Raw genomic sequence first — 72,089 nt, forward strand, 5'->3', positions numbered from 1 at the left:
AATAACATAACAAGGCCCTGCTGTTACCTCGTATCCCAGCGATAAGGCCTTCCATTCGGCAATATCACTTCAATTGGCTCAACTTGCCATTGGTTCAACCATTGGTTCAACTTACCCCATGGCCATTGGCTCAACTTACCCCAGGGCCATTGGCTCAACTTACCCCATGGCCATTGGCTCAACTTACCCCATGGTCATTGGCTCAACTTACCCCATGGCCATTGGCTCAACTTACCCCATGGTCATTGGCTCAACTTACCCCATGGCCATTGGCTCAACTTACCCCATGGCCATTGGCTCAACTTACCCCATGGTCATTGGCTCAACTTACCCCAGGGCCATTGGCTCAACTTACCCCATGGCCATTGGCTCAACTTACCCCATGGCCATTGGCTCAACTTACCCCAGGGCCATTGGCTCAACTTTCCCCAGGGCCATTGGCTCAACTTACCCCATGGCCATTGGCTCAACTTACCCCATGGCCATTGGCTCAACTTACCCCATGGCCATTGGCTCAACTTACCCCAAGGAAAACATTTGGACTATATTAGCCCACACAGCTACAAGAATTCACTTTCATGCCAGGTTTAGAAAATCATATTGAAGCTTATAGACACCCAAACTTATGTATAGAACAATCTTAAAATCATTTAATTTGATTTAGAACCTCTAAAACGATATATTCATTTAACTTGTTAACCACTTTTCCCACGTGGTTTCTTCCTTCACAAACTCCAATGATGACCTCTTTCTAAATAAATTTGGTCAAATTAGTAATTTTGTTCGACTTACCCCACTCTCCCCTTAGGTTAGGGAAAAGGGTAGGTGTTAGTTAAAATCCTCTCCCTATGTACTGCTGGGTAGGATTGTCAAAGTGTTTGAGAGGATGAATAGCCGGGTTGGTTGTTTAGCAACAGAAACTGAAGCGTGCGTAACTATGGGGCAAAACGGACAGTGTTGGCTTGACAACACGTAAACTAACATTCAGTCTCCAAATCTTTATTACAAACATTTAAAAAAAACATTTGCATAATGAGCATTTGTCTCTCAAATACATCGTCAGGTCATGAACCACTGTGAAACACACCTACTTAATTTCTAGATGCATGTTGATTTATTGAGTACATAAAGTACATTCATCTTACAGTAGAAATACACATAGTGGACAAAACATTAGGAACACCTTGTTTTTCCATGACATCGACTGACCAGGTGAATCCAGGTGAAAGCTATGATCCCTTATTCATGTCACTTGTTAAATCCACTTCAATCAGTGTAGATGAAGGGGAGGAGGAAGGTTAAAGAAGGATTTTTAAGCCTTGAGACATGGATTGTGTATTGTGTGCCATTCAGAGGGTGAACGGGCAAGACAACATTTGTAAGTGCCTTTGAACTGGGGTATGGTAGTAGGTGACAGGCACACCAGTTTGTGTCAAGAACTGCAACGCTGCTGGGTTTTTCCAAGTCAACAGTTTCCAGTGTGTATCAAGAATGGTCCACCCACCAAAAGGACATCCAGCCAACTTTGGGAAGCATTGGAGTCACCATGGGGCCAGTGTCTCTGTGGAACTCTTTGGACACAACACCTCAATGTAATCCATTTTAAAATCAGGCTGTAACACAACAACATGTGGAAAATTAGTGGTGTGTGAAAACTTTCTGAATGCACAATAAATCATTACTGTATTTTGTTTTGTTGTTGTTGATGTTTATCTGTAATACTATGATTTTATGAAGCTTTAGCTAATCCAGATATGTTTCTGTCACGAGGAACGGACCAAAGTGCAGCGTGGGTATCGTTCCACATATTTACATTTTAAAGTGAAAACAATGCAAGGACGTACCATAAACAAAACACAAACCGTGACAAAGGTGGTGCTACATGCACTAACTCAAAAATAATCTCCCACAAACACAGGTGGAGGAAAAAACAACTCCTTTAAATATGATCCCCAATTAGAGACAACGATGAACAGCTGCCTCTAATTGGAGATCATCCCCCAAAACCCCAACATAGAAAAAAGGAACTAGAACATAACATAGAAAGAAAAAAAAAAAAATAGATAAACCCCCTAGTCACGTCCTGACCATCTCTACCATAGAAAATAAGACCACTCTATGGTCAGGACGTGACAGTTTCAAATCTTCCAACCTCATAAGTAAGAGGTTGGAATAAGAATCAATTTCAGGCTAGAGTAGCTAGCTTGTCCTACTATATTAACTGGGATGCCTGCTGGCAAGGTTGGTAGACTTTAGAAAAGCAATTACTAAATGTACTGAATGGGACTGAACCTGATTTAGCAGATGTCTTCAATACTATTGTGGCTCCCTTCAAAAAGAAATGAAAGGTTAAAGCTAGATGGAATGCCTGGTACACTCCGGAATGATCAGAAGTCATTCATAAAAGAGATGATGCTTGGGTCAAAGTCCAGGAACACTGGCTTAAGCCCGGACCGGCAAGCTTTTAAAGCAAATGAGGAATCACTGTGTAAAATACAATCAGAAAGGCTAAATCTGATTATTATGTAAACGCTCTTTCAGATTGTAACGGGAAACCGGCTAAATTCTGGAAAAACTGTCAAATCCCTGAAGGGTTCTACTTCCTCCTCTCTGTCACATCCATTCAGACACTGGCCTCAAAGTAATGCCGACATTGATACATTTAATCACCCATTTTATTTCAGTGGGTTTTCTCTTTGAAAACACTTCTACTCTTATTCACAAATGATATTGGGTTGAATGCTGATAGGGTAAACATGCTGAATGATCGGAGAAATGAGAGTCAATGCTTATCTTTTAGGCTATTTACCACAAAATAAGTCCTGGATGCTTTGCTAGCAATAGACAACAAGAAATTCACAGGGGTCGACCAATTGGTTCCCGGTCTGCTTAAATGTGCAGCTTTCATCGTTGGCTCAATAAGCCACTTTTTTTTTTTTTCTTCCCGTTGTTATCAGGAAATATTCCTAAAGTATGGAAATCAGTTCTTGTGCTGCCACTCCATAAGGGTGGCTATAGGAGTGATGTTAATCACTATCTCCACATTTATCTGAGTTTTTTTGTTGTTGTTGAATGTAAACCAATCAGGGTTTAGGCCTGGGCATCCAATCAGGGTTTAGGCCTGGGCATCCAATCAGGGTTTAGGCCTGGGCATCCAATCAGGGTTTAGGCCTGGGCATCCAATCAGGGTTTAGGCCTGGGCATCCAATCAGGGTTTAGGCCTGGGCATCCAATCAGGGTTTAGGCCTGGGCATCCAATCAGGGTTTAGGCCTGGGCATCCAATCAGGGTTTAGGCCTGGGCATCCAATCAGGGTTTAGGCCTGGGCATCCAATCAGAGTTTAGGCCTGGGCATCCAATCAGGGTTTAGGCCTGGGCAGAGCCCTATTACAGCAACCTCTTCAGTTGTTAATGATCTTGTCAATGCTGTAGATAATAAAATGATTTACACATTCACTGAACTGTGATGCTTTTGTTTGGGGACCTGTCAAAAGCTTTTGATACTGTTTTATCATGCTATTTTATTAAATAAGTTGTCATCAATAGGCCTGATCTCTGACACCTGTTCATGGTTTCATGATTATCTCAGTGACGGGAACTCAGGCCGTCGTGATTGATGGGTTTAAGTCTGAATTAATTGATGTACCTAAAGGTGTACCACAGGGGATGATTTTGGGACCTGTTCTCTTCATTATTTATATAGACACCATCGTTCAATCTGTTTAAAAATTTTAAACTTAATCTATATGCGGAAGATACTGTTACAGTGCATTTGGAAAGTATTCAGACCCCTTGACTTTTTCCACATTTTGTTACGTTACAGCCTTATTCTAATATATATATATATATATATATATATTTTTTTTTAATCCTCATCAATCTACTTAATGACAAAGCAAAAATGGTATAAAAATAAATATAAATAAAAATACAAAATGAAGTATCACATTTACACATTCAATCTATGAAGTGTCACGCGAAGCGAACCGGTGAACCCAAGAGCAAACTCAGACGAGGAAGTAACCAAGGTATTTATTGTAACACAGGGGGAAGATGGGGTGCAGGCCAGGGGAAGCTCGGACGGGATGCAGGAAGCCCGGTGCTGAGGCTGGTGCTGTAGCGAGGGGAGTTGGGACAGGGTAAGCAGGTCCAGAGAGGAATCCAAGGACGCAGTGGAGTGTGGGGTCCAGGACAGAGTAGCAGGACTGACGAGATGTGGGACTGGAGACAGGGGCCGAAGTCAGAGCGGGCAGAACTGTAGCAGAGAGGAAAACAGGCATAACATGAAAACAGGATCTAAGCAGGAACTAACGGCTAAAAAAAAATCAGACTGACTGAGCAGATCTGGCAGCGTGGAAGCGACAGGGCTAAGTATTTGTAGAGGCCTTGATTATGGAACAGGTTGCAGCTGGTGGGGATCTGCTCTGCCTCCAGCACACCTGTCTCTGCCCCCCCACACACACACACACACACACACACACACACACACACACACACACACACACACACACACAGGAAGAGGGAGAGAGCACTGTGGGAGTGGCAGGTTAGGGAGACACGGGGGTGTTAGGAGCAGATGTAACAGGAAGAGTCTTGGTGGTTCCAAACTTCTTCCATTTAAGAATGATGGAGGCCACTGTGTTCTTGGGGACCTTCAATGTGCAGACATTTTTTTGGTACCCTTCCCCCAGATCTGTGCCTCGACACAATCCTATCTCGGAGCTCTACAGACAATTCCTTCGACCTCATGGCTTGGTTTTTGCTCTGACATGCACTGTCAACATTACAAAAATGTCTAAAAACCTGTTTTCACTTTGTCTTTATGGGGTATTGTGTGGAGATTCCATTTTAGAAGAAGGCTGTAACGTAACAAAATGTGGCAAAAGGGAAGGGGTCTGAATACTTTCTGAACACACTTTATGTGCGCTATTGCCTCTGGCTGTTGATCTGGCTGATCACTGTATCCTGTATCTATAGGTTGGCTGGTCCTCAGTTTTAATACTCAGTTTTAATACTCAGTTTTAATACTCAGTTTTAATACTCAGTTTTAATACTCAGTTTTAATACTCATCACTGTATCCTGTATCTATAGGTTGGCTGGTCCTCAGTTTTAATACTCAGTTTTAATACTCATCACTGTATCCTGTATCTATAGGTTGGCTGGTCCTCAGTTTTAATACTCAGTTTTAATACTCATCACTGTATCCTGTATCTATAGGTTGGCTGGGACTTCGCTACAGACACGTAGATCTCAACATTACTCCCTTCTTGTTTACAAGGCCCTACTTCATAAACTTCTGTCTGACCTAACTTTGCTGTTGAAGTGTAGACACCTGAGTTACCTCACCAGTTCACAGGATTGGTTAACGTTTTGAGGTTCCTAGGGTTTCCACCGAGCTGGGTAAATCTGTTTTTAATTTTTAATGCACAGTATTGCTGGAACAAAATACAAAATACATCTTGACGTTCTGGTGCCGTTCGGGGCAGTTTAAAGTATTGATTGGGGACTTATTTATGGAGGAATGTAACTGTTTTTCTGGGTGATTTTTAAAAATTTTATTTTTTATTTTTAATGTTTTTATTTGTGCTTCCCATGACTGTGTTTTTTGGAAAAGCGATTAGACTAGAAGCTTAGAAAAAGACTAGCATATTCATATCTCAACTATTTCAAATATGGATGGCACGATGAAATGACCTTCCCTGAACCACGGTCACACAGGGAGGAATCATCCCATTAGCAGTGTGTTCATTCAAAACAGCTGTTCTTCTTCTCTGGTGTCTTCTATTAGCCCAAAACAAGAGGAGCTGGAACATCCGTGGGCAACTCTCTCTCTCTCTAACTCTCAAGGAACTTTTAAGCAACTTACTGTTTTAGCTTGGGCTAACGGACAGTGTCTTCCTGCAGGAGGGAGAGGAGGTGGGGAGGGCGGAGGTGGAGGGAGGAGAGGAGGAGGGGAGAGGTGGGGAGAGGAGAGGAGGAGGTGGTGGGGGGGAGGAGAGAGGGGAGAGGGAGGGAGAGGTGGGGGCAGGAGGTGAGGAGAGGAGGTAGGGTGGAGGGAGGAGAGGAGGTAGGGAGAGGAGAGAGGTGGGGAGAGGAGGTGGGGGAGGAGGAGAGGAGGGAGGGGAGAGGTGGGGGAGGAAGTGAGGAGAGGAGAGAGGAGGTAGGGAGAGGGGAGAGTTGAGGAAAGGAGGTGGGGAGAGGTGGGGAGAGGAGGTGGTGGAGGTAGGGAGAGGTGGGGGAGGAGGTGGAGGGAGGAGAGAAGGTAGGGAGAGGAGAGAGGTGGGGAGAGGAGGTAAGGAGAGGTGGGGGTGGAGGTGAGGAGGGAGGAGAGGAGGGAGGGGAGAGGTGGGGGAGGAGGTGAGGAGGGAGGAGAGGAGGGAGGGGAGAGGTGGGGGAGGAAGTGAGGAGAGGAGAGAGGAGGTGGGGAGAGTTGAGGAAAGGAGATGGGGAGAGGAGGTAGGGAGAGGGGAGAGTTGAGGAAAGGAGGTGAGGAGAGGAGGTGGGGAGAAGAGCTGTTAATGGACAGTGTCTTTCTGCAGGAGGGAGGAGAGGATAACGGCGGTAGGGAGAGGTGGGGAGAGGAGGTAGGGAGAGGGGAGAGTTGAGGAAAGGAGGTGGGGAGAGGAGGTGGGGAGAGGAGGTAGGGAGATGGAGCTGTTAAGCCGGTTGTTGACTGTATCTCTCTCACTAGGCTAGGATCTCTGTGGAGTTAGTACCAGGCTAGGGATCTCTGTTGAGTTACTACCAGGCTAGGATCTCTGTGGAGTTACTACCAGGCTAGGATCTCTGTGGAGTTAGTACCAGGCTAGGGATCTCTGTGGAGTTACTACCAGGCTAGGGATCTCTGTGGAGTTAGTACCAGGCTAGGGATCTCTGTGGAGTTACTACCAGGCTAGGATCTCTGTGGAGTTACTACCAGGCTAGGGATCTCTGTGGAGTTACTACCAGGCTAGGATCTCTGTGGAGTTAGTACCAGGCTAGGATCCCTGTGGAGTTAGTACCAGGCTAGGGATATCTGTGGAGTTACTACCAGGCTAAGATCTCTGTGGAGTTACTACCAGGCTAGGATCTCTGTGGAGTTACTACCAGGCTAGGATCTCTGTGGAGTTACTACCAGGTTAGGATCTCTGTGGAGTTACTACCAGGCTAGGATCTCTGTGGAGTTACTACCAGGCTAGGATCTCTGTGGAGTTAGTACCAGGCTAGGATCTCTGTGGAGTTACTACCAGGCTAGGATCTCTGTGGAGTTAGTACCAGGCTAGGATCTCTGTGGAGTTACTACCAGGCTAGGGATCTCTGTGGAGTTAGTACCAGGCTAGGATCTCTGTGGAGTTAGTACCAGGCTAGGATCTCTGTGGAGTTAGTACCAGGCTAGGATCTCTGTGAAGTTGGGACATGTTATTAACAGACGAGGAGAAGGTACCTCCATACTCCAGGCAGGGGTTTCCATCGAAGCAAATCAGACACATGGCTAATGTCAATACACTGACACAACACAAGTTGAAAGGGCAAGGAGTGGAGCTTGTTAGTACCGGTTTATAATGGTTAACTTATTGTAAAGTGTTATTTAAACAGTTATCTTTAAAAAAATAAAATAAAATACAAATGGAGTCAGATCCTCCTTCTTGAGGATATATGTTAGTGTTCATTCATGGAGTCCTTTGTGTTCTTGTTGGCTGACCGACTGCATTGTATAAGTATGTTTAAGATTTCTAACAATGACAGTGTTGTTGATTTGGGCTAAGGCTGTCCATATCCTCCGTAGGCCCATGTCTACTCTTCTCTATGCTTCTCCCTATCAGATTGTCCCTCTCCAGACTTGACGTGCTCAGTTTGACGTAGGACTAGTATAATAGTCCCATGTCCCGGAGGGTTGCCGTGTCCCGGAGGGTTGCCATGTCCCGGAGGGTTGCCATGTCCCAGAGATCTGCCGTGTCCCAGAGGGCTGCCGTGTCCCAGAGGGCTGCCGTGTCCCGGAGGGTTGCCGTGTCCCAGAGAGCTGCCGTGTCCCGGAGGGCTGCCGTGTCTCAGAGATCTGCCGTGTCCCAGAGAGCTGCCGTGTCCCCGAGGGCTGCCGTGTCCCGGAGGGCTGCCGTGTCCCGGAGGGCTGCCGTGTCCCGGAGGGCTGCCGTGTCCCAGAGAGCTGCCGTGTCCCCGAGGGCTGCCGTGTCCCGGAGGGCTGCCGTGTCCCGGAGGGCTGCCGTGTCCCAGAGAGCTGCCGTGTCCCCGAGGGCTGCCGTGTCCCCGAGGGCTGCCGTGTCCCCGAGGGCTGCCGTGTCCCGGAGGGCTGCCGTGTCCCAGAGGGTTGCCGTGTCCCAGAGGGCTGCCGTGTCCCGGAGGGCTGCCGTGTCCCAGAGAGCTGCCGTGTCCCCGAGGGCTGCCGTGTCCCCGAGGGCTGCCGTGTCCCAGAGATCTGCCGTGTCCCGGAGGGCTGCCGTGTCCCAGTGGGATGTTGCATCTCTAAACACTTTCTTTAATAATCAACAGAGTGCTCAGTCGGCTGCGCTGGGCGTGCCAAGTCCCGGCTCCACCATCTCCACAGCGTTTATTAAACTGTCTAACAAATCCCTGGGACATTGCGGCTGCAGGCTCTCCAGCATTTTAATTTTATTTTCATGGATTCCATCAATGTTGTTAAAGAAAGAGAAACATCCCTTCCTGTTTTTGTAATTCAATTAGTGTTTTCAGAGGAAGCAGTGAGAAGGCTTCTGGGAAAGGAAGGTTTTGTTTTGCAGAATTATCATTGGAGGTCAAAGCTGTATTTGGTCCCGGGGAGAGAATACCCCTGTTTTAAACCCTGTAAACAGACCCAATCAACAACACTACACAACTACACCAGCCAGTCACCACATAAAGGAATGGACCAGGTCATCACCAGGTCCCGTGTGGCTCAGTTGATCACCAGGTCCCGTGTGGCTCAGTTGGTAGAGCATGGTGTTTGCAACTCTAGGGTTCTGGGTTTGATTCCCACGGGGGAAATGTATGAAATGTATGCATTCACTACTGTAAGTTGCTCTGGATAAGAGTGTCTGCTGAATGACTAAAATGTAAATCACAACAGGCCTGTCAAGCATAGCTCCTTCATAGAAATCTGTCTAACAACATACATCTCAAAGCAGAATTATGTCCTACCTTTTCAAATGTATATAGGAATTACTATAGTCCAGAAATTTCCATCACACTTTACATTAAGTTGATCTTACACATTTCGGGAAACATTTGATTTTATACTTAATTCGGGATCGGTGTCCCGTCCAAGGGACAGTTGAGCTAACGTAGGCTAATGCAATTAGCATGAGGTTGTAAGTAACAAGAACATTTCCCAGGACATAGACATATCTAATATTGGCAGAAAGCTTAAATTCTTGTTAATCAAACTGCACTGTCCAATTTACAGTAGCTATTACAGTGAAATAATACCATGCTATTGTTTGAGGAGAGTGCACAGTTATGAACATGAAAAGTTATTAATAAACAAATTAGGCATATTTGGGCAGTCTTGATACAACATTTTTAACAGATATACAGTGGTTCATTTGATCAGTCTAAAACTTTGCACATACACTGCTGCCATCTAGTGGCCAAAATCGAAATTGCAGCCAGGCTGTAATAATACATTATGGCCTTTATCTTGCATTTGAAAAAAAATACAAAAGAACGGCTGTTTTTTTTCTTTGTATTATCTTTGACCAGATCTAATGATCACAAGGACTAGTCTATAACCCACCTAGCTCCTCAGGACTAGTCTATGTCCCACCTAGCTCCCCAGGACTAGTCTATGTCCCACCTAGCTCCCCAGGACTAGTCTACAACCCACCTAGATCCCCAGGACTAGTCTATAACCCACCGAGCTCCCCAGGACTAGTCTATAACCCACCTAGCTCCCCAGGACTAGTCTATAACCCACCTAGCTCTCCAGGACTAGTCTATAACCCACCTAGCTCCCCAGGACTAGTATATAACCCACCTAGCTCTCCAGGACTAGTCTATAACCCACCTAGCTCCCCAGGACTAGTCTATAACCCACCTAGCTCCCCAGGACTAGTCTATAACCCACCTAGCTCCCCAGGACTAGTCTATAACCCACCTAGCTCCCCAGGACTAGTCTATAACCCACCTTGCTCCTCAGGACTAGTCTATAACCCACCTTGCTCCTCAGGACTAGTCTATAACCCACCTAGCTCCCCAGGACTAGTCTATAACCCACCTAGCTCCCCAGGACTAGTCTATAACCCACCTAGCTCCTCAGGAGTAGTCTATAACCCACCTAGCTCCCCAGGACTAGTCTATAACCCACCTAGCTCCCCAGGACTAGTCTATAACCCACCTAGCTCCCCAGGACTAGTATATAACCCACCTAGCTCCCCAGGACTAGTCTATAACCCACCTAGCTCCTCAGGACTAGTATATAACCCACCTAGCTCCCCAGGACTAGTCTATAACCCACCTAGCTCCCCAGGACTAGTCTATAACCCACCTAGCTCCTCAGGACTAGTCTATAACCCACCTAGCTCCCCAGGACTAGTCTATAACTCACCTAGCTCCCCAGGACTAGTCTATAACCCACCTAGCTCCGCAGGACTAGTCTATAACCCACCTAGCTCCCCAGGACTAGTCTATAACCCACCTAGCTCCCCAGGACTAGTCTATAACCCACCTAGCTCCCCAGGACTAGTCTATAACCCACCTAGCTCCACAGGACTAGTCTATAACCCACCTAGCTCCCCAGGACTAGTCTATAACCCACCTAGCTCCCCAGGACTAGTCTATAACCCACCTAGCTCCTCAGGACTAGTCTATAACCCACCTAGCTCCCCAGGACTAGTCTATAACCCACCTAGCTCCCCAGGACTAGTCTATAACCCACCTAGCTCCCCGGGACTAGTCTATAACCCACCTAGCTCCCCGGGACTAGTCTATAACCCACCTAGCTCCCCAGGACTAGTCTATAACCCACCTAGCTCCCCAGGACTAGTCTATAACCCACCTAGCTCCCCAGGACTAGTCTATAACCCACCTAGCTCCCCGGGACTAGTCTATAACCCACCTAGCTCCCCGGGACTAGTCTATAACCCACCTAGCTCCCCAGGACTAGTCTATAACCCACCTAGCTCCCCAGGACTAGTCTATAACCCACCTAGCTCCACAGGACTAGTCTATAACCCACATAGCTCCCCAGGACTAGTCTATAACCCACCTAGCTCCCCAGGACTAGTCTATAACCCACCTAGCTCCTCAGGACTAGTCTATAACCCACCTAGCTCCCCAGGACTAGTCTATAACACACCTAGCTCCTCAGGACTAGTCTATAACCCACCTAGCTCCCCAGGACTAGTCTATAACCCACCTAGCTCCACAGGACTAGTCTATAACCCACCTAGCTCCACGGGACTAGTCTATAACCCACCTAGCTCCCCGGGACCAGTCTATAACCCACCTAGCTCCCCGGGACTAGTCTATAACCCACCTAGCTCCCAGGGACTAGTCTATAACCCACCTAGCTCCCCGGGACTAGTCTATAATCCACCTAGCTCCCCGGGACTAGTCTATAACCCACCTAGCTTCCCGGGACTAGTCTATAACCCACCTAGATCTCCAGGACTAGTCTATAACCCACCCAGCTCCCCAGGACTAGTCTATATCCCACCTAGCTCCCCAGGACTAGTCTATAACCCACCTAGCTCCACAGGACTAGTCTATAACCCACCTAGCTCCCCAGGACTAGTCTATAACCCACCTAGCTCCCCAGGACTAGTCTATAACCCACCTAGCTCCCCGGGACTAGTCTATAACCCACCTAGCTCCCCGGGACTAGTCTATAACCCACCTAGCTCCCCGGGACTAGTCTATAACCCACCTAGCTCCCCGGGACTAGTCTATAACCCACCTAGCTCCTCAGGACTAGTCTATAACCCACCTAGCTCCTCAGGACTAGTCTATAACCCACCTAGCTCCCCAGGACTAGTCTATAACCCACCTAGCTCCCCAGGACTAGTCTATAACCCACTTAGCTCCCCAGGACTAGTCTATAACCCACCTAGCTCCCCAGGACTAGTATATAACCCACCTAGCTCCCCAGGACTAGTCTATAACCCACCTAGCTCCCCAGGACTAGTCTATAACCCAAATAGCTCCCCAGGACTAGTCTATAACCCACCTAGCTCCCCAGGACTAGTCTATAACCCACCTAGCTCCCCAGGACTAGTCTATAACCCACCTAGCTCCCCAGGACTAGTGTATAACCCACCTAGCTCCCCAGGACTAGTCTATAACCCACCTAGCTCTCCAGGACTAGTCTATAACCCACCTAGCTCCTCAAGACTAGTCTATAACCAACCTAGCTCCCCAGGACTAGTCTATAACCCACCTAGCTCCCCAGGACTAGTCTATAACCCACCTAGCTCCCCAGGACTAGTGTATAACCCACCTAGCTCCCCAGGACTAGTGTATAACCCACCTAGCTCCCCAGGACTAGTCTATAACCCACCTAGCTCCCCAGGACTAGTCTATAACCCACCTAGCTCCTCAGGACTAGTCTATAACCCACCTAGCTCCCCAGGACTAGTCTATAACTCACCTAGCTCCCCAGGACTAGTCTATAACCCACCTAGCTCCGCAGGACTAGTCTATAACCCACCTAGCTCCCCAGGACTAGTCTATAACCCACCTAGCTCCCCAGGACTAGTCTATAACCCACCTAGCTCCCCAGGACTAGTCTATAACCCACCTAGCTCCCCAGGACTAGTCTATAACCCACCTAGCTCCACAGGAATAGTCTATAACCTACCTAGCTCCCCAGGACTAGTCTATAACCCACCTAGCTCCACAGGACTAGTCTATAACCCACCTAGCTCCCCAGGACTAGTCTATAACCCACCTAGCTCCCCAGGACTAGTCTATAACCCACCTAGCTCCTCAGGACTAGTCTATAACCCACCTAGCTCTCCAGGACTAGTCTATAACCCACCTAGCTCCCCAGGACTAGTCTATAACCCACCTAGCTCTCCAGGACTAGTCTATAACCCACCTAGCTCTCCAGGACTAGTCTATAACCCACCTAACTCCTCAGAACTAGTCTATAACCCACCTAGCTCCCCAGGACTAGTCTATAACCCACCTAGCTCCTCAGGACTAGTCTATAACCCACCTAGCTCCCCAGGACTAGTCTATAACCCACCTAGCTCCACAGGACTAGTCTATAACCCACCTAGCTCCACAGGACTAGTCTATAACCCACCTAGCTCCCCAGGACTAGTCTATAACCCACCTAGCTCCCCAGGACTAGTCTATAACCCACCTAGCTCTCCAGGACTAGTCTATAACCCACCTAGCTCCTCAAGACTAGTCTATAACCAACCTAGCTCCCCAGGACTAGTCTATAACCCACCTAGCTCCCCAGGACTAGTCTATAACCCACCTAGCTCCCCAGGACTAGTGTATAACCCACCTAGCTCCCCAGGACTAGTGTATAACCCACCTAGCTCCCCAGGACTAGTCTATAACCCACCTAGCTCCCCAGGACTAGTCTATAACCCACCTAGCTCCTCAGAACTAGTCTATAACCCACCTAGCTCCCCAGGACTAGTCTATAACTCACCTAGCTCCCCAGGACTAGTCTATAACCCACCTAGCTCCGCAGGACTATTCTATAACACACCTAGCTCCCCAGGACTAGTCTATAACCCACCTAGCTCCCCAGGACTAGTCTATAACCCACCTAGCTCCCCAGGACTAGTCTATAACCCACCTAGCTCCCCAGGACTAGTCTATAACCCACCTAGCTCTCCAGGACTAGTCTATAACCCACCTAGCTCTCCAGGACTAGTCTATAACCCACCTAACTCCTCAGGACTAGTCTATAACCCACCTAGCTCCCCAGGACTAGTCTATAACCCACCTAGCTCCTCAGGACTAGTCTATAACCCACCTAGCTCCCCAGGACTAGTCTATAACCCACCTAGCTCCACAGGACTAGTCTATAACCCACCTAGCTCCCCAGGACTAGTCTATAACCCACCTAGCTCCACAGGACTAGTCTATAACCCACCTAGCTCCACGGGACTAGTCTATAACCCACCTAGCTCCCCGGGACCAGTCTATAACCCACCTAGCTCCCCGGGACTAGTCTATAACCCACCTAGCTCCCAGGGACTAGTCTATAACCCACCTAGCTCCCCGGGACTAGTCTATAATCCACCTAGCTCCCCGGGACTAGTCTATAACCCACCTAGCTTCCCGGGACTAGTCTATAACCCACCTAGATCTCCAGGACTAGTCTATAACCCACCCAGCTCCCCAGGACTAGTCTATATCCCACCTAGCTCCCCAGGACTAGTCTATAACCCACCTAGCTCCACAGGACTAGTCTATAACCCACCTAGCTCCCCAGGACTAGTCTATAACCCACCTAGCTCCCCAGGACTAGTCTATAACCCACCTAGCTCCCCGGGACTAGTCTATAACCCACCTAGCTCCCCGGGACTAGTCTATAACCCACCTAGCTCCCCGGGACTAGTCTATAACCCACCTAGCTCCCCGGGACTAGTCTATAACCCACCTAGCTCCTCAGGACTAGTCTATAACCCACCTAGCTCCTCAGGACTAGTCTATAACCCACCTAGCTCCCCAGGACTAGTCTATAACCCACCTAGCTCCCCAGGACTAGTCTATAACCCACTTAGCTCCCCAGGACTAGTCTATAACCCACCTAGCTCCCCAGGACTAGTATATAACCCACCTAGCTCCCCAGGACTAGTCTATAACCCACCTAGCTCCCCAGGACTAGTCTATAACCCAAATAGCTCCCCAGGACTAGTCTATAACCCACCTAGCTCCCCAGGACTAGTCTATAACCCACCTAGCTCCCCAGGACTAGTCTATAACCCACCTAGCTCCCCAGGACTAGTGTATAACCCACCTAGCTCCCCAGGACTAGTCTATAACCCACCTAGCTCTCCAGGACTAGTCTATAACCCACCTAGCTCCTCAAGACTAGTCTATAACCAACCTAGCTCCCCAGGACTAGTCTATAACCCACCTAGCTCCCCAGGACTAGTCTATAACCCACCTAGCTCCCCAGGACTAGTGTATAACCCACCTAGCTCCCCAGGACTAGTGTATAACCCACCTAGCTCCCCAGGACTAGTCTATAACCCACCTAGCTCCCCAGGACTAGTCTATAACCCACCTAGCTCCTCAGGACTAGTCTATAACCCACCTAGCTCCCCAGGACTAGTCTATAACTCACCTAGCTCCCCAGGACTAGTCTATAACCCACCTAGCTCCGCAGGACTAGTCTATAACCCACCTAGCTCCCCAGGACTAGTCTATAACCCACCTAGCTCCCCAGGACTAGTCTATAACCCACCTAGCTCCCCAGGACTAGTCTATAACCCACCTAGCTCCCCAGGACTAGTCTATAACCCACCTAGCTCCACAGGAATAGTCTATAACCTACCTAGCTCCCCAGGACTAGTCTATAACCCACCTAGCTCCACAGGACTAGTCTATAACCCACCTAGCTCCCCAGGACTAGTCTATAACCCACCTAGCTCCCCAGGACTAGTCTATAACCCACCTAGCTCCTCAGGACTAGTCTATAACCCACCTAGCTCTCCAGGACTAGTCTATAACCCACCTAGCTCCCCAGGACTAGTCTATAACCCACCTAGCTCTCCAGGACTAGTCTATAACCCACCTAGCTCTCCAGGACTAGTCTATAACCCACCTAACTCCTCAGAACTAGTCTATAACCCACCTAGCTCCCCAGGACTAGTCTATAACCCACCTAGCTCCTCAGGACTAGTCTATAACCCACCTAGCTCCCCAGGACTAGTCTATAACCCACCTAGCTCCACAGGACTAGTCTATAACCCACCTAGCTCCACAGGACTAGTCTATAACCCACCTAGCTCCCCAGGACTAGTCTATAACCCACCTAGCTCCCCAGGACTAGTCTATAACCCACCTAGCTCTCCAGGACTAGTCTATAACCCACCTAGCTCCTCAAGACTAGTCTATAACCAACCTAGCTCCCCAGGACTAGTCTATAACCCACCTAGCTCCCCAGGACTAGTCTATAACCCACCTAGCTCCCCAGGACTAGTGTATAACCCACCTAGCTCCCCAGGACTAGTGTATAACCCACCTAGCTCCCCAGGACTAGTCTATAACCCACCTAGCTCCCCAGGACTAGTCTATAACCCACCTAGCTCCTCAGAACTAGTCTATAACCCACCTAGCTCCCCAGGACTAGTCTATAACTCACCTAGCTCCCCAGGACTAGTCTATAACCCACCTAGCTCCGCAGGACTATTCTATAACACACCTAGCTCCCCAGGACTAGTCTATAACCCACCTAGCTCCCCAGGACTAGTCTATAACCCACCTAGCTCCCCAGGACTAGTCTATAACCCACCTAGCTCCCCAGGACTAGTCTATAACCCACCTAGCTCTCCAGGACTAGTCTATAACCCACCTAGCTCTCCAGGACTAGTCTATAACCCACCTAACTCCTCAGGACTAGTCTATAACCCACCTAGCTCCCCAGGACTAGTCTATAACCCACCTAGCTCCTCAGGACTAGTCTATAACCCACCTAGCTCCCCAGGACTAGTCTATAACCCACCTAGCTCCACAGGACTAGTCTATAACCCACCTAGCTCCACAGGACTAGTCTATAACCCACCTAGCTCCCCAGGACTAGTCTATAACCCACCTAGCTCCCCAGGACTAGTCTATAACCCACCTAGCTCTCCAGGACTAGTCTATAACCCACCTAGCTCCTCAAGACTAGTCTATAACCCACCTAGCTCCCCAGGACTAGTCTATAACCCACCTAGCTCCCCAGGACTAGTCTATAACCCACCTAGCTCCCCAGGACTAGTCTATAACCCACCTAGCTCCCCAGGACTAGTCTATAACCCACCTAGCTCCCCAGGACTAGTCTATAACCCACCTAGCTCCCCAGGACTAGTCTATAACCCACCTAGCTCCCCAGGACTAGTGTATAACCCACCTAGCTCCCCAGGACTAGTCTATAAGCCACCTAGCTCTCCAGGACTAGTCTATAACCCACCTAGCTCCTCAAGACTAGTCTATAACCAACCTAGCTCCCCAGGACTAGTCTATAACCCACCTAGCTCCCCAGGACTAGTCTATAACCCACCTAGCTCCCCAGGACTAGTGTATAACCCACCTAGCTCCCCAGGACTAGTGTATAACCCACCTAGCTCCCCAGGACTAGTCTATAACCCACCTAGCTCCCCAGGACTAGTCTATAACCCACCTAGCTCCTCAGGACTAGTCTATAACCCACCTAGCTCCCCAGGACTAGTCTATAACTCACCTAGCTCCCCAGGACTAGTCTATAACCCACCTAGCTCCGCAGGACTAGTCTATAACCCACCTAGCTCCCCAGGACTAGTCTATAACCCACCTAGCTCCCCAGGACTAGTCTATAACCCACCTAGCTCCCCAGGACTAGTCTATAACCCACCTAGCTCCCCAGGACTAGTCTATAACCCACCTAGCTCCACAGGAATAGTCTATAACCTACCTAGCTCCCCAGGACTAGTCTATAACCCACCTAGCTCCACAGGACTAGTCTATAACCCACCTAGCTCCTCAGGACTAGTCTATAACCCACCTAGCTCCCCAGGACTAGTCTATAACCCACCTAGCTCCTCAGGACTAGTCTATAACCCATCTAGCTCCCCAGGACAAGCCTATAACCCACCTAGCTCCACAGGACTAGTCTATAACCCACCTAGATCCAAAGGACTAGTCTATAACCCACCTAGCTCCCCAGGACTAGTCTATAACCCACCTAGCTCCCCAGGACCAGTCTATAACCCACCTAGCTCCCCAGGACTAGTCTATAACCCACCTAGCTCCCCAGGACTAGTCTTTAACCCACCCAGTTCTAAAGGACTAGTCTATAACCCACCTAGCTCCTCAGGACTAGTCTATAACCCACCTAGCTCTCCAGGACTAGTCTATAACCCACCTAGCTCCCCAGGACTAGTCTATAACCCACCTAGCTCTCCAGGACTAGTCTATAACCCACCTAGCTCTCCAGGACTAGTCTATAACCCACCTAACTCCTCAGGACTAGTCTATAACCCACCTAGCTCCCCAGGACTAGTCTATAACCCACCTAGCTCCTCAGGACTAGTCTATAACCCACCTAGCTCCCCAGGACTAGTCTATAACCCACCTAGCTCCACAGGACTAGTCTATAACCCACCTAGCTCCACAGGACTAGTCTATAACCCACCTAGCTCCCCAGGACTAGTCTATAACCCACCTAGCTCCCCAGGACTAGTCTATAACCCACCTAGCTCTCCAGGACTAGTCTATAACCCACCTAGCTCCTCAAGACTAGTCTATAACCAACCTAGCTCCCCAGGACTAGTCTATAACCCACCTAGCTCCCCAGGACTAGTCTATAACCCACCTAGCTCCCCAGGACTAGTGTATAACCCACCTAGCTCCCCAGGACTAGTGTATAACCCACCTAGCTCCCCAGGACTAGTCTATAACCCACCTAGCTCCCCAGGACTAGTCTATAACCCACCTAGCTCCTCAGAACTAGTCTATAACCCACCTAGCTCCCCAGGACTAGTCTATAACTCACCTAGCTCCCCAGGACTAGTCTATAACCCACCTAGCTCCGCAGGACTATTCTATAACACACCTAGCTCCCCAGGACTAGTCTATAACCCACCTAGCTCCCCAGGACTAGTCTATAACCCACCTAGCTCCCCAGGACTAGTCTATAACCCACCTAGCTCCCCAGGACTAGTCTATAACCCACCTAGCTCTCCAGGACTAGTCTATAACCCACCTAGCTCTCCAGGACTAGTCTATAACCCACCTAACTCCTCAGGACTAGTCTATAACCCACCTAGCTCCCCAGGACTAGTCTATAACCCACCTAGCTCCTCAGGACTAGTCTATAACCCACCTAGCTCCCCAGGACTAGTCTATAACCCACCTAGCTCCACAGGACTAGTCTATAACCCACCTAGCTCCACAGGACTAGTCTATAACCCACCTAGCTCCCCAGGACTAGTCTATAACCCACCTAGCTCCCCAGGACTAGTCTATAACCCACCTAGCTCTCCAGGACTAGTCTATAACCCACCTAGCTCCTCAAGACTAGTCTATAACCCACCTAGCTCCCCAGGACTAGTCTATAACCCACCTAGCTCCCCAGGACTAGTCTATAACCCACCTAGCTCCCCAGGACTAGTGTATAACCCACCTAGCTCCCCAGGACTAGTGTATAACCCACCTAGCTCCCCAGGACTAGTCTATAACCCACCTAGCTCCTCAGGACTAGTCTATAACCCACCTAGCTCCTCAGAACTAGTCTATAACCCACCTAGCTCCCCAGGACTAGTCTATAACTCACCTAGCTCCCCAGGACTAGTCTATAACCCACCTAGCTCCGCAGGACTATTCTATAACACACCTAGCTCCCCAGGACTAGTCTATAACCCACCTAGCTCCCCAGGACTAGTCTATAACCCACCTAGCTCCCCAGGACTAGTCTATAACCCACCTAGCTCCCCAGGACTAGTCTATAACCCACCTAGCTCCACAGGAATAGTCTATAACCCACCTAGCTCCCCAGGACTAGTCTATAACCCACCTAGCTCCCCAGGACTAGTCTATAACCCACCTAGCTCCTCAGGACTAGTCTATAACCCACCTAGCTCCCCAGGACTAGTCTATAACCCACCTAGCTCCTCAGGACTAGTCTATAACCCATCTAGCTCCCCAGGACTAGCCTATAACCCACCTAGCTCCACAGGACTAGTCTATAACCCACCTAGATCCAAAGGACAAGTCTATAACCCACCTAGCTCCCCAGGACTAGTCTACAACCCACCTAGCTCCCCAGGACTAGTCTATAACCCACCTAGCTCCCCAGGACTAGTCTATAACCCACCTAGCTCTCCAGGACTAGTCTATAACCCACCTAGCTCCTCAAGACTAGTCTATAACCAACCTAGCTCCCCAGGACTAGTCTATAACCCACCTAGCTCCCCAGGACTAGTCTATAACCCACCTAGCTCCCCAGGACTAGTGTATAACCCACCTAGCTCCCCAGGACTGGTGTATAACCCACCTAGCTCCCCAGGACTAGTCTATAACCCACCTAGCTCCCCAGGACTAGTCTATAACCCACCTAGCTCCTCAGAACTAGTCTATAACCCACCTAGCTCCCCAGGACTAGTCTATAACTCACCTAGCTCCCCAGGACTAGTCTATAACCCACCTAGCTCCGCAGGACTATTCTATAACACACCTAGCTCCCCAGGACTAGTCTATAACCCACCTAGCTCCCCAGGACTAGTCTATAACCCACCTAGCTCCCCAGGACTAGTCTATAACCCACCTAGCTCCCCAGGACTAGTCTATAACCCACCTAGCTCCACTTGAATAGTCTATAACCCACCTAGCTCCCCAGGACTAGTCTATAACCCACCTAGCTCCCCAGGACTAGTCTATAACCCACCTAGCTCCTCAGGACTAGTCTATAACCCACCTAGCTCCCCAGGACTAGTCTATAACCCACCTAGCTCCCCAGGACCAGTCTATAACCAACCTAGCTCCCCAGGACTAGTCTATAACCCACCTAAATCCCCAGGACTAGTCTTTAACCCACCCAGTTCTAAAGGACTAGTCTATAACCCACCTAGCTCCTCAGGACTAGTCTATAACCCACCTAGCTCTCCAGGACTAGTCTATAACCCACCTAGCTCCCCAGGACTAGTCTATAACCCACATAGCTCCCCAGGACTAGTCTATAACCCACCTAGCTCCCCAGGACTAGTCTATAACCCACCTAGCTCCTCAGGACTAGTCTATAACCCACCTAGCTCCCCAGGACTAGTCTATAACCCACCTAGCTCCTCAGGACTAGTCTATAACCCACCTAGCTCCCCAGGACTAGTTTATAACCCACCTAGCTCCACAGGACTAGTCTATAACCCACCTAGCTCCACAAGACTAGTCTATAACCCACCTAGCTCCCCGGGACTAGTCTATAACCCACCTAGCTCCCCGGGACTAGTCTATAACCCACCTAGCTCCCCGGGACTAGTCTATAACCCACCTAGCTCCCCGGGACTAGTCTATAACCCACCTAGCTCCCCGGGACTAGTCTATAACCCACCTAGCTCTCCAGGACTAGTCTATAACCCACCCAGCTCCCCAGGACTAGTCTATAACCCACCTAGCTCCCCAGGACTAGTCTATAACCCACCTAGCTTCCCAGGACTAGTCTATAACCCACCTAGCTCCCCAGGACTAGTCTATAACCCACCTAGCTCCCCAGGACTAGTCTATAACCCACCTAGCTCCTCAGGACTAGTCTATAACCCACCTAGCTCCCCAGGACTAGTCTATAACCCACCTAGCTCCTCAAGACTAGTCTATAACCAACCTAGCTCCCCAGGACTAGTCTATAACCCACCTAGCTCCCCAGGACTAGTCTATAACCCACCTAGCTCCCCAGGACTAGTGTATAACCCACCTAGCTCCCCAGGACTAGTGTATAACCCACCTAGCTCCCCAGGACTAGTCTATAACCCACCTAGCTCCCCAGGACTAGTCTATAACCCACCTAGCTCCTCAGGACTAGTCTATAACCCACCTAGCTCCCCAGGACTAGTCTATAACTCACCTAGCTCCCCAGGACTAGTCTATAACCCACCTAGCTCCGCAGGACTAGTCTATAACCCACCTAGCTCCCCAGGACTAGTCTATAACCCACCTAGCTCCCCAGGGCTAGTCTATAACCCACCTAGCTCCCCAGGACTAGTCTATAACCCACCTAGCTCCCCAGGACTAGTCTATAACCCACCTAGCTCCACAGGACTAGTCTATAACCCACCTAGCTCCCCAGGACTAGTCTATAACCCACCTAGCTCCCCAGGACTAGTCTATAACCCACCTAGCTCCTCAGGACTAGTCTATAACCCACCTAGCTCCCCAGGACTAGTCTATAACCCACCTAGCTCCTCAGGACTAGTCTATAACCCACCTAGCTCCCCAGGACTAGTCTATAACCCACCTAGCTCCCCAGGACTAGTCTATAACCCACCTAGCTCCTCAGGACTAGTCTATAACCCACCTAGCTCCCCAGGACTAGTCTATAACCCACCTAGCTCCTCAGGACTAGTCTATAACCCACCTAGCTCCCCAGGACTAGCCTATAACCCACCTAGCTCCACAGGACTAGTCTATAACCCACCTAGCTCCACAGGACTAGTCTATAACCCACCTAGCTCCCCAGGACTAGTCTATAACCCACCTAGCTCCCCAGGACCAGTCTATCACCCACCTAGCTCCCCAGGACTAGTCTATAACCCACCTAGCTCCCCAGGACTAGTCTTTAACCCACCCAGTTCTAAAGGACTAGTCTATAACCCACCTAGCTCCTCAGGACTAGTCTATAACCCACCTAGCTCTCCAGGACTAGTCTATAACCCACCTAGCTCCCCAGGACTAGTCTATAACCCACCTAGCTCTCCAGGACTAGTCTATAACCCACCTAGCTCTCCAGGACTAGTCTATAACCCACCTAGCTCCCCAGGACTAGTCTATAACCCACCTAGCTCCCCAGGACTAGTCTATAACCCACCTAGCTCCCCAGGACTAGTCTATAACCCACCTAGTTTCCCAGGACTAGTGTATAACCCACCTAGTTTCCCAGGACTAGTGTATAACCCACCTAGTTTCCCAGGACTAGTGTATAACCCATCCACCTGCTGATGAAAGCGTCCTGTTTTTCATCCTGGAGCGCTTTCCAACTCTTTCTGCAGATCATGAGGCTGTCACGCCCTGATCTGTTTCGCCTGTCCTTGTGCTTGTCTCCACCCTCCTCTAGGTGTCGCCCATCTTCCCAATTATCCCCTGTGTATTTATACCTGTGTTCTCTGTATGTTTGTTGCCAGTTCATCTTGTTCGTTCAAGCTTACCAGCATTTTTCCTGTCAGCTCCTATCGTTTCCCAGCCTCTCTTTGCTAGTCCTCCTGGTTTTGATCTTTGCCTGTCCTGACCCTGTACCCGCCTGCCTGACCTCTCTGCCTGACCCTGAGCCTGCCTGCCGTCCTGTACCTTTGCCTTACCCTGGAGTTTCGACCCCTGCCTGTCCTTGACCCTGTCTTTCACCTGCCCCTGTTGCTATAATAAACAGGGTTACTTCGACAGTCTGCATCCGAGTCTTACCTTGATTCCTGATAGAGGCGTTGTATTGTAACCAAGGATATCCATTAGGGCAGGGGTATTCAACTCTTACCCTTCCAAATCCGGAGCCATGACTTTCAAGGCTCTATTCCTGCAAGTCCACTGACTAATAGGTTGTGTTTAATTACACAGCTTCTGGGAAGATACATTGACAACACCCTCTTGACACATTCCCTGTCATCTGGAGTCTTTCTAAAGAACCAAGCCTGGCTGCTGGTGAAGACAAACAATTCCACAGTCTCAAATCAAATTGTATTTGTCCTACGTGTGGCAGGTGTCAAGAGTCAGGCGCAGGACAGCAGATAAGAGTAGTCAACGTACTTGTCTCATAATGTGAAATATACACGCACACCATGACAGACATCGTCTAATGCGCCGAATACAACAGGTGTAGGTAGATCTTACCGTGAAATGGTTACTTACAAGCCCATTAACCAACAATGCAGTTTTAAGAAAAAAAAGTTTCCAATAAAATAACAATAACGAGGTTATATACAGCAGCAGCATAGCGTTCACAATTTGTAATGGTCGTCGTATGGAGTAGACCAAGGCGCAGCGGGTTGAGTGCTCATATTCACTTTTATTAGAGACACGTAACAAAAACAAGAAAACGAACGAACGCACAGTATTGCAGGCTAAACACACAGCAGTGCAAAAACAACTTCCCACAAAACACAGGTGAAAAAAAGGGCTACCTAAGTATGACTCACAAATCAGCAACAACGATGTACAGCTGTCCCTGATTGAGAGCCATACCAGACCAACAAAGAAATACACAACCTAGAAAATCATAGAAATACAAAACCAGAACAATACCCAATAAACCCCGAAACACTCTAAACAAACGCCCCCTGCCACGTCCTGACCAAACTATAATAACAAATAACCCCTTTACTGGTCAGGACGTGACACAATTAGTGTTCAAAGTATTTACGATATACTTAACCAAGAAGACGTAAAGGTGTTTCCAGTAATGAAATATTGTACATTCTAATGAAAAACAGTTAAATAAAGGTTTTCAAGAAGCCATCTTGATTTACGGCTACCGTTATCACTTAAGGCACCAGCGTCCCCTCTGCTTTTACTGGAAGGGAGCTGAACAAACTGAATCAACACTACTTCTCACCCTCTCCACCATCTCCACTGTTCTCCACCCTCTCCACTGCTCTCCACTGCTCTCCACCCTCTCCACTGTTCTCCACCTTCTCCACTGCTCTCCACCCTCTCCACTGTTCTCCACTGCTATCCACCATCTCCACCCTCTCCACTGTTCTCCACCTTCTCCACTGTTCTCCACCCTTTCCACTGTTCTCCACTGCTCTCCACCCTCTCCACTGTTCTCCACCCTCTCCACTGCTCTCCACCCTCTCCACTGTTCTCCACCCTCTCCACTGTTCTCCACCTTCTCCACTGTTCTCCACCCTCTCCACTGTTCTCCACTGCTATCCACCATCTCCACCCTCTCCACTGTTCTCCACTGTTCTCCACTGCTCTCCACCCTCTCCACTGCTCTCCACCCTCTCCACTGTTCTCCACCCTCTCTCCACTGTTCTCCACCCTCTCTCCACTGCTCTCCACCGCTCTCCACTGTTCTCCACTGTTCTCCACCCTCTCTCCACTGCTCTAGTCAGTTCACGGCTGATCGTTATTCTTGTTGCCTGAGTAACAAGTCAACAAGCAGCCTGTCAACATAATGTACCGTAAAGCTGGCAGTAATCCTTATTTATTAACGCCACCCTTTTCCTTACGTAGTGCACTACTTTTGACCCGGCACTATATTCCCTACGTACAGATGTCAGATCTTAATATGACACGTTTCATTGCAGGAGGAAAATAATCCTGCAGCAGGAGAATTTGAATAAATAAAAAAATACTTTGAATCGCCAACCAGGGGCAGCTTGCAAGTGATGTTTACAGGCTATACAATGCACTGCAGTTACTGTACAGTACCTAGAAGCTATGGTTTGGGGAAAGCTCTGCAAACCAACCCGACCTCATACTGTACCGTTGTGTATTCTCACGGCCTGCTAGAGCATTGTGAACTGTTGTAGCACGGTGGTCTGAGGAGCATGCTTGGACTCCGAGCATCATGAGATTGTACCCAGCGCTTGGCAATTGTTTTGACACTTTGTATGAATGTAAACTGACATTGGCCTTCCCTGTGGCTCAGTTGGTAGAGCATGGTGTTTGCAATGCCAGCATGGTGTGTGCAATGCCAGGGTTGTGGGTTTGATTCCCACGGGGGGCCAGTACAAAAAAAAAATATATGAAATGTATGTATTCACTACTGTAAGTTGCTCTGAATAAGAGTGTCTGCTAAAATGTAAATGTGTAGCCTACTGTTATTATTTAACCAATCACAAGGCAGCTGACTTCTGCCTACCTGCCTCCAGAGGTCCTTACCTTTTGTAGGTAGCAGTTTTCCAGTAGGTTACTGCCAGGGCCATTATGTACCTGTACACTGAGTGTACAAAACATTAACAACACCTTCCTAATATTGAGTTCCTGCCCTCAGAACAGCCTCAATTCTTCGGGGTCGTGGACTCTACAAGGTGTTGAAAGTGTTCCAACAGGAATTCTGGCCCCATGTTGACTCCAATGCTTCTCACAGTTGTGCCAAGTTGGCTGGATGTCCTTTGGGTGGTGGACTGTTGAGAGTGAAAAAACCCAGCAGCTTTGTAGTTCTTGACACACTCAAACTGGTACCTCTGGCACCTCTTGCCCGTTCACCCTCTGCATGGCACACATACACAATCCAAGTCTCAATTGTCTCAAGGCTTAAAAATTGATTCTTTAACCTGTCTCCTCCTCTTCATCTACACTGACTGAAGTGGAATTAACAAGTGACATCAATAAGGGATCATAGCTGTTACCTGGATTCACCTGGTCAGTCTACTTCACGGAAATGTTCCTTAATGTTTTGTCCACTCAGTGTACAGCATATTGCTCTGGTTACTGTCATTTGGGACGGGATTCGAAGCCAACATCACGTGATAACGCGTTCACATTCCCCGAGACGTTTGTAGCCACTGTACCAGAGTGAGCGACTAGTGCTAGCCATTCAGGGAAATACATTATCTGACACTAATAACAGGTAAACAAGTAACAGAATCAATATCCTCAGTACCTGTTCATGAAGTTGACACTGACTAATAATAATTATCCTACAGTATAGGGTCCTCATTTACATTTTTGGTCATTTTGCAGACGCTCTTATCCAGAGCGACTTACAGTAGTGAATGCATACATTTCAATTAATTTCATACATTTTTATTTTTATTTTTTCCCATACTGGCCCCCCGTGGGAATCGAACCCACAACCCTGGCGTTGCAAACACCATGCTCTACCAACTGAGCCAAAGGGAGGAAATCTCACATTATATTCATATCATTTAGGCTCAATAAACTATTCTACTGACTTTTCAAAAAGTATTTAATAACCAGAATAGAGATGTTTCACTGTTAAGCATTTAAACTGCAAACATTTTATTTATTTATTTTAATTTATGAGTAGACTTGATTGTAATTAATTGATACAACAGGTCCATATTATTAAATGACACTGACGTTCAAGATAATATTGATATTTGTACAACTAATATTGATATTTGTACAACTAATATTGATATTTGTACAACTAATATTGATATTTGTACAACTAATATTGATATTTGTACAACTAATATTGAAAGGTGATATGATGCAATCTAACTAGATTATAATTCACAGGTTACTTTAATGCATTGGATTAAAAAAACAAATACTGGCATGTGATAAAGGATAACATGTCCAATATAATTCTATAAATGCATATCAAACAGGAATATATATTAAATGAAATTAATCCAGCATTGTAATATTATGGGTCAAAAAGCCCTTACACAGCCTGGAGGTGTGTTTTGGTTCATAGTCCTGTTGTTAAACAAATGATAGTCCCACTAAGCGCAAACCAGATGGGATGGCGTATCGCTGCAGAATGCTGTGGTAGCCATGCTGGTTAAGTGTGCCTTGAATTCTAAATAAATCATAGACAGTGTCGCCAGCAAAGCACCCCGACACCATCACACCTCCTCCTCCATGCTTCACGGTGGGAACCACACTTGCGGAGATCATCCATTCACCTACTCTGTGTCTCACAAAGACACGGCGGTTGGAACCAAAAATCTCACATTTGGACTCATCAGACCAAAGGACAGATTTCCACCAGTCTAATGTCCATTGCTCGTGTTTCTTGGCCCAAGCAAGTCTCTTCTTATTATTGGTGTCCTTTAGTAGTGGTTTCTTTGCAGCAATTCGACCGTGAAAGCCTGATTCACTCAGTCTCCTCTGAACAGTTGATGTTGAGATGTGTCTGTTACTTGAACTCTGTGAAGCATTTATTTGGGCTGCAATTTCTGAGGCTGGTAACTCTAATGAATTTATCCTCTGCAGCAGAGGTAACTCTGGGTCTTCCTTTCCTGTGGCGGTCCTCATGAGTGCTAGTTTCATCATAGCACTTGATGGTTTTTGCGACTGCACTTGAAGAAACTTTTAAAGTTCTTGAAATGTTCCGGATTGACTGATCTTCATATCTTAAAGTAATGATGGACTGTCATTTCTCTTTGCTTATTTGAGCTGTTCTTGCCATAATATGGTATTTGACCAAATAGGGCTATCGTCTGTATACCAACACTACCTTGTCACAACACAACTGATTGGCTCAAAATTCCACAAATGAACTTTTAACAAGGCACACCTGTTAATTGAAATGCATTCCAGGTGACTACCTAATGAAGCTGGTTGAGAGAATGCCAAGAGTGTGCAAAGCTGTCATCAAGGCAAAGGGTGGCTACTTTAAAGAATCTCAAATATAAAATATATTTTGATTTGTTTAACACTTTTTTTGGTTACTACATGAAAATAAATAGCAAAAATAAAGAAAACCCTGGAATGAGTAGGCATGTCCAAACTTTTGAATGGTATATATCAATTACCTTGTACCTCTGCACATCGACTAGGTACCCAGTGCATATAGCCAAGCTGTCATCTACCAGGTACTGGTACCCAGTGCATATAGCCAAGTTATCATTGACTAGGTACTGGTACTTCCTGTATATAGCCAAGCAATCATTGACTAGGTACTGGTACTTCCTGTATATAGCCAAGCTATCATTGATAGGTACTGGTACTTCCTGTATATAGCCAAGCTATCATTGATAGGTACTGGTACTTCCTGTATATAGCCAAGCTATCATTGACTAGGTACTGGTACTTCCTGTATATAGCCAAGCTATCATTGACTAGGTACTGGTACTTCCTGTATATAGCCAAGCTATCATTGACTAGGTACTGGTACTTCCTGTATATAGCCAAGCTATCATTGCTCATTGTGAATATATTCCTCGTGTTACCATTTTTTATCCGTATATTATACATTTTTAATAAAGGGCAAGTAAGTAAACATTTCACTGTTAGTCTACACCTGTTTTTAACGACGCAAATTTGATTTGATTTGAGTTCACTCACTCACAATGTAGATTACTGGAAGAATTCCCTACACGACAAAAGATTTTAAATATTGAACACTCTGAAAAGTGTTAAATACAGCCAGAATAGAGTTAACTGAGTGAGTCATGTTGAAGCCTTAAAAGTCTGTTTCTCGATGGCTAGCTAGCAGACAGCCTCTCTCTCCCAGGGTAGCTATCTACCATGCAGTGGAAGCTTCTGACATTGAGACACTTAACCTTTAAAACAAGAGTGATGATGCATCGTTAATGCATCGTTAATCTAAAAAGGGCAAAGCCTTCCTCTCCTTGTTTCCTTATCTGAAAGGCTGTGGAATCTAACTTTGTGGCTGTGGAATCTAACTTTGTGGCTGGTGAATCTAACTTTGTGGCTGTGGAATCTAACTTTGTGGCTGTGGAATCTAGTGGAATCCAGACTGGAGGAAAAGGAAGACAAAGAAGTTCATTTGTTTTTGGTGGAGGAAGACAAATTAATAACATTTTTGGTGACAATCAGCTTTGAAATCAGAATATTTAGCATTATGGTATCACAAACAAAGTACTAGGGTAGTGAATTCAGCTGTCAGCTAGCAAAAAAAGTGAATCTACAATTAAAGCTGGAAGCTACTGGTATCTTCTTGCATTGTAAAGTGTTCTAGCCTGTATGGACATTGTTTTGCGAACAGTAATGAACAGTTTCAACATTTGTTACTCGTTTCTGGAAACTAGGTGTATGTGAAAGATTGGCGCCGGAGCAGATGGCTGCTGTTTTATGGGTTCCTAACCAATTGTGCTATTTTCTGTGTTTTTTTTGTATTGTTTGTAACTTATTTTGTACATAATGTTGCTGATCCCGTCTCTTATCACCGAAAAGAGCTTCTGGACATCAGAACAACGATTACTCACTTCCAACTGGACAAAGATTTTTTTCTTTAATGCTATATGCTGCTGCAAGACAAGGGCCAAATCCCCGTCATTCGCATGAAGAAAATAAGGAAATACAGGGGGCAGAGATCAGGGTGCCTTGTGAAAATTTTGTCGGCGAGTGGGTAACCCGCATCTACCATCCGTTTTATTGGAAATCCCTGGAGAATCACTGGAGCTGGTAGGATAGTCTCAAACAGAGCTCATCCAGTTTATTCTCCAGTGCAATCACTGGAGAATAAACTGGAATAGATTGAAATATACTAAGTTCATTTTTAAACAGATGGGTTTATTGGTGTTAAAACACACCAGTTATGTTATTTCTTTTATAATTGCCTGATGAAGACAACTTGTCTGTCGAAACGTTGGTCATTAAATTATTGCGTCTGAGCTCCTAGAGTGTGCGGCTCTCCTTTTCTTTTTCAGGTGTTCTACTCCGCTAGCCAGCACCTCGCCTAAACAGGTGTGGGTTTCTTTCGCCTCCAGTTATGCTATTTTGGACCACCAGCCTGTCGTTTTTGTGTTTTGTGTTTATACTTTTTCATAACGGCAGTGACTAGTTTGATGTCGGACGACAATAGAATGTTCATGATGTCACTGCAACAACTGTCTACAGACATGTCGATAGACGTAGTATAAACCAGCCTTTAGTCTTGATGTCTTTGGTTGTTTATTACACTGTAGTACTCACTCTGTTTAGTACACTACCGTACTCACTCTGTTTAGCACACTACTCACTCTGTTTAGCAGATGGCCTCACATGTAAATCCTTAAAGTGATAGGTGGGGCTAAAGGCTTAAGAGGGTGTGAACGATGCTGAATGGGTGTAAACAAAGAAGAGCTCTCCAGTAGGTTTACCAAAACATTCAAGGACCATTTTCTCAAAAGTGAAGTTACAAGTTTATCAAAGCAGAATTACCATCCCATTGTTCCTCAACTGTAGTGTATGATATACCATTTTCTAGCTCTGAGTCTCTACTTTTATCCAATGTAAAAAAAAAACACACCATTTCAAATTTTGCTACATAAGACCGAATCAAGACAGTCGGTAACATTTGTACATGCATGTGTGGGGGTATGCTGTATATGTAAAACGTGAGCCTATCACAATTAATACAACATGCCCCAAAAAACTACAGGCTATTACACCACTATTTAACATTACTGCATATCAGCCGCATGAACAATGTTAACGAATTGACTGGAAGCCGGGTGCTAAAGCTCCTAATTGCTTTATGGTTTGAGGAGAACAATTACATTTTTGTCAACGTGGAGATGAGTGACTTGGACTGAGGCACATGTGGACAACAGTGGATGCATTAATTCAGGCTACGAGTGTAGGTCTAATGACAATCGCATGAATGTGGTGTTTTCTAACTCATCATAGTGCACTGTTGTGGTTTAGACGCTGAATGTGCGCAGAGAGCCTTTGTTCAGTGATTGTTTGACAATCAGATGGGAGAAAAAAAAATCATGACTGGTTGTGTTTATGCCACATTAACAAAGGTGACGTGTCCATAAGGCTAGGGGGAAGCTAAGCTGAAGTAAATTACATTATGTATGTTAATTAGCTTACTTCTGTCTAATATAGTACGGAAATAAATGCAAATCATTCAAAATAGGCTACTAAACCAGAATGTATGATTTGGCCACAGAGGATCATTAGCTTCTTTAAAAAAAAAAATACTGTTTTAAATCGCATAGCCTACAGTCGGAAGAGCCCGTAATTTGGGCAGCGCGCCGCTGAAAATTCCAAATAGGTGATTGTTAAATTTAGACTGTCACTGTGAAAAGCAGAGAGACCTAGCCCGGCATATCGCAAAATTAAAATATGCAATCGCCTGAAAAACTGTTTGGAAAGCAAATGGCTATTGTTGCAAAGAGATGACAATGAAAATACTACAATATCTGTCTTTTAGTTATCCAAAATGTTCAACTTAGTTGAGCGAACTTATTGACACCAGAAGCGGAGAATATTCCCGGTGAGTGTGAGTATTCACCATCTTCATCATTGGGTCAGTGTCACTTTTGTTTGTTTGTTTGGACGTTGTTTTTATTGATCTGTTTGACAGTGTCAACAGAGGAGGCGACCCTGTTAAAAAAAAAAAAAAAAAACGTGTGCGCTCACGTCCTGTCACGACTTCTACCGAAGTCCATGCCCCCTCCTTGTTCGGGGCGGTGCTCGGCGGTCGATGTCACCGGTCTTCTAGACATCATTGATCCATTTTTTTCATTTTCCATTTGTTTTGTCTTGTCTTCCTACCACACCTGGTTCCAATCCCATTCATTACATGTTGTGTATTTAACCCTTTGGTTCCCCTCATGTCCTTGTCAGTAGTTGTTTGTTTTTCATTTTCCATTTGTTTTGTCTTGTCTTCCTACCACACCTGGTTCCAATCCCATTCATTACATGTTGTGTATTTAACCCTTTGGTTCCCCTCATGTCCTTGTCAGTAGTTGTTTGTTTTGCTCGTGTTGTCAGTTTTGGTGCGTAACAGGGGTTTTGTACCCATGTTTCTTTTCTTATGGTATTTTGGTTTTTGGAGTTTGTTATTTAAAAACAAAAAATTATCTTAAAAAGTGCAGAAGTTTTGGTATACCATGCAATACTACTGTAGTAGAATACTATTCTATTTACTATAGAGTATGGAATATAGAATATAGAAAGAATATAGAAAGACAACAAAACAAAAAAGCACTATAGTAAATATTACAGTAATGTAAAAAAAAAAAAAACACTACAGTAGTTGGTATAGTATATTATAGTTTTTACTATAGTAATACTACAATATTTATAATAAAGGAAACTTTACTACCGTACACTACAGTCATGTAAACAAAAACACTAAAGTGAATAGTATAGTATATAAATATAGTAATACTACAGTATTTAGAACATAGTATACTATAGTATTTTTTTTCATATGGGATATACCACGTTTTAGGTTGTGACCTGTGTTATTCTAATGTTCCAACCCATGTGGCATTATTATTATTATTATTATTATTATTATTATTATTATCATTATTATCATTATCTCTATTATTATTATTATTATTATTATCATTATTATTATTATTATTATCATTATTATCATTATCTCTATTATTATTATTATTATTATTATCATTATTATTATTATTATTATTATTATTATTATTATTATTATTATCATTATTATCATTATCTCTATTATTATTATTATTATTATTATCATCATTATTATTATTATTATTATTATCATTATTATTGTTATCATTATTATTATTATTATTATTATTATTATTATTATCATTATTATTATCATTATTATCATTATCTCTATTATTATTATTATTATTATTATCATTATTATTATTATTATTATTATTATTATTAACAGGGTCAGGGGTCAGAGGAACAACACACTTAACGGACAGACGTCGGACCAGGAAGTCAGAAGGAAGTGGAACAGACGGATGAAGGATTGTATAGGGGGGGGGGGGGGGGGGGGGGAGAGGAAGAGGAAACGAGATGAAGCTTCCAGAAAAGTTGTTTTCTCTGTTCATTTCCTACCCGGTAACTAACCCTGGCACTCATCTGATTGGCCAACAGACGTGTTGTTTTCTACCCCTGATGGGTCACAACGATAACTAACAGACATGTGAACTCTCTCTTTGTCCCTCTCTGCTCTGACAAACAGGAGATTAACACTGGTTGTTTATCGCAGCATGGGGAAACATATTGTCATACACGTTTCACAGCAGCACGTGAAAGTAAAGTACGGTTGTTGAACCAATGACAACCAATGTTCGCTGCTCTGGCACCCCAATGGTGGAACAAGCTCCCTCACGACGCCAGGACAGCGGAGTCAATCACCACCTTCCGGAGACACCTGAAACCCCACCTCTTCAAGGAATACCTGGGATAGGATAAAGTAATCCTTCTAACCCCCCCCTTAAAAGATTTAGATGCACTATTGTAAAGTGGTTGTTCCACTGGATATTATAGGTGAATGCACCAATTTGTAAGTCGCTCTGGATAAGAGCGTCTGCTAAATGACTAAAATGTAAAATGTAAAATGTAAATTTTTAGAGGCTCTATTAATGTTAAACGAATGTCCAATGTATTAATACTGATCTGTGTCCTGGGGGGGAATCCAGCTCTATTATTGATTTGTGCATAGACCAGGCTTAGCCGGTGTTAAATACATCTGATTGGTGCGTAGACTCTGAGTTGTTCTTAAGTTAGGCCCTGCTATGCCATATGGCCGTGGGCTGCACTAGTTCATTTAGCAGACAAGATTTGCCTAGAATTCTGTGGCATTATTTTTTTTATTGAACAAAGCTGAATAAAATATAAAGGATATTTTCTCCAAACGATTTGAGGGAGTGCGCACATGCAGCTATTCTGTGTTGAGCGGTTAACAAGGAAACAGGTACTCCTATTTGCTCAATTTAGTTATTTATGCAACTTTAGTTGTTCTATATGTTTTTGATCTTTAATACATTCTAAGGCTGCATGAGGCGACTCTAATGATGATTGGAATAAAGCTGCATGAAAGGTATGATCTCTGCTTTGTTTCTTTTGCAGGCTGCACACACTTCATCAGTCTCTCATTCAAAACTTGACAAGCACTTGATAATATTCTCACCAGGCCTCGAATTACCCATGGCGTCCGCCTTGTGTGGCCATAATGCCCTTTTACGGCCACTGTTGTGACCTTGGACTGAATATAATAATTATATATATATATATATATATATATATATATATTATAATTCCTTTCACCTGGCTGCCATGCTCCAAAGCACCTCTCACTCGCATGACTCTCTCAGATACAGTATCTACATTTTGTCTTAGCCCGTCACGTGACCGGGTCCTTCTCACAGGCATATCAACTAAGAAGTAGGCTACAAGTGAAGACAGACACGTCAGGGAAGCAACTGCGAGTGTCCCTCTTATCGTGGCGCATATTGAAGATGTTAGACAAACAGTCCACATTTACTTTTTGTCATCCAACAAGATGATTAGGCCTAATGAACAGCAAAAGCACTAGCCTGTGTCAATCTACTATCCCCAATATTGAGTTTGAGTTTATTTTATTTTTACAGGGACAGTGCACATTAATCAACGTTTCAGTGAAAGTGCCGGTTTTAGCCAGCCGGCTAATTTTCAACCGCAGTCCCTGGGCAGGTTATTAAAAACAATTACAATACAGACAATCAATGAGCAGTGAGCACACGCAGAGCAACATAGGACAAGCAAGACATAGCACAAGCAAGACATAGCATACAGACAGAGCAACATAGGACAAGCAAGATGTAGCATACAGACAGAGCAACATAGAACAAAAAGTAACAAGACAAAATCCATAAAAGCAACAAAGTGTTTCCACACCTCACAAGCTACAGACAACAGACAACATGGAAAGCGGTAATACACAGCTAGGGATTATGTTCACAGGTCTGATTGACCTTTAGCCATGTCTTCATGCATTTTGTGAAAGTGTGATATGTGGTGCAGTTATGTGTGTCTGATGGCAGTGTATTCCAGACATGGGAAGCTCTCACAGAGAAAGCAGATTGACTAAAGGTGCTTTTCCTTAAGGGAACTATACAGTCACCTCTCATGGCAGACCTTGTGGATCTGCTACCATATGTTTGGGTTTTCTGTTTAACCAAAAATACTGAGTGGAGGGGGAGCCAGGCCATTTAGGATCTGGAATACAAGACATGCGTCGGTGTATTGCACAAGATTTCCCCAACTCAGGAGCTCATGCTTTCTGAGGATGTAACAGCGATGACGGCTGTTGGGCTTCCTATCAAGCACTTTGAGAGCCTGTTTTGTAGACAGACTGAATTCTATTATAGTTGTCAACATTTCCTTCTGTGCAATAAATAAATATTCCAAACATACTCTGTGACAGTTGTGGGTTTCGATAAATTAATACAACCACTCGCATCAATTAATTGTTTTAAGCAATGAGGCTGATTCAACAGATCAGAACGTTTTGCTTAGAAATTTGCTAAACTATTTCTTCACATTATACAGTGGTGTAAAGTAATTAAGTAAAAAATACTTTAAAGTACCACTTAAGTAGTTTCTTGGGGTATCTGTACTTTATTTCTATTTTTGGCTATAAGCGCAAATGTTCCAAAATGCAATCAGTTAGCGAGAAAACACTGTTTTCAAAGTGACCACAAAATGTGATTATGCATGAAATGATTTTATTAAAAAGGTGTATTTTTATGATGAAAATGATCTTCCCCAAACTCTGCTTATGTATCCCAGTTAGGCTCTACACCCCCTTTGTAAAGCCGATTTTAATGTGCTTAATTTTAAGAAGTTATTTGGCCACTTTAGTTGTGATGCTAACCTTATCAAAATATATAGGCCTATGGGCTAGGCTACATGAGGTCAATCAATCAAATGTATTTATAAAGCCATTTTTACATCAGCTGATATCTCAAAGTGCTGTACAGAAACCCAGCCTAAAACCCCAAACAGCAAGCAATGCAGGTGTAGAAGCACGGTGGCTAGGAAAAACTCCCTAGAAAGGCCAAAACCTAGGAAGACACCTAGAGAGGAACCAGGCTATGAGGGATGGTCAGGTGTGTGATTATGATGGCACAAGTGATAGTACATCATTCACAAGTGATAATATATATGAAGCATTAACCCTAGACCAGAGCAGCTTATCAAAACACAGTCGGACGGACACATTATTAAAGATGGATGTTGCTCTAGTTATCGTTTTATTATTTCATTAATGATGGTTCTTTTGCGACCAAGCTTTAACTTCCTGACTGATGTCTTGAGATGTTGCTTCAATATATCCACATCATTTTCCATCCTCATGATGCCATCTATTTTGTGATGTGCACCAGTCCCTCCTGCAGCAAAGCACCCCCACAACATGATGCTGCCGCCCCCGTGCTTCACGGTTGGGATGGTGTTCTTCGGCTTGCAGGCCTCCCCTTTTTTCCTCCAAACATAACGATGGTCATTATGGCCAAACAGTTCTATTTTTGTTTCATCAGACCAGAGGACATTTCTCCAAAAAAGTACGATCTTTGTCCCCATGTGCAGTTGCAAACCGTAGTCTGGCTTTTTTATGGTGGTTTTGGAGCAGTGGCTTCTTCCTTGCTGAGCGGCCTTTCAGGTTATGTTGATATAGGACTCGTTTTACTGTGGATATAGATACTTTGTACCTGTTTCCTCTAGTATCTTCACAAGGTCCTTTGCTGTTGTTCTGGGATTGATCTGCACTTTTCGCAGCAAAGTACATTTATCTCTAAGAGACAGAACACGTCTCCTTCCTGAGCGGTATGACGGCTGCGTGGTCCCATGGTGTTTATACTTGCGTAACATTGTTTGTGCAGATAAACGTGGTACCTTCAGGCGTTTGGAAATTGCTTCCAAGGATAAACCAGACTTGTGGAGGTCCACAATTTTTTTTCTGAGGTCTTGGCTGATTTCTTTTGATTTTCCAATGATGTCAAGCAAAGAGAAACTGAGTTTGAAGGTAGGCCTTGAAATACATCCACAGGTACACCTCCAATTGACTCAAATTATGTCAATTAGCCTATCAGAAGCTTCTAAAGCCATGACATAATTTTATGGAATTTTCCAAGTTGTTTAAAGGCACAGTCAACTTAGTGTATGGAAACTTCTGACCCACTGGAATTGTGATACAGTGAATTATAAGTGAAATAATCTGTCTGTAAACAATTGTTGGAAAAATGTATTGTGTCATGCACAAAGTAGATGTCCTAACCGACTTGCCAAAACTATAGTTTGTTAACAAGACATTCGTAGAGTGGTTGAAAAATGAGTTTTAATGACTCCAACCTAAGTGTATGTAAACTTCCGACTTCAACTATAGCTGAACCCACAGAAAGAGACATAGCTGAACCCCACACAGCCTTGTCTTTTACCTGTTTCTCATGTTCCCCTCTCTCTCTCTACACACACACACACACACACACACACACACACACACACACACACACACACACACACACACACACACACACACACACACACACACAGAGCCTTTGAAACATGGCACGCCACACAGAAAATACTAACAAAATACTAGCATGACTAACATGTTCTGAATGTGTGCATTCCCCTCCCCCCCCCCCCAAAAAAAGGTTTGCTGTCTACATTTTTGGCAAAACCAGATGTAGGGAGATTATTTTGTAGACTCATTTGTCATCTGCACAGAGAGGGACCATCTGTGGATGGTTGTGAAATAAAGAATTGGCCCCTCAGTGGCGTCTGTAGCTTTAACGTGAACTACTCAGAGTTTCCGAGGTCTGTTTTGTCCTTGTGCAACATGTACACCGCGCGTCGAAACGGCACCTCTATCAATCTCGTCAACGTTCCTCGTAGCGACGACGGTGATCATCCATTTTTTAAAAATAGAATACTTTATTAACCAACACATAACAACAGTCCTAACAACAACACGACAACACAACAACACGACAACACAACAACAGCACAATACGACAACAACACGACAACACAACAACACGACAACACGACAACACAACAACACGACAACACAACAACACGACAACACGACAACACGACAACACAACAACACAACAGCACGACAACACAACAACAGCACAATACGACAACACAACAACACGACAACACAACAACACAACAACAGCACAATACCACAACAACACGACAACACGACAACACAACAACACAACAACACGACAACACAACAACACGACAACACAACAACACAACAACACAACAACAGCACAATACCACAACAACACGACAACGCAACAACACAACAACACGACAACACAACAACACAACAACACAACAACACGACAACACGACAACACAACAACACAACAACACAACAGCACGACAACACAACAACAGCACAATACGACAACACAACAACACGACAACACAACAACACAACAACAGCACAATACCACAACAACACGACAACACGACAACACAACAACACAACAACACGACAACACAACAACACGACAACACAACAACACAACAACACAACAACAGCACAATACCACAACAACACGACAACACAACAACACAACAACACGACAACACAACAACACAACAACACAACAACACAACAACAGCACAATACCACAACAACACGACAACACAACAACACAACAACACAACAACAGCACAACAACACGACAACACAACAACACAACAACACAACAACACGACACACAACAACACAACATACAATAACACAACACACAATAACACACAATAACACACAATAACACACAATAACACACAACAACACAACAACACGACAACACAACAACACAACACACAATAACACAACACACAATAACACAACACACAATAACACACAACAACACAACAACACAACAACACACAACAACACACAATAACACACCCCAATCTACCAAGTCCTTCGTGTTAGGGGAGAGGGGGGGTATATGAGGAGTGGGACACTCTCTGGTGAATGGCTAAGTTCAGGAGATCACATCAGTCTACCCTGATCAACTGATGTTTATTTCAATTAATGAAGGTTTTATCTAGATTTTTTTTAACTATAAACAAAGTTGATCATGTATTATTTAGTGGATGCTAGTAGCCTAAAACAACATCAGACTGGTACTTTTCCTAAAACGTGGCTTTCAGTTGTAGTGGGACACTTTAGTAGATGAAGTGAGACTTGTTATGAAATCATCGAGAAATACTTTGTGGAGGCTTTTCGATAACGCCATCTTCGTTTGCAGAATGTCGTGTTAATCTGCTTCCGCTGGCCTCTGTCCATGCTATTGGGAAATAGATTTTGAGGGGACATTCCAAGCTCTTAGTGAAAATCGAACTAAAAGGAATCTGCTCAGCTTTGACGGTGGGATTTCATGCTTTTCAAAGGGGTCAACCCATATGAAACACCTGAACACAAACACACACACAAACTACATTGATGTCACACAAACAAAAAAAAAAAAAACATTTTTAAGCACAAAACAAACGCAGCAACAAACCAGTAACATTTGTTGTGATTGGTCTGCTGAATGACCATAGTAGAGCACCTGATGTCCCAGCACACCTGATGTCCCACTACACCTGATGTCCCACTGCACCTGATGTCCCACTACACCTGATGTCCCACTACACCTGATGTCCCAGTACACCTGATGTCCCACTACACCTGATGTCCCACTGCACCTGATGTCCCACTACACCTGATGTCCCACTACACCTGATGTCCCACTACACCTGATGTCACCTGATGTCACCTGATGTCCCAGTACACCTGATGTCCCACTACACCTGATGTCCCACTACACCTGATGTCCCACTACACCTGATGTCATCTGATGTCACCTGATGTCCCAGTACACCTGATGTCCCAGTACACCTGATGTCCCACTACACCTGATGTCCCAGCACACCTGATGTCATCTGATGTCACCTGATGTCCCAGTACACCTGATGTCCCACTACACCTGATGTCCCACTACACCTGATGTCACCTGATGTCCCAGTACACCTGATGTCCCACTACACCTGATGTCCCACTACACCTGATGTCCCACTACACCTGATGTCCCAATACACCTGATGTCCCAGTACACCTGATATCCCAGTACACCTGATGTCCCAGTACACCTGATGTCACCTGATGTCCCACTACACCTGATGTCACCTGATGTCACCTGATGTCACCTGATGTCACCTGATGTCCCAGTACACCTGATGTCCCAGTACACCTGATGTCCCACTACACCTGATGTCCCACTACACCTGATGTCCCACTACACCTGATGTCCCAATACACCTGATGTCCCAGTACACCTGATATCCCAGTACACCTGATGTCCCAGTACACCTGATGTCACCTGATGTCCCACTACACCTGATGTCACCTGATGTCACCTGATGTCACCTGATGTCACCTGATGTCCCAGTACACCTGATGTCCCAGTACACCTGATGTCCCACTACACCTGATGTCCCAGCACACCTGATGTCCCACTACACCTGATGTCCCAATACACCTGATGTCCCAGTACACCTGATGTCCCACTACACCTGATGTCCCAGTACACCTGATGTCCCACTACACCTGATGTCCCACTACACCTGATGTCCCAGTACACCTGATGTCCCAGTACACCTGATGTCCCAGTACACCTGATGTCACCTGATGTCCCAGTACACCTGATGTCACCTGATGTCCCAGTACACCTGATGTCCCAGTACACCTGATGTCACCTGATGTTCCAGTACACCTGATGTCCCAGCACACCTGATGTCCCACTACACCTGATGTCCCACTACACCTGATGTCCCAGTACACCTGATGTCCCAGCACACCTGATGTCCCACTACACCTGATGTCCCACTACACCTGATGTCCCAGTACACCTGATGTCCCAGCACACCTGATGTCACCTGATGTCCCAGTACACCTGATGTCCCAGTACACCTGATGTCCCACTGCACCTGATGTCCCAGTACACCTGATGTCCCAGTACACCTGATGTCCCAATACACCTGATGTCCCAGTACACCTGATGTCACCTGATGTTCCAGTACACCTGATGTCCCAGCACACCTGATGTCCCACTACACCTGATGTCCCACTACACCTGATGTCCCAGTACACCTGATGTCCCAGCACACCTGATGTCCCACTACACCTGATGTCCCACTACACCTGATGTCCCACTACACCTGATGTCCCAGTACACCTGATGTCCCAGCACACCTGATGTCACCTGATGTCCCAGTACACCTGATGTCCCAGTACACCTGATGTCCCACTGCACCTGATGTCCCAGTACACCTGATGTCCCAGTACACCTGATGTCCCAATACACCTGATGTCCCAGTACACCTGATGTCACCTGATGTCCCACTACACCTGATGTCCCACTAATGCTAGGTTTCTTCCTAGGTTTTTGGCCTTTCTAGGGAGTTTTTCCTAGGGAGTTTTTCCTAGCCACCGTGCTTCTTTCACATGCTTTGCTTGCTGTTTGGGGTTTTAGGCTGGGTTTCTGTACAGCACTTTGAGATATCAGCTGATGTACGAAGGGCTATATAAAAATAAATTTGATTTGAAATTTGATTAATGCTGACATCATGAACACAATGTGACTCATATCAAGTGAAGAAGGCCAGGAAATCAACATTTCCTCAGCTGATTATGTTGGAAAGCAGAATTTCCTTTATAGATTAAACTGTCCATTGAGCTCCAATAGGAAAGCATTATTTTTTACGTAACTAGGGGTTATCAGAAGTAAACGTTCAGTACAGTATATTGAGGTTCAATTTAAAAATGGTGAACTACTTACTGTTTACATCGACAGAATTTGGCCGAGACTCTCTTTTTAGAATAATAAACAAGTGTTTTCTAAGTGGTTTACAAGTGGCAGCATCGGCTGAAAGAAAGCATGGTTAAACAGCTTTCACACCACCCACACAGATCCGCCAAAAGACACATCATGTCACCGCCATCTATGAGAGAGAGACACCCACAGAGAGAGACCATGAGGAAGGGAAAGCTGAATATGGTGAATATGGTGAATATGGTGAATAATGTTGAATGTGGTGAATAATGGTGAATAATGGTGAATAATGTTGAATAATGGTGAATATGGTGAATAATGTTGAATAATGTTGAATAATGTTGAATAATGGTGAATATGGTGAATATGGTGAATACGGTGAATAATGGTGAATATTGGTGAATAATGTTGAATATGGTGAATAATGGTGAATACGGTGAATATGATGAATAATGTTGAATATGGTGAATAATGGTGAATAATGGTGAATATGGTGAATATGGTGAATAATGGTGAATATGGTGAATAATGGTGAATATGGTGAATATGGTGAATAATGGTGAATACTGTTGAATATGGTGAATAATGGTGAATAATGGTGAATAATGGTGAATAATGGTGAATAATGGTGAATAATGTTGAATAATGGTGAATATGGTGAATATGATGAATAATGGTGAATATGGTGAATATGGTGAATAATGGTCAATAATGGTGAATAGTGGTGAATAATGGTGAATATGGTGAATAATGGTGAATACTGTTGAATATGGTGAATATGGTCAATAATGGTGAATATGGTGAATAATGTTGAATAATGTTGAATAATGGTGAATATGGTGAATAATGTTGAATATGGTGAATATGGTGAATAATGTTGAATAATGGTGAATAATGGTGAATATGGTGAATAATGTTGAATAATGTTGAATAATGGTGAATATGGTGAATAATGTTGAATAATGGTGAATATGGTGAATAATGTTGAATAATGTTGAATATGGTGAATATGGTGAATAATGTTGAATAATGTTGAATAATGGTGAATATGGTGAATAATGTTGAATAATGGTGAATAATGGTGAATAATGGTGAATATGGTGAATAATGTTGAATAATGTTGAATATGGTGAATATGGTGAATAATGTTGAATAATGTTGAATAATGGTGAATATGGTGAATAATGTTGAATAATGTTGAATAATGGTGAATATGGTGAATAATGTTGAATAATGTTGAATAATAGTGAATATGGTGAATAATGTTGAATAATGTTGAATATGGTGAATAATGTTGAATAATGTTGAATAATGGTGAATAATGGTGAATATGTTGAATAATGTTGAATAATGTTGAATAATGGTGAATAATGGTGAATATGGTGAATAATGTTGAATAATGGTGAATATGGTGAATAATGTTGAATAATGTTGAATAATGGTGAATAATGGTGAATATGGTGAATAATGTTGAATAATGGTGAATATGGTGAATAATGTTGAATAATGGTGAATATGGTGAATAATGTTGAATAATGGTGAATAATGGTGAATAATGGTGAATATGGTGAATAATGTTGAATAATGGTGAATATGGTGAATAATGTTGAATAATGTTGAATAATGGTGAATAATGTTGAATAATGTTGAATAATGGTGAATAATGGTGAATATGGTGAATAATGTTGAATAATGTTGAATAATGTTGAATAATGGTGAATATGGTGAATAATGTTGAATAATGGTGAATATGGTTGAATAATGTTGAATAATGTTGAATAATGGTGAATATGGTGAATAATGTTGAATAATGGTGAATATGGTGAATAATGGTGAATAATGTTGAATAATGGTGAATAATGTTGAATAATGTTGAATAATGGTGAATATGGTGAATAATGTTGAATAATGTTGAATAATGGTGAATAATGTTGAATATGGTGAATAATGTTGAATAATGGTGAATATGGTGAATAATGTTGAATAATGGTGAATAATGTTGAATAATGGTGAATATGGTGAATATGGTGAATAATGTTGAATAATGGTGAATAATGGTGAATAATGTTGAATAATGTTGAATAATGTTGAATAATTTTGAATAATGGTGAATAATGTTGAATAATGTTGAATAATGGTGAATAATGTTGAATAATGTTGAATAATGTTGAATAATGTTGAATAGTTTTTTAAAAGTATTCTATATGTTCCCTTTCGTTAGAGCTGACAGCTGTTTTGTTTCGCTATGGTTTTAGTCATCAATCTAGTAAAATGGCAATATTTTATTACTAATGTAGCAGTGTGTGTGTGTGTGTGTGTGTGTGTGTGTGTGTGTGTGTGTGTGTGTGTGTGTGTGTGTGTGTGTGTGTGTGTGTGTGTGTGTCCCAGAAAGCTATGACCTTTGGCCCTTCACCTAGAATTGTTAATTTATGTCTCAGGAAAAAAAGTGTTTTCAACCCATATGATCAAGTACATAATACAAGTATAATACAACATATACAAATATGAGAAAAAATTAATAAATGGTGAATGAATAAGCCTTTTCATACTTTATAAGATATATAGTTATAATTTGATTTAAGAACAAGATATTTCACCTTCTTTATTACTTTATCAAATATATCATGATCTTAGTGATAGTGAAAATCTGTTATATTTTTTGAACGTCTAAATTAACACTCGGGCCATTTTAACAGCGTGCGTCCCTCCTATAGACAAGGGGAGAAGGGATATGTAAAGGAATCCATGTTGTTGTCCTGAGCATATGCAATGTGTCTGTCTCCGACGTAAAACAAAATGTTTGACTTCCACACACAATGACTTCTTTACTTATTTGTAGGTTTAAGGAAGTGTGTAGGTCGCGTTCTTTATCGTAGAACTGTGTAGATCCGCTTGCTGGAGACAAATTCAGCGATCGATTTACGACGTCTGTGCGTGAAGCAGTCGAGCTGGATAAATGTTTTTCTGAGGACCCGCCCTTTTGAAGTGAGGTTGCAGTGAGTGATATAAATAGATGTAATGATGCAGCCGACCACCAGAGGGGGACAAATACAAATGTACATTTCATATATTTAACCTTTATTTAACAAGGCAAGTCAGTTAAGAACAAATTCTTATTTACAATGACGGTGTACCAAAAGGCAAAAGGCCTCCTGCGGGGACGGGGGCCTGGGATTACAAATAAAAATGTTGGACAAAACACACATCACGACAAGAGAGACAACACAACACTACATAAAGAGAGACCTAAGACAACAACACAGCAAGGCAGCAACACATGACAACACAGCAAGGCAGCGACACAACATGACAACAACATGGTAGCAACACAACATGACAACAACACGGCAGCGACACAACATGACAACAACACGGCAGCGACACCACATGACAACAACATGGTAGCAACACAACATGACAACAACATGGTAGCAACACAACATGACAACAACATGGTAGCAACACAACATGGTAGCAACATGGTAGAAACACCACATGACAACAACATGGTAGCAACACAACATGACAACAACATGGTAGCAACACAACATGGTAGCAACATGGTAGCAACACCACATGACAACAACATGGTAGCAACACAACATGACAACACAGCAAGGCAGCGACACAACATGACAACAACATGGTAGCAACACAACATGACAACAACATGGTAGCAACACAACATGGTAGCAACATGGTAGCAACACAACATGACAACAACATGGTAGCAACACAACATGACAACAACACGGCAGCGACACAACATGACAACAACACGGCAGCGACACCACATGACAACAACATGGTAGAAACACAACATGACAACAACATGGTAGCAACACAACATGACAACAACATGGTAGCAACACAACATGGTAGCAATATGGTAGCAACACCACATGACAACAACATGGTAGCAACACAACATGACAACAACATGGTAGCAACACAACATGACAACAACATGGTAGCAACACAACATGGTAGCAACACAACATGGTAGAAACATGGTAGCAACACAACATGACAACAACACGGCAGCGACACAACATGACAACAACATGACAACAACATGGTAGCAACACAACATGACAACAACATGGTAGCAACACAACATGATAACAACATGGTAGCAACACAACATGACAACAACATGGTAGCAACACAACATGACAACAACATGGTAGCAACACAACATGACAACAACATGGTAGCAACACAACATGGTAGCAACATGGTAGCAACACAACATGACAACAACATGGTAGCAACACAACATGATAACAACATGGTAGCAACACAACATGACAACAACATGGTAGCAACACAACATGACAACAACATGGTAGAAACACAACATGACAACAACATGGTAGCAACACAACATGACAACAACATGGTAGCAACACAACATGACAACAACATGTTAGCAACACAACATGGCAGCAGCACAAAACATGGTACAAACATTATTGGGCACAGATAACAGCACAAAGGGCAAGAAGGTAGAGACAACAATACATCGCGCAAAGCAGCCACAACTGTCAGTAAGAGTGTCCATGACTGAGTCTTTGAATGAAGAGATGGAGATAAAACTGTCCAGTTTGAGTGTTTGTTGCAGCTCGTTCCAGTCGCTAGATGCAGCGAACTGAAAAGAGGAGCGACCCAGGGATGTGTGTGCTTTGGGGACCTTTAACAGAATGTGAGTGGCAGAACGGGTGTTGTATGTGGAGGATGAGGGCTGCAGTAGATATCTCAGATAGGGGGGAGTGAGGCCTAAGAGGGTTTTTATAAATAAGCATCAACCAGTGGGTCTTGCGACGGGTATACAGAGATGACCAGTTTACAGAGGAGTATAGAGTGCCGTGATTTGTCCTATAAGGAGCATTGGTGGCAAATCTGATGGCCGAATGGTAAAGAACTTCTAGCCGTTCGAGAGCACCCTTACCTGCCGATCTACAAATTATGTCTCCGTAATCTAGCATGGGTAGGATGGTCATCTGAATCAGGGTTAGTTTGGCAGCTGGGGTGAAAGAGGAGCGATTACGATAGAGGAAACCAAGTCTAGATGTAACCTTAGCCTGCAGCTTTGATATGTGCTGAGAGAAGGGCAGTGTACCGTCTAGCCATACTCCCAAAAGAGCAAGAGGGTAAGTAATAATATGGGGATGAGGTAGTTGGGTGTGCCATTTACAGATGGGCTGTGTACAGGTAGCCATACTACATGGTCCTAGGAAGCTCTGGAGCTCTTCTGACTTAACAAACGGAAATCGATAACATAAGTAGTGGAGACTTAGTCATTTTTTTGTAATTCTAGTGCCTGATTTCGGGGACTGTCAGCTTAAGTGGTTTTAAACTTAAATGTACTCATTATAACTTAACTTTCAAACACTTTAAGTGAAATTTAGTATATTCATTGAAAATACACTTGGAGTTGTTTTTTAAGTTGAAACATGGATTTTTTTTTTTTTTAATAAACTCGGCTTGTGAGTGATCAACTTCACTATAAGTATACAGTGTTTTGCAAAAGTCTTCATACTCCTTGGGTTTCTTCACATTTTATTGTGTTGCAAAGTTGGATTAAAATGTATTTAATTGTAATTTGTTGTCAACAATGAATAAAAAAAAAATGTTATATATATATATATATATATATATATATATATATATATATATATATATATATATTTGTTTAAATTAATACAATTTTTGTATCTAAACTATAGTTGTTATAATAGGTATTCAGCAAGCCTAAAATAGTTCAGGAGTACAATTTGAAATAATAAGGGTTGACATGATTTTTGAATGACTAAACAAATATTCCTCTGTCCCCCATACACACAACATTTGTAAGGACCCTCAGTCAAGTCTAGAATTTCAAGCACTGATTCAACAATTACAAAGACCAGGGAAAGCCTCATTTCGAAAGCCTCATTAAGAAGGCCAGTGATTGGCAGATGGGTAACAACATCAAATCAGACATTGAATGTCTCTTTAAGCATGGTCAAGTTAATAATTATGCTGTGGATGATGTATTAAACCACCCAGACACATCAAAGATGGCCGTCCTTCTGAACTGAGCTGCAGGACAGGAAGGAAACTGCTCAGAGATGTTACCATTGGTGATTTTTAAAACAGTTACTTGGCTGTGACGGGAGAAAACGGAGCATGGATCAAAAACATTGTAGTGACTCCACAATAATGTCTTAAATGAGTGAAAAGAAGAATACAAAATATACAGAATACAAATATTCAGAGTAATGCATCTTGTATGCAACAAGGCACTGAAGTAATACAACAACAAAAAACCATTGCAAATGAATACACTTTTTGGCCTTAAATGCAAATTGTTATGTTTGGGGCAGCTCCAAAACTAAATCACTAAGTGCCATCTTATTGTCCAGCCTGGTGGTTGCTGCATCATGGTATGGGTATGCTTGACATCGGCAAATACTGGGGAGTTTTTCAGGACGAAAAGAAACGTGATAGAGCTAAGCACAGGTAAAATCCTAAAGAAACACCTGGTTCAGTCTGCTATCCAATCAGACACTGGGAGATGAATTCACCTTTCAGCAGGACAATAACCTACAACAACAAGGCCTAAATCTACACTGGAGTTGCTTACCAAAAAGACAGTGAATGTTCCTGAGTGTCCAAGTTAGAGTTTTGATTTAAATCTTCTTGAAAAGCGTTGGCAAAAACTGTGTAGCCATAAACCCCAACATCTTGACAGAACAATGATGAAAACATTAAAGGGATAAAACAATCCAGGTGTTTCTGAGAAATATACCTTAACCTATATTCCATGGATCTGTTGAGGCGGTATGCAAACTGTAGTGGGTCAAGGGTCAAGGGTCAAGGTGGAGCTGACATGATCCTAAGAAGCGGGTTCGAATGAATCCGTTTGCGCTTTGACTTCGCTCCCGCCGATAATAATAGCGTTTCTCGAAAAAGTGCAAAACTGTATGACTTGTAGTCATGCCATCAACGTTAACAGCTGTTACGACACATTGGGTAAAATGCCTTGAATAACTTCACTGATTGCATATTTTCTCATTGCAACCCAATAGTTAAAGACTTTGATCAGTCAAATGATTTAGTTTTGTACTGAATTCAACATTCCCGTGTCGCCTCCCATTGGAGGCATTAGCATGGTTATGCTCTCGTTCGAGTTCATGCAGCTTGGTTGGTCCTGTTCAGATGAGACTAGACGGATTTACTCAGACCACACAGGAGAGAAGAGCCTGATCCCTTCAAGATGTTCCCCTTCCCTCTCACGTTCCATATCCAGCTACAGCAGTTTCCCACCTTGTTTTAGACTCTTTGCCACACACCGGTAGCTATGAAACATCCATCAAAGCAGCAATAGGACCTTGATAGTAACTAGAGATACCTGGGTTTAACAGTCACGACCACCGCAGGTGAGTGTTTTACAATGAGTCATTAACACTACCTACAGCAATAAGAGAGGAGCTTCTTAAATGTTTACTTTGCTTGACTTCTTTTGTATTTATATCTGAAGATAATTCCATTATATAGCCAGTATATGAGATAGGTTAGACACTTTATGAATCTGTCAGTCGTGTTTCTGTATCTCTGGGTTACGTAAGGTGAATCCACGGCCACCACGGCTTAGCTACCTAACATCAGGTCACAACCTCAAATCCTGACTGGTCAGTTTGGTCAACAACAACAAAAAAGGTAACTTTACACTCCAGAAAAATACCATAGCTGGAGATATCGCTGTTAACACTCCAGATGGCGATCTTCACCAATCTGACCGTCAAAAACACGCAACAGAGCTCTCTCTGTTGTGTCGACACATGGTGATAAAAAAGTGTCTCTTATCTTCCCACTGCGTCTTCATTGGTGACCAGAATCCTCTTATCTTCCCAGATTCCTCTTATCTTCCCAGATTCCTCTTATCTTCCCACTGCGTCTTCATTGGTGACCAGATTCCTCTTATCTTCCCACTGCGTCTTCATTGGTCACCAGATTCCTCTTATCTTCCCACTGCGTCTTCATTGGTGACCAGAATCCTCTTATCTTCCCACTGCGTCTTCATTGGTCACCAGATTCCTCTTATCTTCCCACTGCGTCTTCATTGGTCACCAGATTCCTCTTATCTTCCCACTGCGTCTTCATTGGTCACCAGAATCCTCTTATCTTCTCACTGCGTCTTCATTGGTCACCAGATTCCTCTTATCTTCCCACTGCGTCTTCATTGGTCACCAGAATCCTCTTATCTTCCCACTGCGTCTTCATTGGTGACCAGATTCCCTGGTCATTCCCTGTATGCAAATTAATCCAACCTATCTTGGACCTCCCATTATGAGACAAGTTGCATAAATCTACAGAAAACAGTACACTTTTATAGTCAATAGATTTATACTTTCATCATAACAGTCTACTTTAGTTATCCAAGTATGGGAAGACTGGTCCTAATTATATCCCGATAACGTGGAACTGTCCACGGCCCGCAGTCTAAAAATAAATATCCAGAGAATCTCTCGCATCTCCATGTCACCACATCAACAAGCTGTAACTGGATGTAGAACACAATGACACTTAGGTCCTAATGACACAGTAGAAACAGGTTCAGTTACAGGTCTTAATGACACAGTAGAAACAGGTTCAGTTACAGGTCTTAATGACACAGTAGAAACAGGTTCAGTTGCAGGTCTTAATGACACAGTAGAAACAGGTTCAGTTACAGGTCCCAATGACACAGTAGAAACAGGTTCAGTTACAGGTCCTAATGACACAGTAGAAACAGGTTCAGTTACAGGTCCTAATGACACAGTAGAAACAGGTTCAGTTACAGGTCTTAATGACACAGTAGAAACAGGTTCAGTTACAGGTCCTAATGACACAGTAGAAACAGGTTCAGTTACAGGTCCTAATGACACAGTAGAAACAGGTTCAGTTACAGGTCTTAATGACACAGTAGAAACAGGTTCAGTTACAGGTCTTAATGACACAGTAGAAACAGGTTCAGTTACAGGTCCTAATGACACAGTAGAAACAGGTTCAGTTACAGGTCCTAATGACACAGTAGAAACAGGTTCAGTTACAGGTCTTAATGACACAGTAGAAACAGGTTCAGTTACAGGTCCTAATGACACAGTAGAAACAGGTTCAGTTACAGGTCCTAATGACACAGTAGAAACAGGTTCAGTTACAGGTCCCAATGACACAGTAGAAACAGGTTCAGTTACAGGTCCTAATGACACAGTAGAAACAGGTTCAGTTACAGGTTCTAATGACACAGTAGAAACAGGTTCAGTTACAGGTCCTAATGACACAGTAGAAACAGGTTCAGTTACAGGTCTTAATGACACAGTAGAAACAGGTTCAGTTACAGGTCCTAATGACACAGTAGAAACAGGTTCAGTTACAGGTCTTAATGACACAGTAGAAACAGGTTCAGTTACAGGTCCTAATGACACAGTAGAAACAGGTTCAGTTACACGTCCTAATGACACAGTAGAAACAGGTTCAGTTACAGGTCTTAATGACACAGTAGAAACAGGTTCAGTTACAGGTCCTAATGACACAGTAGAAACAGGTTCAGTTACAGGTCCTAATGACACAGTAGAAACAGGTTCAGTTACAGGTCCTAATGACACAGTAGAAACAGGTTCAGTTACAGGTCTTAATGACACAGTAGAAACAGGTTCAGTTACAGGTCCTAATGACACAGTAGAAACAGGTTCAGTTACAGGTCTTAATGACACAGTAGAAACAGGTTCAGTTACAGGTCCTAATGACACAGTAGAAACAGGTTCAGTTACAGGTCCTAATGACACAGTAGAAACAGGTTCAGTTACAGGTCCTAATGACACAGTAGAAACAGGTTCAGTTACAGGTCCTAATGACACAGTAGAAACAGGTTCAGTTACAGGTCTTAATGACACAGTAGAAACAGGTTCAGTTACAGGTCCCAATGACACAGTAGAAACAGGTTCAGTTACAGGTCTTAATGACACAGTAGAAACAGGTTCAGTTACAGGTCTTAATGACACAGTAGAAACAGGTTCAGTAACAGGTCTTAATGACACAGTAGAAACAGGTTCAGTTACAGGTCTTAATGACACAGTAGAAACAGGTTCAGTTACAGGTCTTAATGACACAGTAGAAACAGGTTCAGTTACAGGTCTTAATGACACAGTAGAAACAGGTTCAGTTACAGGTCTTAATGACACAGTAGAAACAGGTTCAGTTACAGGTCCTAATGACACAGTAGAAACAGGTTCAGTTACAGGTCTTAATGACACAGTAGAAACAGGTTCAGTTACAGGTCTTAATGACACAGTAGAAACAGGTTCAGTTACAGGTCCTAATGACACAGTAGAAACAGGTTCAGTTACAGGTCTTAATGACACAGTAGAAACAGGTTCAGTTACAGGTCCTAATGACACAGTAGAAACAGGTTCAGTTACAGGTCCTAATGACACAGTAGAAACAGGTTCAGTTACAGGTCCTAATGACACAGTAGAAACAGGTTCAGTTACAGGTCTTAATGACACAGTAGAAACAGGTTCAGTTACAGGTCCCAATGACACAGTAGAAACAGGTTCAGTTACAGGTCCTAATGACACAGTAGAAACAGGTTCAGTTACAGGTCTTAATGACACAGTAGAAACAGGTTCAGTTACAGGTCCCAATGACACAGTAGAAACAGGTTCAGTTACAGGTCTTAATGACACAGTAGAAACAGGTTCAGTTACAGGTCCTAATGACACAGTAGAAACAGGTTCAGTTACAGGTCCTAATGACACAGTAGAAACAGGTTCAGTTACAGGTCTTAATGACACAGTAGAAACAGGTTCAGTTACAGGTCTTAATGACACAGTAGAAACAGGTTCAGTTACAGGTCTTAATGACACAGTAGAAACAGGTTCAGTTACAGGTCTTAATGACACAGTAGAAACAGGTTCAGTTACAGGTCTTAATGACACAGTAGAAACAGGTTCAGTTACAGGTCTTAATGACACAGTAGAAACAGGTTCAGTTACAGGTCTTAATGACACAGTAGAAACAGGTTCAGTTACAGGTCCTAATGACACAGTAGAAACAGGTTCAGTTACAGGTCTTAATGACACAGTAGAAACAGGTTCAGTTACAGGTCTTAATGACACAGTAGAAACAGGTTCAGTTACAGGTCCTAATGACACAGTAGAAACAGGTTCAGTTACAGGTCTTAATGACACAGTAGAAACAGGTTCAGTTACAGGTCCTAATGACACAGTAGAAACAGGTTCAGTTACAGGTCCTAATGACACAGTAGAAACAGGTTCAGTTACAGGTCCTAATGACACAGTAGAAACAGGTTCAGTTACAGGTCTTAATGACACAGTAGAAACAGGTTCAGTTACAGGTCCCAATGACACAGTAGAAACAGGTTCAGTTACAGGTCCTAATGACACAGTAGAAACAGGTTCAGTTACAGGTCTTAATGACACAGTAGAAACAGGTTCAGTTACAGGTCCCAATGACACAGTAGAAACAGGTTCAGTTACAGGTCTTAATGACACAGTAGAAACAGGTTCAGTTACAGGTCCTAATGACACAGTAGAAACAGGTTCAGTTACAGGTCCTAATGACACAGTAGAAACAGGTTCAGTTACAGGTCTTAATGACACAGTAGAAACAGGTTCAGTTACAGGTCCTAATGACACAGTAGAAACAGGTTCAGTTACAGGTCCTAATGACACAGTAGAAACAGGTTCAGTTACAGGTCCTAATGACACAGTAGAAACAGGTTCAGTTACAGGTCCCAATGACACAGTAGAAACAGGTTCAGTTACAGGTCTTAATGACACAGTAGAAACAGGTTCAGTTACAGGTCCCAATGACACAGTAGAAACAGGTTCAGTTACAGGTCCCAATGACACAGTAGAAACAGGTTCAGTTACAGGTCCCAATGACACAGTAGAAACAGGTTCAGTTACAGGTCCCAATGACACAGTAGAAACAGGTTCAGTTACAGGTCTTAATGACACAGTAGAAACAGGTTCAGTTACAGGTCCTAATGACACAGTAGAAACAGGTTCAGTTACAGGTCCTAATGACACAGTAGAAACAGGTTCAGTTACAGGTCTTAATGACACAGTAGAAACAGGTTCAGTTACAGGTCCTAATGACACAGTAGAAACAGGTTCAGTTACAGGTCTTAATGACACAGTAGAAACAGGTTCAGTTACAGGTCCTAATGACACAGTAGAAACAGGTTCAGTTACAGGTCTTAATGACACAGTAGAAACAGGTTCAGTTACAGGTCTTAATGACACAGTAGAAACAGGTTCAGTTACAGGTCCTAATGACACAGTAGAAACAGGTTCAGTTACAGGTCCTAATGACACAGTAGAAACAGGTTCAGTTACAGGTCCTAATGACACAGTAGAAACAGGTTCAGTTACAGGTCCTAATGACACAGTAGAAACAGGTTCAGTTACAGGTCCTAATGACACAGTAGAAACAGGTTCAGTTACAGGTCCTAATGACACAGTAGAAACAGGTTCAGTTACAGGTCCTAATGACACAGTAGAAACAGGTTCAGTTACAGGTCTTAATGACACAGTAGAAACAGGTTCAGTTACTGGTCTTAATGACACAGTAGAAACAGGTTCAGTTACAGGTCCTAATGACACAGTAGAAACAGGTTCAGTTACAGGTCCCAATGACACAGTAGAAACAGGTTCAGTTACAGGTCCCAATGACACAGTAGAAACAGGTTCAGTTACAGGTCCCAATGACACAGTAGAAACAGGTTCAGTTACAGGTCTTAATGACACAGTAGAAACAGGTTCAGTTACAGGTCCTAATGACACAGTAGAAACAGGTTCAGTTACAGGTCCCAATGACACAGTAGAAACAGGTTCAGTTACAGGTCCCAATGACACAGTAGAAACAGGTTCAGTTACAGGTCCTAATGACACAGTAGAAACAGGTTCAGTTACAGGTCCTAATGACACAGTAGAAACAGGTTCAGTTACAGGTCCTAATGACACAGTAGAAACAGGTTCAGTTACAGGTCCTAATGACACAGTAGAAACAGGTTCAGTTACAGGTCTTAATGACACAGTAGAAACAGGTTCAGTTACAGGTCCTAATGACACAGTAGAAACAGGTTCAGTTACAGGTCTTAATGACACAGTAGAAACAGGTTCAGTTACAGGTCCTAATGACACAGTAGAAACAGGTTCAGTTACAGGTCCTAATGACACAGTAGAAACAGGTTCAGTTACAGGTCCTAATGACACAGTAGAAACAGGTTCAGTTACAGGTCCTAATGACACAGTAGAAACAGGTTCAGTTACAGGTCTTAATGACACAGTAGAAACAGGTTCAGTTACAGGTCCCAATGACACAGTAGAAACAGGTTCAGTTACAGGTCTTAATGACACAGTAGAAACAGGTTCAGTTACAGGTCTTAATGACACAGTAGAAACAGGTTCAGTTACAGGTCTTAATGACACAGTAGAAACAGGTTCAGTTACAGGTCTTAATGACACAGTAGAAACAGGTTCAGTTACAGGTCTTAATGACACAGTAGAAACAGGTTCAGTTACAGGTCTTAATGACACAGTAGAAACAGGTTCAGTTACAGGTCTTAATGACACAGTAGAAACAGGTTCAGTTACAGGTCCTAATGACACAGTAGAAACAGGTTCAGTTACAGGTCTTAATGACACAGTAGAAACAGGTTCAGTTACAGGTCTTAATGACACAGTAGAAACAGGTTCAGTTACAGGTCCTAATGACACAGTAGAAACAGGTTCAGTTACAGGTCTTAATGACACAGTAGAAACAGGTTCAGTTACAGGTCCTAATGACACAGTAGAAACAGGTTCAGTTACAGGTCCTAATGACACAGTAGAAACAGGTTCAGTTACAGGTCCTAATGACACAGTAGAAACAGGTTCAGTTACAGGTCTTAATGACACAGTAGAAACAGGTTCAGTTACAGGTCCCAATGACACAGTAGAAACAGGTTCAGTTACAGGTCCTAATGACACAGTAGAAACAGGTTCAGTTACAGGTCTTAATGACACAGTAGAAACAGGTTCAGTTACAGGTCCCAATGACACAGTAGAAACAGGTTCAGTTACAGGTCCTAATGACACAGTAGAAACAGGTTCAGTTACAGGTCTTAATGACACAGTAGAAACAGGTTCAGTTACAGGTCCTAATGACACAGTAGAAACAGGTTCAGTTACAGGTCCTAATGACACAGTAGAAACAGGTTCAGTTACAGGTCCTAATGACACAGTAGAAACAGGTTCAGTTACAGGTCTTAATGACACAGTAGAAACAGGTTCAGTTACAGGTCCCAATGACACAGTAGAAACAGGTTCAGTTACAGGTCCTAATGACACAGTAGAAACAGGTTCAGTTACAGGTCTTAATGACACAGTAGAAACAGGTTCAGTTACAGGTCCCAATGACACAGTAGAAACAGGTTCAGTTACAGGTCTTAATGACACAGTAGAAACAGGTTCAGTTACAGGTCCTAATGACACAGTAGAAACAGGTTCAGTTACAGGTCCTAATGACACAGTAGAAACAGGTTCAGTTACAGGTCTTAATGACACAGTAGAAACAGGTTCAGTTACAGGTCCTAATGACACAGTAGAAACAGGTTCAGTTACAGGTCCTAATGACACAGTAGAAACAGGTTCAGTTACAGGTCCTAATGACACAGTAGAAACAGGTTCAGTTACAGGTCCCAATGACACAGTAGAAACAGGTTCAGTTACAGGTCTTAATGACACAGTAGAAACAGGTTCAGTTACAGGTCCCAATGACACAGTAGAAACAGGTTCAGTTACAGGTCCCAATGACACAGTAGAAACAGGTTCAGTTACAGGTCCCAATGACACAGTAGAAACAGGTTCAGTTACAGGTCCCAATGACACAGTAGAAACAGGTTCAGTTACAGGTCTTAATGACACAGTAGAAACAGGTTCAGTTACAGGTCCTAATGACACAGTAGAAACAGGTTCAGTTACAGGTCCTAATGACACAGTAGAAACAGGTTCAGTTACAGGTCTTAATGACACAGTAGAAACAGGTTCAGTTACAGGTCCTAATGACACAGTAGAAACAGGTTCAGTTACAGGTCTTAATGACACAGTAGAAACAGGTTCAGTTACAGGTCCTAATGACACAGTAGAAACAGGTTCAGTTACAGGTCTTAATGACACAGTAGAAACAGGTTCAGTTACAGGTCTTAATGACACAGTAGAAACAGGTTCAGTTACAGGTCCTAATGACACAGTAGAAACAGGTTCAGTTACAGGTCCTAATGACACAGTAGAAACAGGTTCAGTTACAGGTCCTAATGACACAGTAGAAACAGGTTCAGTTACAGGTCCTAATGACACAGTAGAAACAGGTTCAGTTACAGGTCCTAATGACACAGTAGAAACAGGTTCAGTTACAGGTCCTAATGACACAGTAGAAACAGGTTCAGTTACAGGTCCTAATGACACAGTAGAAACAGGTTCAGTTACAGGTCTTAATGACACAGTAGAAACAGGTTCAGTTACTGGTCTTAATGACACAGTAGAAACAGGTTCAGTTACAGGTCCTAATGACACAGTAGAAACAGGTTCAGTTACAGGTCCCAATGACACAGTAGAAACAGGTTCAGTTACAGGTCCCAATGACACAGTAGAAACAGGTTCAGTTACAGGTCCCAATGACACAGTAGAAACAGGTTCAGTTACAGGTCTTAATGACACAGTAGAAACAGGTTCAGTTACAGGTCCTAATGACACAGTAGAAACAGGTTCAGTTACAGGTCCCAATGACACAGTAGAAACAGGTTCAGTTACAGGTCCTAATGACACAGTAGAAACAGGTTCAGTTACAGGTCTTAATGACACAGTAGAAACAGGTTCAGTTACAGGTCCTAATGACACAGTAGAAACAGGTTCAGTTACAGGTCCCAAAGACACAGTAGAAACAGGTTCAGTTACAGTTACCTTCAGATCAAGGTGTAATGTTCCCCTATACCTTCAGATCAAGGTGTAATGTCCCCCTGTACCTTCAGATCAAGGTGTAATGTTCCCCTGTACCTTCAGATCAAGGTGTTATGTTCCCCTGTACCTTCAGATCAAGGTGTAATGTTCCCCTGTACCTTCAGATCAAGGTGTAATGTTCCCCTGTACATTCAGATCAAGGTGTAATGTTCCCCTGTACCTTCAGATCAAGGTGTAATGTTCCCCTGTACCTTCAGATCAAGGTGTTATGTTCCCCTATACCTTCAGATCAAGGTGTAATGTTCCCCTGTACCTTCAGATCAAGGTGTAATGTTCCCCTGTACCTTCAGATCAAGGTGTAATGTTCCCCTGTACCTTCAGATCAAGGTGTAATGTTCCCCTGTACCTTCAGATCAAGGTGTAATGTTCCCCTGTACCTTCAGATCAAGGTGTAATGTTCCCCTGTACCTTCAGATCAAGGTGTAATGTTCCCCTGTACCTTCAGATCAAGGTGTAATGTTCCCCTATACCTTCAGATCAAGGTGTAATGTTCCCCTGTACCTTCAGATCAAGGTGTAATGTTCCCCTGTACCTTCAGATCAAGGTGTAATGTTCAGATCAAGGTGTTATGTTCCCCTGTACCTTCAGATCAAGGTGTAATGTTCCCCTGTACCTTCAGATCAAGGTGTAATGTTCCCCTGTACCTTCAGATCAAGGTGTAGTGTTCCCCTGTACCTTCAGATCAAGGTGTAATGTTCCCCTGTACCTTCAGATCAAGGTGTAGTGTTCCCCTGTACCTTCAGATCAAGGTGTAATGTTCCCCTGTACCTTCAGATCAAGGTGTAATGTTCCCCTGTACCTTCAGATCAAGGTGTAATGTTCCCCTGTACCTTCAGATCAAGGTGTAATGTTCCCCTGTACCTTCAGATCAAGGTGTAGTGTTCCCCTGTACCTTCAGATCAAGGTGTAATGTTCCCCTGTACCTTCAGATCAAGGTGTAATGTTCCCCTGTACCTTCAGATCAAGGTGTAATGTTCCCCCTGTACCTTCAGATCAAGGTGTAATGTTCCCCTGTACCTTCAGATCAAGGTGTAATGTTCCCCTGTACCTTCAGATCAAGGTGTAATGTTCCCCTGTACCTTCAGATCAAGGTGTAATGTTCCCCTGTACCTTCAGATCAAGGTGTAATGTTCCCCTGTACCTTCAGATCAAGGTGTAATGTTCCCCTGTACCTTCAGATCAAGGTGTAATGTTCCCCTGTACCTTCAGATCAAGGTGTAATGTTCCCCTGTACCTTCAGATCAAGGTGTAATGTTCCCCTGTACCTTCAGATCAAGGTGTAATGTTCCCCTATACCTTCAGATCAAGGTGTAATGTTCCCCTATACCTTCAGATCAAGGTCTTTGACTATCTCCGGAGGTGGTCAGGAAGATCTAATCACAATCAGATCACATTTGTTGATTGTCTGTAAAGGTGGTCACAATCAAGATGTGGACAGGATCAGGACAAGGGACGCATGTTAGAACCAGGTATAAACAGGGGTTGTGTCTCTCTCACTCCCTCTCTTTCTCTCTCTCAGTCTCTCTATCTCACTCAAACCGTCAACATGACACCTTTGAAAAATACAGAGGTGCAGAATGGAGGATTTCTTTATCTTAGAAATATTCATGTCAGCATTCATACGGACTTCCCCTCATTAAATATTCATGTCAGCATTTATACGGACTTCCTTCATTAAATATTAATCTCAGCATTCATACAGACTTCCTTCATTAAATATTAATCTCAGCATTCATACGGACTTCCCCTCATTAAATATTCATGTCAGCATTCATACGAACTTCCCCTCATTAAATATTAATCTCAGCATTCATACGGACTTCCCCTCATTAAATATTAATCTCAGCATTCATACGGACTTCCCCTCATTAAATATTCATCTCAGCATTCATACGAACTTCCCCTCATTAAATATTAATCTCAGCATTCATACGGACTTCCCCTCATTAAATATTAATCTCAGCATTCATACGGACTTCCCCTCATTAAATATTCATCTCAGTATTCATACGGACTTCCCCTCATTAAATATTCATCTCAGCATTCATACGGACTTCCCCTCATTAAATATTCAACTCAGCATTCATACGAACTTCCCCTCATAGTCTGATTGTTATATTTACACTCTAACTGACTGTACTGGAAATCCATATAAATTCTGGAAAAGGGTTGTACTTCTTCTACTCTTCCTTTACCAGTGAATGTAGAGTCTGAGCCAATTACTGATAACGTTGATATAATTAATGAATTTAATCAACATTTTATTTCTGCAGGCTCTCTCTTTGATAGAATTCAAAAAAACTAATCACTGTGACAAAGTACTGGATGTTGACGGAGGAATTTTACTGAATCCTTTTTGAAAAACGTCAGCCTGGGTATTTCCTTTCTGCAATTCACAGACAGTGGAAGTCCTTGATGTGTTGTTGGGGCCGACAATTTGGATCCAGGTCTGCTCAAGTGTGCAGCGTCCCTTACTGTTGGTTCAATAACCCCCACGTCTTTAATTTAACATTGTTATCAGGAAATACTCCTAAAGTGTTGAAATCAGCTTATGTTTCTCCCGGTACATAAAAGAGGTGATTGTTGCGATCTTGATAACTATCGTCCCATATCAAAGGCGTTCTTGTCTAGCTAAGATTCTTGAATCCTTGGTGAATGTGAACTGTATTTAGAACGCACATCCATCAGGGTTGAGACCAGAGCACAGTACTAGTACTTCAACCACATCAGTTGTAAATTATATTGTCAATGTTATTGGATGTTTTTGAGATGAAATTGTGCAGCGCTAGTTATAGATTTGTCAAAAACTTTTTTGATACCGTTGATCATTCTATCTTATTTATTTTAGTTGTCTGCGTTAGTTGTCTTTGTTAGTTGTCTGTGTGAGTTGTCTGCGTTAGTTGTCTGTGTTAGGCCTTGGTACTGATACCTGTTTGTGGTTTCACAATTATCTTAGTGACATGCTATTATGATTGATGGGGGTTAAATCTGAATTTCTTGAAGTAGTTAAAGGGGTAGACCAGGGATTGATTTTGGGGCCATTGTTGTTCACGTTGTATATAAATGACATTGGAAATACTGTTACCATCTGTAACATTCATGTCTACACAGATGACACAGTCATTTATTCCTGTGTGTAACGATCGTCTGGAAGAGGGGACCAAGATGCAGCGTGGTAAGTGGTCATAATGATTTTTAATGAGACACTTCAAAAAACAAACAGGGAAAACGAAAGCCAACAGTTCTGCCAGGTGAAACACACACACACACACACACACACACACACACACAAGACAGAAAACAACTACCCACAAAACCCCAAAGGAAAACAGGCTGCCTAAGTATGGTTCCCAATCAGAGACAACGATAGACAGCTGCCTCTGATTAGGAACCCTACTCGGCACAAAACAAAGAAATACAAAAACATAGAAAAAGGAACATAGAACGCCCACCCAATGTAACACCCTAGCCTAACCAAAATAAAGAACAATGGCCAGGGCGTCACACTGTGCCTCTTTACATTTACATTTACATTTAAGTCATTTAGCAGACGCTCTTATCCAGAGCGACTTACAAATTGGTGCATTCACCTTATAATATCCAGTGGAACAACCACTTTACAATAGTGCATCTAAATCTTTTAAGGGGGGGTTAGAAGGATTACTTTATCCTATCCCAGGTATTCCTTAAAGAGGTGGGGTTTCAGGTGTCTCCGGAAGGTGGTGATTGACTCCGCTGTCCTGGCGTCGTGAGGGAGCTTGTTCCACCACTGGGGTGCCAGAGCAGCGAACAGTTTTGACTGGGCTGAGCGGGAACTGTGCTTCCTCAGAGGTAGGGAGGCGAGCAGGCCAGAGGTGGATGAACGCAGTGCCCTTGTTTGGGTGTAGGGCCTCTTCAGGCCATTCGTGACCTTCAGCATGATTTTTGACTCAATCCCCCCAAAAATCACTTACTGATGTTAAATTAGTGTTAAATTGCAAATAAAACCGAGTTTATGCTGTTCTGTAGGTCTCGTGATGTTGAACCTGAGGACTTGTGTATCAGCACTCCAAAATGGAGCCCAAATTTAGCAAGTTTCTCACTATAAGTACTTGGGTATCTGGATTGATGACAAGTAGTCTTTTTTAAACTTGACAAAGAAGCTGAGATCTATGATTGTTTTTGTTTTTTAAATATAGAAATAGTTTGGAAAATAGTTTGGAAAATAGCAGGAAGATTGTTCAAACAAGGCTTCTCCCTGTAATAGACTACGGTGACATTATTTATATGGACCCCGCAGCCTCTGTTTTGAACCCCATTGGACTCAGTCATTCCATTCAGCAATATGTTTCATCACTGGGGATGGTTTTAAGCCTCATCCTTGTAGTCTGTATGAAATGTGGGATGGACCTCTCTGTCTGTAAGAAGAGAGCTGCACTCTCTTTTATTTATTTACAAAGCCGTCTTGCAGAAACTTCCTCTGTACATTACTTCATTGATTCATTTTAGACGTACAAATTACCAAACCTTTGGAGATCTCTTTGGTCTCCACAGAATTAGGAAAATCAGCTTTTAGTTTTTTTTACCCCTTATGTGTGGAACATTATGCAGAACTCCTTGTAATTAGATATTCTGGTGCCTTTCAGGCATTTTACATTCTTGATTGGTGACCTTTATGTTACAGAATGCGATTGCTTTTCTTAAATATATAACATTTTGTGTATTACAGTGCATTCGCAAAGTATTCAGACCCCTTGACTTGTTCCACATTTTGTTACGTTACAGTCTTATTCTAAAATTGATCAAAATTTTAAAAAATCATCTCCAATCTACACACAAAACCCCATAATGACAAAGTGAAAGCAGGTTTTTAGAAATATTTGCAAATTTATTAAAAACAAACAAACAGAAAAAACAGATTGAAATAAGTATTCAGACCCTTTGCTATGAGACTTGAAATTTAGTTCAGGTGCATCCTGTTTACATTGAGATGTTTGTACAACTTGATTGGAGTCCACCTGTGGTAAATTCAATTGATTGGACATGATTTAGAAAGGCACACACCTGTCTATATAAGGTCCTACAGTTGACAGTGCATGTCAGAGCAAAAACCAAGCTATGAGGTCGAAGGAATTGTCCGTAGAGCTCCGAGATAGGATTGTGTCGAGGAACAGATCTGGGGAAGGGTACCTAGAAAAATGTCTGCAGCATTGAAGGTCCCCAAGAACACAGTGGACTCCATCATTCTTAATTGGAAGAAGTTTGGAACCACCAAGACTCTTCCTAGAGCTGGCCGCCCGGCCAAACTGAGCAATCGGGAGAAGAGCCTTGTTCAGGGAGGTGACCAAGAGAACCCTCTGTGGAGATGGGAGAACCTTCCAGAAGGACAACCATCTCTGCAGCACTCCATCAATCAGGCCTTTATGGTAGAGTAGCTAGACGAAAGCCACTCCTCAGTAAAAGGCACCCAAAGATTCTCAGGCCATGAGAAACAAGATTCTCTGGTCTGATGAAACCAATATTGAACTCTGTGGCCTGAATGCCAAGTGTCACATCTGGAGGAAACCTGGCACCATCCCTACGGTGAAGCATGGTGGTGGCAGCATCATGCTGTGGGGATGTTTTTCAGCGTTAGGTACAGGGAGACTAGTCAGGATCGAGGGAAAGATGAACGAAGCAAAGTACAGAGATCCTTGATGAAAACCTGCTCCAGAGCGCTCAGGACCTCAGACTGGGGTGAAGGTTCACCTTCCGACAGGACAACGACCCTAAGCACACAGCTAAGACAACGCAGGAGTGGCTTCGGGACAAGTCTCTGAATGTCCTTGAGTGGCCCAGCCAGAGCCCGGACTTGAACCTGATCAAACGTCTCTGGAGAGACCTGAAAATAGCTGTGCAGCGACGCTCCCCATTCAACCTGACAGAGCTTGAGAGGATCTGCAGAGAGGAATGGAAGAAACTCCCCAAATACAGGTGTGCCAAGCTTGTAGCGTCATGCCCAAGAAGACACGAGGCTTCTTGGGCTGCCAAAGGTGCTTCAACAAAGTACTGAGTAAAGGGTCTGAATACTTATGTAAATGCAATACTTCATTTTGTATTTTTATTTGTATTTATTTTTTTAAATCTGTTTTTGATTTGTCATTATGGGGTATTGTGTGTAGATTGATGAGAATAAAAAATAAAAAAATAAATTTAGAATAAGGATGTTGTCACGTCCTGACCCTTGTAAGAGGTCATTTTCTATAGTAGAGTGGTCAGGGTGTTTTGGGTGGTTTTTTTGGTTTTCTGTTTCATTGTGGGGTTTTCTAGATTTCTATTTCTATGTTTTTGTTTTCTATGTTTTGGCCAGGTATGGTTTCCAATCAGAGGCAGCTGTCTATCGTTGTCTCTGATTGGAAACCATACTTAGGCAGCCTGTTTTTTCGTGTGTGGGTTGTGGGTAGTTGTTTTTCGTTTTGTCAAAGTGAACCTTACGGAACTGTTGTCGGTCGTTTTTGTTGTTTTGTTCAAGTGTCTTCTTTAAAAGTCAAATATGAGCACTCTACACGCTGCACCTTGGTCTCCTTTAGACGACCCGCGTTACAGAACTACCCACCATGACTCGATCAAGCGGCGTTGTCATAATGGTGGGTGTAGCTGGCGCAGGAGAGCAGAGAATTGGGAGCAACGTAACTTAACTCAGAATAATGAATGGTGCAAGGTAATACACTAAACTTGCCCAAACACAAAACACACGAACATCAACTTTAACGCACGGGCAAAAAAACAGCTGTCACGCCCTGACCAGGTGAACTCTTCTATTTTGGTCAGGGTGTGGCATTTCTATAGTTTATTTTCTATGTTTTTGGTATAGCCTTGCTTTGGGGCGTATTTCTATGTTGGGTTCTGTCGATTCCCAATCAGAGACAGCTGTCACTAGTTGCCTCTGATTGGGGAATCATATTTAAGTTCCTTTTCCCCCCACGATGTTTGTGGGTTGTTGTCTCTTTTTGTTGGAGCAGTAGCGATACGTTTATTCTCTGTTTTGACCGTGTTATTTCAGTCTGTAATAAATAACACGAGTTCGCTCCCAGCTGCGCCTTGGTCCACTTCTTCCTTCCTGCACGACGATCGTTACAACAGCACCCGTCGAAATAACCAGTCACCAACATTACCGAACATGACATAAAACAATCCCGCACAACACCATGGGGGAAACAGAGGGTTAAATACATGAACAATAAGTAGAGGAATGAAAAACAGGTGTGTAAAAACAAAGACAAAACAAATGGAAAATGAAAAGTGGATCGGTGATGGCTAGTAGACCGGCGACGCCGAGCGCCGCCCGAACAAGGAGAGGACCCGACTTCCTCTGAAGTTGTGACAGATGTAACCTAACAACACGTGGGAAAAGTCAAGGGCTCTGAATACTTTCTGAATGCACCGTAGTAGTATCATGAAAATAAGAATTTGTTCTTAACTGACTTGCCTAGTTAAATAAAGGTTAAATTAAAAAAATGTAATAAAAGTGGTATCATCCGCATACAGATTAAGTTACTTATGTACATGTGATATTTCCGTTTTGTATTTTTTTAATAAATAAGCTAACATCTCTAAAAACAGTTTTTGGTTAGTCATTATGGGGTATTGTGATGTCATTATGGGGTATTGTGATGTCATTATGGGGTATTGTGATGTCATTATGGGGTATTGTGATGTCATTATGGGGTATTGTGTGTAGATTGAGGGGGAAAAAATGATTTAATACATTTTAGAATATGGCTGTAACATAACAAAATGGTGAAAAAGTCAAGGGGTCTGAATACTTTCCGAATGCACTGTATATATTTTATTATAGTTTTATTATAGTATTATAGTGTGTTTTATTATAGTGTCTTTTATTATAGTTTTATTGTAGTATTATAGTATTATAGTGTGTTTTATTATAGTGTGTTTAATTATAGTTTTATTATAGTATTATAGTGTGTTTTAATATAGTGTGTTTAATTATAGTTTTATTATGGTATTATAGTGTGTTTTATTATAGTGTCTTTTATTATAGTTTTATTGTAGTATTATAGTATTATAGTGTGTTTTATTATAGTGTGTTTTATTAGTTATATTGTAGTACTATAGTATTATAGTGTGTTTTATTATAGTGTGTTTTATTATAGTGTGTTTTATTAGAGTGTGTTTTATTAGTTTTATTGTAGTATTATAGTGTGTTTTATTATAGTGTGTTTTATTAGTTTTATTGTAGTATTACAGTGTGTTTTATTATAGTGTGTTTTATTATATTGTGTTTTATTAGTTTTATTGTGGTATTATAGTATTATAGTGTGTTTTATTATAGTGTGTTTTTTAGGACTGTTGTGTTTTATTTATGAATTGAGTTTTTATCTGTAAACGTATACAGGGCTCTCTTGTAAAATAGTTTTATCTCAATGTGACTCGCTGTTTTAAAATAAAGGTTAATAAAATACAAATAAGTAAAATACTGTATGTTAGAAACACTATCCTTCTGTATTAGAAACAGGAGTAACTATTTTCCTCTGACTCCCTTTCAGTAGGCTAGGCTCCAGGCTCCAGTCTGATCAGAGGGCCTGCACTGCCCTGTGTTGAGGTCCCGACCCTGCAAGACAGTCCTGACCCTGCAAGACCCGGCACATATGGGCCTAGAGATGTAGGAGTGGTTTTAAATGGGTAGGTGGTTCAGTCAGTTACTGGTTGCAGACTTGTTTACTTGCAGACTTGTTTACGCTGCTGTGCGTTTTTGTTGCCGATCTTACTTTGATACCTGACGGTTTTTTACTTTTTCATTACCGTATATTTTTACTTTTTCCCTCAACTTTTTTCCTCACTCAACTTTTTTCATTCATCCCCGGAGGTTTTATCTGGACATGGTTCGTCAGGACTTCAAACAGCCGAAGCTAAGTAACATTAACATGATGCCTTCTAATTGCAGTCGTTGTACTTATAATATACAGGAGAACGATCGCCTTACGGCAAGGATAGCTGTGCTGCAAGCCCAGCTTCAGACGCGATCGTTAGGCAAGGGTAATTTCAGTGTAGGAAAGGATGAAACAGCGTCTGTGCCACCAGTAAGTACAGATAGTAACGTTAGTATAAACCCCCTCGCACGGTCCCCGCAGCCGGACATCTTTCTCATGGCTTCTGGAGGGAAACGCTGTAGGAATGCTCAACCGGTGTCGCTTATTCAGCCGACAGAAACTTTCAACCGGTTCTCCCCATTAAGCGAGTCGGAGTCGGAGGCCGAGACTTCTCTGGTCTCTACTCCTCCCGTTGTGGGGTCTGAGACGCCGACGGCTCCCACCATTAGCTCTGACAAATTGAAAACCCTAGTCATTGGCGACTCCATTACCCGCAGTATTAGACTTAAAACTAATCATCCAGCGATCATACACTGTTTACCAGGGGGCAGGGCTACCGACGTTAAGGCTAATCTAAAGACGGTGCTGGCTAAAGCTAAAACTGGCGAGTGTAGAGAGTATAGAGATATTGTTATCCACGTCGGCACCAACGATGTTAGGATGAAACAGTCAGAGGTCACCAAGCGCAACATAGCTTCAGCGTGTAAATCAGCTAGAAAGATGTGTCGGCATCGATTAATTGTCTCTGGCCCCCTCCCAGTTAGGGGGAGTGATGAGCTCTACAGCAGAGTCTCACAACTCAATCGCTGGTTGAAAACTGTTTTCTGCCCCTCCCAAAAGATAGAATTTGTAGATAATTGGCCCTCTTTCTGGGACTCACCCACAAACAGGACCAAGCCTGGCCTGTTGAGGAGTGACGGACTCCATCCTAGCTGGAGGGGTGCTCTCATCTTATCTACGAACATAGACAGGGCTCTAACTCCTCTAGCTCCACAATGAAATAGGGTGCAGGCCAGGCAGCAGGCTGTTAGCCAGCCTGCCAGCTTAGTGGAGTCTGCCACTAGCACAGTCAGTGTAGTCAGCTCAGCTTCCCCCATTGAGACCGTGTCTGTGCCTCGATCTAGGTTGGGCAAAATTAAAAATGGCGGTGTTCGCTTTAGCAATCTCACTAGTATAAAGACCTCCTCCATTCCTGCCATTATTGAAAGAGATTGTGATACCTCACATCTCAAAATTGGGTTACTTAATGTTAGATCCCTCACTTCCAAGGCAGCTATAGTCAATGAACTAATCACTGATAATAATCTTGATGTGATTGGCCTGACTGAAACATGGCTTAAGCCTGATGAATTTACTGTGTTAAATGAGGCCTCACCCCCAGGTTACATTAGTGACCATACCCCCCGTGCATCCGGCAAAGGCGGAGGTGTTGCTAACATTTACGATAGCAAATTTCAATTTACAAAAAAAAAAACAACAATGACGTTTTCGTCTTTTGAGCTTCTAGTCATGAAATCTATGCAGCCTACTCACTCACTTTTTATAGCTACTGTTTATAGGCCTCCTGGGCCATATGCAGTGTTCCTCACTGAGTTCCCTGAATTCCTATCGGATCTTGTAGTCATAGCAGATAATATTCTAATTTTTGGTGACTTTAACATTCACATGGAAAAGTCCACAGACCCACTCCAAAAGGCTTTCGGAGCCATCATCGACTCAGTGGGTTTTGTCCAACATGTCTCTGGACCTACTCACTGCCACAGTCATACTCTGGACCTAGTTTTGTCCCATGGAATAAATGTTGTGGATCTAAATGTTTTTCCTCATAATCCTGGACTATCGGACCACCATTTTATTACGTTTGCAATTGCAACAAATAATCTGCTCAGACCCCAACCAAGGAGCATTAAAAGTCGTGCTATAAATTCTCAGACAACCCAAAGATTCCTTGATGCCCTTCCAGACTGCCTCTGCCTACCCAAGGACGTCAGAGGACAAAAATCAGTTAACCACCTAACCGAGGAACTCAATTTAACCTTGCGCAATACCCTAGATGCAGTTGCACCCCTAAAAACTAAAAACATCTGTCATAAGAAACTAGCTCCCTGGTATACAGAAAATACACGAGCTCTGAAGCAAGCTTCCAGAAAATTGGAACGGAAATGGCGCCACACCAAACTGGAAGTCTTCCGACTAGCTTGGAAAGACAGTACCGTGCAGTATCGAAGAGCCCTTACTGCTGCTCGATCATCCTATTTTTCCAACTTAATTGAGGAAAATAAGAACAATCCGAAATTTCTTTTTGATACTGTCGCAAAGCTAACTAAAAAGCAGCCTTCGCAAATGGAGGATGGCTTTCACTTCAGCAGTAATAAATTTATGAACTTCTTTGAGGAAAAGATCATGATCATTAGAAAGCAAATTACAGACTCCTCTTTAAATCTGGGTATTCCTCCAAAGCTCCATTGTCCTGAGTCTGCACAACTCTGCCAGGACCTAGGATCAAGGGAGATACTAAAGTGTTTTAGTACTATATCTCTTGACGCAATGATGAAAATAATCATGGCCTCCAAACCCTCAAGCTGCATACTGGACCCTATTCCAACTAAACTACTGAAAGAGCTGCTTCCTGTGCTTGGCCCTCCTATGTTGAACATAATAAACGGCTCTCTATCCACCGGATGTGTACCAAGCTCACTAAAAGTGGCAGTAATAAAGCCTCTCTTGAAAAAGCCGAATCTTGATCCAGAAATTATAAAAAACTATCGGCCTATATCGAATCTTCCATTCCTCTCCAAAATTTTAGAAAAAGCTGTTGCACAGCAACTGACTGCCTTCCTGAAGACAAACAATGTATACGAAACGCTTCAGTCTGGTTTTAGACCCCATCATAGCACTGAGACTGCACTTGTGAAGGTGGTAAATGACCTTTTAATGACGTCAGACCGAGGCTCTGCATCTGTCCTCGTGCTCCTAGATCTTAGTGCCGCTTTTGATACCATCGATCACCACATTCTTTTGGAGAGATTGGAAACCCAAATTGGTCTACATGGACAAGTTCTGGCCTGGTTTAGATCTTATCTGTCGGAAAGATATCAGTTTGTCTCTGTGAATGGTTTGTCCTCTGACAAATCAATTGTAAATTTCGGTGTTCCTCAAGGTTCCGTTTTAGGACCACTATTGTTTTCACTATATATTTTACCTCTTGGGGATGTCATTCGAAAACATAATGTTAAATTTCACTGCTATGCAGACGACACACAGCTGTACATTTCAATGAAACATGGTGAAGCCCCAAAATTGCCCTCGCTAGAAGCCTGTGTTTCAGACATAAAGAAGTGGATGGCTGCAAACTTTCTACTTTTAAACTCGGACAAAACAGAGATGCTTGTTCTAGGTCCCAAGAAACAAAGAGATCTTCTGTTGAATCTGACAATTAATCTGGATGGTTGTACAGTCGTCTCAAATAAAACTGTGAAGGACCTCGGCGTTACTCTGGACCCTGATCTCTCTTTTGAAGAACATATCAAGACTGTTTCAAGGATAGCTTTTTTCCATCTACGTAACATTGCAAAAATCAGAAATTTTCTGTCCAAAAATGACGCAGAAAAATTAATCCATGCTTTTGTTACTTCTAGGCTGGACTACTGCAATGCTCTACTTTCCGGCTACCCGGATAAAGCACTAAATAAACTTCAGTTAGTGCTAAATACGGCTGCTAGAATCCTGACTAGAACCAAAAAATTTGATCATATTACTCCAGTGTTAGCCTCCCTACACTGGCTTCCTGTTAAGGCAAGGGCTGATTTCAAGGTTTTACTGCTAACCTACAAAGCATTACATGGGCTTGCTCCTACCTATCTTTCCGATTTGGTCCTGCCGTACATACCTACACGTACGCTACGGTCACAAGACGCAGGCCTCCTAATTGTCCCTAGAATTTCTAAGCAAACGGCTGGAGGTAGGGCTTTCTCCTATAGAGCTCCATTTTTATGGAATGGTCTGCCTACCAATGTGAGAGACGCAGACTCAGTCTCAACCTTTAAGTCTTTACTGAAGACTTATCTCTTCAGTAGGTCCTATGATTAAGTATAGTCTGGCCCAGGAGTGTGAAGGTGAACGGAAAGGCTGGAGCAACGAACCGCCCTTGCTGTCTCTGCCTTGCCGGTTCCCCTCTTTCCACTGGGATTCTCTGCCTCTAACCCTTTTACAGAGGCTGAGTCACTGGCCTACTGGTGTTCTTCCATGCCGTCCATGGGAGGGGTGTGTCACTTGAGTGGGTTGAGTCACTGACGTGGTCTTCCTGTCTGGGTTGGCGCCCCCCCCCCCCCCCCCCTTGGGTTGTGCCATGGCGGAGATCGTTGTGGGCTATACTCGGCCTTGTCTTAGGACGGTAAGTTGGTGGTTGGAGACATCCCTCTAGTGGTGTGGGGGCTGTGCTTTGGCAAAGTGGGTGGGGTTATATCCTGCCTGTTTGGCCCTGTCCGGGGGTATCATCGGATGGGGCCACAGTGTCTTCTGATCCCTCCTGTCTCAGCCTCCAGTATTTATGCTGCAGTAGTTTATGTGTCGGGGGGCTAGGGTCAGTCTGTTACATCTGGAGTATTTCTCTTGTCTTATCCGGTGTCCTGTGTGTATTTAAATATGCTCTCTCTAATTCTCTCTTTCTCTCTTTCTGTCTTTCTCTCGGAGGACCTGAGCCCTAGGACCATGCCTCAGGACTACCTGGTATGATGACTCCTTGCTGTCCCCAGTCCACCTGGCCGTGCTGCTGCTCCAGTTTCAACTGTTCTGCCTGCGGTTATGGAACCCTGACCTGTTCACCGGACGTGCTTGTTGCACCCTCGACAACTACTATGATTATTATTATTTGACCATGCTGGTCATTTATGAACATTTTAACATTTTAACATTTTGACCATGTTCTGTTATAATATCCACCCTGCACAGCCAGAAGAGGACTGGCCACCCCTCATAGCCTGGTTCCTCTCTAGGTTTCTTCCTAGGTTTTTGGCCTTTCTAGGGAGTTTTTCCTAGGGAGTTTTTCCTAGCCACCGTGCTTCTTTCACATGCTTTGCTTGCTGTTTGGGGTTTTAGGCTGGGTTTCTGTACAGCACTTTGAGAATATCAGCTGATGTACGAAGGGCTATATAAAAATAAATTTGATTTGATTTGAGTTTTAA

The sequence above is a fragment of the Salmo salar genome, chromosome 24, assembly GCF_965601325.2.
Source record: "Salmo salar chromosome 24, fSalSal1, whole genome shotgun sequence".
NCBI lineage: Eukaryota > Metazoa > Chordata > Actinopteri > Salmoniformes > Salmonidae > Salmo > Salmo salar.